Here is a 72089-nt window from a genome sequence, read left to right as displayed (position 1 = left end):
CCGACAAATGTTATGGGTAATATCATTCCCCCTGCCTTCAGAAAGAGTCAAGTCAAGTGCTCTTTTATTATGCGAAAAAAGTGAAAATATGTTGAATTTTCTTTTACATTTTCTTTATACTGTTGTACGCATATGACTCACAAGCTGTAGTAGTCTCCTCATCCAGCGGTTCCAACACAAAAACTTTAAAAATTCATAACTTTTGCATCGATTGTCCACATTAAATCAATCATTGAATTCAGTTCTGCCTGTCGTTGTCGCTTGTCGTTCTTGATGTTCGATTGATACAGTAACAATACACAATATACAAGAAAATGTATATACGATGTGACGAAACGGAAGATCGCCCCGGCATTCAGTCGTTCTTAAAAGATACAACTGTTCTTCCCTAGGGTCCCACATTCACCATACAAATTGATATGCACAAACATGAAAGAATTACAATGAAAGCATTCACAAAAACGTTACATTTGCAATAACGAAAAAACACAAAGATAATGACCAAAAAATAATAAAACAGTTAATATGAATATTCAAATGAGCGAGCTGATGATGTCATCACCTCTCAATTTTCCATTGATCACATTCAAAAATGATGAAAATTATTATTCTCCTACGACAGTGTCAAACATTACTGCTTTTGCTGGTTGAATAACTTGAAAATAAAGGAGCATAAGTGCGTTTGATAATTAAAAAAAACAATGGAAAATTTTCAGCTATACATGAAAACTATTGCAAGTTGTGAGGGCATGACATCATCACTTCACGATTTGCATGTAATATTGACTGTTTTAGAACTGTTTCGGAAAAGAAAATTAGCAAAACTTTAGATTTTCATAAATTCCTTATCTTTCGTCCGATTTATGATCAAATTTTCATTGTTGCGCAGAGAAAATTTTTATCCTTCTTGACAGACCAATTCTAACCTGCAGTAGAATTACTCTTTAAAAGATTGCTTGATCACGGACAATGATGATAACCTTGCAACAATTACTCAGTAGGGGGCGGGGCCGCGCTTGGTCAAGGAGAACCGGAAGACGGTTGTGACCCTTTAATAGGTCAATAGCTCTTCCGTTTCTTAAAGTGCAATATTATATAGCGGCATAGAATGGACACACACACAAGGAAAATACGAACACACGAAAAGAGCGTTTACCTTGCCGGGTGTAAAATCTACATCTGTAAATTATGAAGGAAACTGACAAATAACGAGGAGCATATATGGGAAAACTGTTTTTCGATGCAATTTCCAGGGTAGTGATACACTTTAAACTGCAGGTATAGATAATGTTCAAAGGTTGTATGTACACAGTAATTCTGCTTTATATCAACGTCAATGCCTAATAACCTTAAGCAGAAGGATATACGCAAATACATTATCAAGAGGGACATTTACTGCAAACGCAGGGTGTAAAATTCATATCTGTATCTGTAAAATAAACTGTACAGGATATTAACAAACGACGAGAAGCATATATTTGTGGTACCTCTTAGACGCTCTTCAGTATCACAAAGTTAATTTTCAGGGTTGGATACACTTTAACTTACGCTATAGAAGAGAATGCTCAAAGGCAAGACTGATTTATGATGATTAGTGTTCGGTTATCATAAGGATCACGTATTATTTACACAATGATTCTGCTATCAACGGCAATCACGTGACAATGCTTGTGTATATAGTATCAACATAAAGCAGGCTATGATCCAGACGTGACATCATGTATGGAGGTGTATCCTATTACCGAACGATTTTTTTTTTAAATTTCTCCAGACGCGCAACATCATGCTTCAATTTAGCTAAAGATCTCCCAGCAGATAGTTAAAATTCTGATAAATTTAGCTGTAACAGTATTATTTGAAAACTATTATAAGCCACGCACTTAACAAAATCAGTATTTCAAATAACCCTTCCACACAACCTTCCACCACCCTTCGACGCAAATCGTATTGTATTTACCGAACATGCCCCCTCTGTATGGGAAATTTAGGCATTGCATTTAGGCATTGCATTTTCGGTCAATGTTATTAACGCAGAATAACAAACATCAACATTTCAGCGATTATTACTAAAATTTGTACTGTGTACTTAACGTTTTATGCTGCAGTTTAGCAATTTTCTGCACCGGCCTCCCTTGTGAGCAACAGCGCGTGCGTAGTGCAATGGATGCGCGCGTATACGAGTTGTTTAACGGGCTTCCATTGAAAATGTACGCGTTCGGTAATAGGATACTGTTCGGTAATAGGATACCTGCCTATAATAAAATAGCATACATACTTATGATACAGGCCGGCAGTGCATGACAAAAGTTATAGTGCACGCAAAATATAACGATTGCAAACGATAACCCACTATCGATTTGATATCGGTTTTTGCTCCCTCATTTTAATCATCGAGTACTTGAATCCCGCACCTTATCGACGCGATTGCGCCACAACCGCGATATGCTTTGCTCGATATTTTCGTTATTTTCAATTCTCGCTGGCTATGATGTTATGCCAGCAACTTATCTGTGTGGCCGGGGACTAGACTTTCAGCGGTAGATTCAAACATGGAAGCTGAAATGAACAGGTTCGCTACTTTTACAGAGACTGATCTATAAACAGTATCTTAGACAATGAGGACACAAAGGATGCCATCAAATACGCCCTACGAATTTTGGACTCCTACTGTTCTGAAAAAGGAATCAATCCGACGGATATTGAACAAGTCAACCCAAGATTTGTGCCGCTTTCTCCGTACATTCTACGCGGAAGTGCGCCGTGGAAATGGGTAGCGTGTGTACGGTATACGCTAAGCGCTCTTTGATCACGCTACGCTATGAACTTTTACTACGACATTTACAACACACTCTCGGAATCCACTTGTGCAGCAATGGTGACACGAGCCTTGTGTTTAAATCCAGTAGATCCCTAATACTACAAAACATCATCTAGTCCTGGTCCTGGACCCACAGTGCAGTAAGTAAACTTTAGGGCGTCTAACGTGTTACTGTTAGATCCATGGTAGACCTATTGTAGGGTCAAGTGTTAACTAACGTTAGCTCTGTCGCTCGTAAGGTGACGTAGGTCTAGTAGTATATCGTTAGGCCAAGTCCCCTAGACCTAATCTATCGTAGGGCCTAGAAATCGGTAGATATAACCACGTAGACCCTAGACTCTATAGTTGAATTTGGATCTTCAGGATTTTGTCTACACAGGTTCAAAGAAAGTGGTATTATTACTTGTCTAGACACGTGTAGAGTCTTAAATGATCTAACGTAGGCTTTCGTAGTTTTTAAATTCATCTTGCCTGGGTATGTATGCTATTTTATATAACACATAGTGCATGACATCTTATTGCACTATAACAAGTACCAAGCACCTCCAAATTCTGAATTTGCCCTCGGGCATGAACTTCGGGGCAAATTCAGAATTTGTCGGTGCTTATATTGTTATAGTGCATTCAGCCTCATGCACTATTATACAAATGATGCACAGGATAGAGTGTGTTAGTGTAGGCGTGGTGCACTCGAGGGTATTTACAATTGTGAAACATGCATGAGGCGAAGCCGAGTGCATGTTGCACTACATTGTAAATACCCGAGAGTGAGCTACGCCTCCACTAACGCCACGAAATAATCCTGTGCATCATTTGTTTTATAAAATGGGTCGAAAATTCGAAAACTAACATCATTTTTCAGCGTTTTTCACGTACCTTTGTGGGTCAAGACGTCCGAAGATGTTCGTCCCAAACATTTACGCACGTCGCACTCGCGGAAGTCCCGCACACAGTATAGGGCTCTAAGTAGGCCTATAATGGGGGGTTGGGTTTCCGGACACTTAAGTTCCCGCATGAAAACTTACTTATTTTACATAGAATATGCACCCTTTACCTTAAAGACTTGATAGAGACTCCTCATATATGCCTACTAGACAACATACTCTGAAAACGGCGTGAGAATTAACCTGCTAAATCGTTGGATTTGCTCTTCAAAGTGACTCCATGTACGCGTCCGGTCCCATAACGCTTGGTCTACTGTACTGTACAAAGTGTACGTATATAGTAGAGTATACGTACGTACGCCACACATGTTATGCACAAGGGAAGACAGGCCGGCCGGCCGGCAGCCCGAACTAGAAGTTGTTTACAGGATTGACAGCGCGTATGCATGCAATTCATCAAAGGAGCCGCCGCGCGCACAGACGATCGGCAATCTACCATAGGATTACAGGCAGTGCAATTGTACTGAAGTAAAGGAAGGAAGTGTGTCTCATTTCAGCGCTTCCTATTGGCTACATTCTTGAACCCATTTTATAAATATATAATAGTAAATAATTATGTAGGTAGAGTGAAATTTGCGTTGTGATTGGTTGGGTAGTATCACGTGATCGTGCAAAAATTTTGTTATAGTATCACGACCGTGCCACTATAACGCTTACAGTGCGTGCCTATACAAATGATGCACAGGATAGAGTGCGTTAGTGTAGTTCGCCTCGTGCATGTTTCACAATTGTAAATACCCTCGAGTGCACTACGCCTACACTAACGCCACGAAATAATCCTGTGCAGCATTTGTTTTATAAAATGGGTCGAAAATTCGAAAACTAACATCATTTTTCAGCGTTTTTCACGTACCTTTGTGGGTCAAGACGTCCGAAGATGTTCGTCCCAAACTTTTACGCACGTCGCACTCGCGGAAGTCCCGCACATACAGTATAAGTATAATGGGGGGTTGGGTTTCCGGACACCCGCATGAAAACTTACTTATTTTACATAGAATATGCACCCTTTACCTTAAAGACTTGATATAGACTCCTCATATAGGCCTACTAGACAACATACTCTGAAAACGGCGTGAGAATTAACCTGCTAAATCGTTGGATTTGCTCTTCAAAGTGACTCCATGTACGCGTCCGGTCCCATAACGCTTGGTCTACTGTACTGTACAAAGTGTACGTATAGTACAGTATACGTACGTACGCCACATATGTTATGCACAAGGGAAGACAGGCCGGCCGGCCGGCAGCCCGAACTAGAAGTTGTTTACAGGATTGACAGCGCGTACGCGTATGCATGCAATTCATCAAAGGAGCCGCCGCGCGCACAGACGATCGGCAATCTACCATAGGATTACAGGCAGTGCAGTTGTACTGAAGTAAAGGAAGGAAGTGTGTCTCATTTCAGCGCTTCCTATTGGCTACATTCTTGAACCCATTTTATAATACGCTTTAATACGTACGAAGAGATTCGCGCAAGGGGAAATTACAGAATACCGGTTTTGCGTCATATAAATTAGCATATTGGTGCGTATAAGAGCCGCCGGAGGCGGGGCCGAAGGCCCCGCCTCCGGCGGCTCTCCCTTAGAGATGAATTTCAGCCCGAAGGGCTGAAATTCGTCTTTCCCGTCGTCTGGGGCCCCCAAAAAGCCCGGGAACGGAACGGCCGTCAAAAAGTAGCATGACCACACAATTTTTATGAAAATTGAGTGGTTTCGGAGGAAAACTGCTCTAAATCAAGATATCTCGAGTAAATCGTCGATAAAGAAAATTGAGCCGATTTTGACGGAACTATTTTAAACGTGATGACGTCATCACAGCTGACATCCTCCTTCCTTCATCTCTTTTCGACACAAGTCATTCACGATCAATCACACTACACACTAGTTTGGCAAGGCAGCGCGTATACGCGTATTGTCAAGAGACATGTGCGCACTCAACTGCTATACGTATTGTACACTGTGCTAGTAAACATGCGCGCGTTCTGCAGACTCAATACGCGCTACCACTGCACACGTACGCATCATAAGCTGTTGTGTGTAGGTACTGTTGTACGACTGCATAGAGTCAACATGGTGGGCTGTCAAGAGCACCCACACAGTGCGTAAGCTCTACTGTAAGCTAGCACCAGCAATTAGATAAGTGATTGTTTTCTAGTCTCACCTAAATTGCTATCGATTTCTAGGATACGGACTATCCTCAACTCCTAAAAACGTGAGTATTCATCTTAAATTCGGGTAAATTTTAACGGCTAATCTAGACTAGCACCGTCAGGATCTAGAACTACATTATTCGGGGGACACCCCCGAAACCCCCGAGAACAACGTAAGATACCACACTTCTCATCGCACAGAGCAAAGAAAACACACGTAAACAAATGCAATCGTCGACAGCCGAATCACGGACCGTATCGCAGATCGGATTAATATTTCAGATGGTTGCTATCGGCAAGCGTAATTACGCTCTTTTCAGAGCGATTTGCGCTCTCCGTGATTGGCTGCCGGTATTCTGTAATTTACCCTCGCGCAAGGCCTAGGGAGGGCGGCCGATGGACGTACTCAGAGCGGGTTCAACCCGCTCTGGACGTACTAAGACAAGGCCAAGCATTACGAATTCAACGTCATGCGCGCGTAGAGCTCTGGATCATGGACGCAGAATGTAAGCGAGTCTGCTCTGTGATGTGCAATACGCATACACGGCTGAACGTACTAGCGTCGCACGCTGTGTACAGTTTGTAAACTACGGTAGGTTGCGGTTTTAAAACTCTGCGTGCAACAAGTGCAGTGCCGGCCGGTGGGCGATACGGTGAGTCTTGTTAGATCTAAATTAGGGCCTAGACCTACGGAAATACATGTAGATTGAGGGACTTATTTACTATAATAATTAGTGCATGTTCTATTGATGCACCAGTACTGGACTATAGAACTCCAAATACTAAATTATCCCTCGTGCAGTTCTATTCACCTCCGCCTGCGGCCTCGGTGAAACAAAACAGCACTCGGGATAATTATAGTATTTGTCGTTCTCTAATCCAGTTTATACAACGTCCAAGTAGATCCTTGTAATTTGATTGGACGATCGTTGGTGACGTGATATCCAATAAGTACTCCATTCAACGGGCCGTGCAACTTTGGTTCTATTTTTGCGTGCAACTTGGTTCGATTTTTTCGTTCTATTCCACGGTTCGAGAAATTGTACGGTACTGCGTGTACTGTGTGTTATGTTTTCGATACCGTTGGTTTGTGTGTTCGATCGTTCGTTCGTTAGTTAAGTTAGTTTGTCCGTGTGCAAAATAACTCAAAAAGTAGTTAACGGATTGGGATGAAAGTTGCATGAAAGGTTGAGAATGACACAAGTACCAAACGATTAACTTTTGGTAGTGATCCGAGAATTTTGAGGGAATTTATGGAGGATTTTTGATATTTTGGCAAGTAGGGTTGATATTAATAAACTTGGGAGCTCAGGCTGCGCGTACCGTAGTTATGGGTAAACTCGGCCTAGCGGGTAAAGTCGGCCGCCAGCGCGCACAGTACAATTTTATGTACTGTACGCGCTGGCGGCCGACTTTACCCGCTAGGCCGAGTTTACCCATAAAACTACGGTATTTGAGGTTTGCATATATTGAGGATCGCAAGCAGCTAGCGCCGTGTACTTGTGTGGTACATGCATGCGCGTACGTAGGCCTACGTAGTGCTAGTGTTCGTGTATGAGCGCGTATAGCTAGCTGTGACCTGTATCTACACTGATTGCACAAGCCAGAAAGAGAAAGGGAGGAGTTTATGTTTTCGATACCATTGGTTTGTGTGTTCGTTCGTTCGTTAGTTAGTTTGTCCGTGTGCAAAATAACTCAAAAAGTAGTTAACGGATTGGGATGAAAGTTGCATGAAAGGTTGAGAATGACACAAGTACCAAACGATTAACTTTTGGTAGTGATCCGAGAATTTTGGGGGAATTTATGGAGGATTTTTGATATTTTGGCAAGTAGGGTTAATAAACTTGGGAGCTCAGGCTGCGCGTATTTGAGGTTTGCATGCGCGCACTAAAGTGCGTGCTCTAGTATACAAATGATGCACAGGATAGAGTGCGTCGTGCATGTTTCACAATTGTTACAAATACCCTCGAGAGCGCTACATCTCCATTAACGCCACGAAATAATCCTGTGCATCATTTGTTTTATAAAATGGGTCGAAAACTAACAGCATTTTTCACGTACCTTTGTGGGTCACTGCCAGTCAGCTACATGTAGCACTCGCTCAAGAATCGATGTCCGAATATGTTCGTCCCAAACATTTGCGCACGTCGCACTCGGAAATCCCGCACATAGGTACTGTACGTATAAGAGTATACGTACGCCACATACATGTTATGCACAGTAAAGGCCGGCCGGCAGCCGGCTAGCCCGAACTAGAAGTTGTTTACAGGATTGACAGCGCGTATAGTAGCGCGCGACGCACTTGTAACAACTGATTGAGTGTGCACAGCTAGTGTAAACATTGTGACGTCAGGCCGTGCATGTTAGTGAGAAATTAATGCAGGCACACGTGACTCATTTCAGCGCTTCTAATTGGCTACATTCTTGAACCCATTTTATAATTTCTGTTATACAACACCTTAGAATGATGTCGAATTGTGATTGGCCAAGAACATGTCACATGACATTCAATAGAAAATACCTATCAAACTCATTGAGAGTGACAGCCGTGCAATAGGCCCCTGGCATGGGCCTATTGCACGGCTCGAAGGTAGAGCACGGCTTCGCGGGGGGCTACTAATGCACGGCCGCTCACACTAGCAAAGCGCCAGCAAACTACGTGCTGGCCGGCTGCGATGCCGGTAAGTCTCACAGACCACGCGCGGCGGAGTACTGCAACAACGTTAACGTGTACGCGAAGCATGTATTGCGGCCTTACCTACGGCTGTGTTTCAAGTTAGACATCTGACTCTGATCTGCTACGTGGGCCACAGTGATTCCAAAATCAAGACTTCATTTCAAGTTGAGAAACCGTAATTTGATTATTTTTCTGTGTTTTTATACAAAATCATTTTCGGAAATAGAGAAAGTCTAGACCTAACGTTACTACTACTAGATCTACCGACATCTCAGATTGGCAAGGTGTTGTATAAAACGAATAATTTATGATTTTGTTCGTGTATTGGGGCACGTAATATCGCACTCGGCGCGAGATTCGCCACTGGTCTATTCAACGCGGCGCTACGCGCCTTGTTGAATAGACCAGTGGCTTATCTCGCGCCTCGTGCGATATTCGTGCCCTAATGCACTCACAACTCATAAATTATTCGTATACTAGGGCGAGGCGCGCCGTGGAGCTGAGGGTTTATGACGTAACAAAGGCTTCTATATTGGGAAATCTGGCGACTTTCAGCACACTATAAACACTTTCAGCATGGTGCCTAAGTACGTATGGGCGGAAATCACTGATATCTCTATGGAAGAACAAGATCAGAGGTGGAAACGAGCTGCATGCTTGGCGGAGGTCTCCGCTCTCAGAGTGCTTCTCTAGTTATCCATGCAATATTATTTGTCACCATGCATGTGTGCCTTATATTGTATAAAGTATGCTATATTTCTCATATACTCCGGAAGGGTCAGAAAGAAATGAAGTTCAAATTTCCCAAAACTGACAACTTTAATGTAGGCCTACTTGTTTACATCCATAGTTGCCTACAATACATAAATTTGGGGACTCACAAACACACGTTGCCGTTTGATGCTGCATCTTTCCTGCAATCACAATTTCTTCATTAAATGCTAGTGATCCATAGGTAAAAAAATAACTTCATATTTTGTTTATGAGGTTACTTGATTTGTTATAAAAGCCTATACAATTTTACATTTATAAGAACTCTGTAATTTGACAACGCATTTTAGAAGATTATTGTTGCTTTTTTGTCTTAAATCGGCAAATTTCTGCATTTTTTCTAGTTTGTGCCGATTTCATTTCATAAAGTCAAAAGGTTCCATCTAATTTTTCCCCAATACAAGATGGTGAAATTTAGAGGTGTCAACGGAATGATGATTTCCGTTGATTTTCGTGAATTTCCGATGAATTAGAAATATTCCTGATGCTGGCAGTCCAACCGTCAAGGACTCAGAGATGACTGACGCCAAATCTGTTTGCTAGCAAGGCTCCTCAAGTAGAACACATGACGTGATATTCGTCTGTATTGAACTCTTTGAACGTACGGTGTACCTGACATCACAAAGAAAAGTGAACCAAATCAAAAAGTCATACGGTGTACTTTCGTTCACTTTGATTACATGATTTGCATCTGCCTTCGCATGTAGACCCTACTGCTTAAATTCAGAAAGCGAAGAAAAGCATGGTATTTTGTATGTCGCCAAGAATTTGCTTATTTGAAGTATTGACAAATATAAAGTTTGACCTTTGAAAGCGTACAGAATTAACTTTGAGTAAACGTTTTTCATCTTGCAGATTGTTCATTTGAAAAGTAAACGTCCAAAGCATGATTTCATGACTGCAACCCAAAAGACATTTAGCGTTGTGTATTTGCGTTATATGTCATAAACATACATGGACTTTAACCTTCAGATGATATCTCACATTCGTAACGTACACTTGACTAAAGATTAAACTAAGTTTCCTGAGGCTAATAGCTCATTACGCCCAAAATATTACAGGCAGAGACAACAGTCGAAGCACACTCACGACTGCACATCACGCTGTTGGATTCCAGACTACTGAGCACAGGTGAGAATACATGAGTATGTTACTCTTGTTTTTATTTTTCGTGGTGTGCATTCATTATTCTATGAAATTTTCATTGTCAGCCAGTGTACGTGTAAAAAAAAAATCAGGAGACATAACATGAAGTGACAAACATTGAATCGCTTGCCTTCTACATGCCTGGATTGATTGGACAATACAGTGTCATTAGAAATTAATATTGACTAGAAATAGGCATTCTAATTGAATCCAATAAGATGTTGTCAGAGAGGGAGAGGATGTGATTATCTCATTAGCAAAATAAAACTATGAGCAAGAGCAGAGTGTATTTCTTTTTTATTACCTCCGCCAAGGGAGGAGGTTATGTTTTCGTTACCGTTGGTTTGTGTGTGTGTTCGTTAGTTTGTCTGTGTGCAAAATAACTCAAAAAATAATTAACGGATTGGGATGAAACTTAAATATGCAGGAAAGGTTAAGAATGACACAAGTAACAAACGATTAACTTTTGGTAGTGATCCGAGGATTTTTGGGGAATTTATGAAGGATTTGTGATATTTTGGCAGGTATAGGGTCAACGAACTTGGGAGTTCAGGCTGCGCGTATTTGAGGTTTGCCTGCGCGCACTAAAGTGCGTGCTCTAGTTTCTGCTGCTGGGGCGAGGCGCGCCGTGCAGCTGAGGGTTTATGACGTAACAAAGGCTTCTATATTGGGAAAGCAGGCAACTTTCAGCACACAATACATGTACTATAAGTACGTATGGGTGGAAATCACTGATATCTCTATGGAAGAACAATATCAGTGGTGAAAATGATTTGCATGCTTGGCGGAGGTCTGCGCTCTCAAAGTGCTTCTCTAGTTTTAAATGTTATAAAGCCACTTTTGCTATTTTGGTTCTTTCCCAGGCTCAAGAGCGGGGGGGGGGGGGTACAATGTGCCCCTATATATTACTTTGCTATTATTTGATGTATTATCGTCATAATTATATTTGGCACATGGGTAGAGCAACTCAAACTCTACATGACTGTACATTCGAACTTTCTCAAGGTCACCCATGGAGGGCGCTATTTATAAAAAACAAACAAATACGTAGGAAATATGCTAAAAACATGATTTTTTGTTCTGTATGACCTCTTTATCCCAAGTAGGCCTATATATTTCTTATTGTAGACCAATCATTTAGCTCTTTCAGAAAATATACATGAAATGGCTATTTTACACACTATTATATTGTTGATTGAAATTCGAGCACAAAAAAGACGTTAAATCTGACTGACATGTTTGTCAGTTGGCGGTTGCCATGGCAATCAGCAATCTCTAATATAACTAAATTATGCATATAAAATTCAAAATAGTCGCAGTAAGATTTTAGGAAAAGTCACCAAATTTGGTTGAATTGGATTAAGTGCGAAGGAGTGGCAAATGAAATTCTAGTGGGGGGGGGGGGGCACAATGGCCCCCTCGGGCTTTATAGGGTTAATGTGTGCGTGTGTGGTGGAGGGGGGGGGGGGTGAATTCTGCGGATGGGGGTTCAAGGATCAATCATGGTTCCCCCCCCCCCCCTAATCTTCAGATCGACCCCTCGGAAAGTCATGGGTATATTGTTGATTTCATTTGACCGTTTTCCGAATATCTTTTTTTTTCCGTTTCTTTTTCTTATTAAAGGGACAAAAGTGTGGGGCTGCAGCCCCCAATATCCGCGGCCCCTATCAAGACTTCCTAGATAAGTAGAAGTCTTAGAAAAAGACAGAAAACGACGGTGAGGAGAAGAAGAAAAAGACAAACGGAAATAAAAACAGATAAAAGACAAACTCATCCTATAGCTTTGCAGTCAAACATTTGGATGTAAATGACAAATTGAGACTCATTCCTTCATTCGTGTATATATATATATATATATACATATATATATATATATATATATATATATATTTTTTTTTTTTTTTTTTTTTTTTTTTTACAGTCCGTGTATCTTCCCGAGTCCCACTGAGTAATGTTGCGGTATTCATACCTTCCCCTCTATAGTAAGAGGCAAAACACTTTGTCCCGCGGATAGGACATAAAATGGAGGTGCCGTGTATGAGAGAGTCACAACTCATACATGCAAAAGATTCCGCTTCATTATTTTATTCATTGCAAAGAGCAGGGTTCCTAATCCGGGTAAGCTACGAGCAAGCTCCTTGATACGGGCTATCCAGCAGCCATCTTCTCAGATGAAATGAAACTACCCTAAAAAGAAAACAGTTATACTGACTTCTTAACTCCAAACAAAACAAGTTCCTGATAACACTTAGATACAGAGTTAATTTTGTTTTCATTTGTTCTTTTTCATGCAAAAGAACAGGGTTACTGTGACTTCATACGGCATGGCTCCTCAAGTAGTACTCGTGACTGGATGTTCGTCAGGTGTCGGGCTCTCTACGGCTCGACGTCTCGCACAAGACCCCGATCAACGCTACCTTGTCATCGCTACCGTCATTGCCATGGCAGAAAAGGCCGAGTTAGTAGCCGCCGTTGGGGACGCTATTGATAAGACAATCTTCATCAAGGAGATGGACATCACTAAGGATGAAGACATCACTCGAGTAGTTGCTGACGTCATGAAAACACATGGAGGCATCGATATTCTCCGTAAGCACTTTCTGGGCCCACCAGTTTCTGTCACTGCACGATCAGATTAATCTCGAAACGGTCAATCTACAGGTGACTTCGGTTTGTAGTTTACAGGTTAAAGATGTGTAGTAATTGTCGCTAGAAAAACAAAATAATAACAATGTTATACCTGAATTACTGCTTCGCCATTGCATTCCTGGTTTCACTAATAAAATATAGCGAAGAGTATAAATGTTCGCCAGATTTCACCATATTGAAAGTGTTTGATTTCTTCTTTCCTCTTCATAGCCATCGGATTTTGACGATATTGTTTATCATTCAGTTTGATACCATCCGCCTAGCTTTTGTTCCTATATAGAGGCTTAACAGCAATTTTTTCAGCCATCGTCAGGTTTGTTTGCAACGTCAAATCCTTTAAAAAAGGTGAATTTACTATAATGTGTTGTCAAGAGTTTTCTTTGTTTGCTTTGGGTTGATTCAAAGAAAGGGAAATGAAATCAACTCGCTTCGGACGCACAAAGACAATAATTATTGACATCATCTGAAATGCGACCGCAATATATTGGCCAGTGTCATTTGTTGACTAGTGGAAATTCAGAAGTTTTTGGTGTGATGACCTACTCGTGATGTTTGGAATGTTCACATTCATTCCTCATTCGTCAGTCAACGTAGCGGGCGTTCCTGGCATAGGGCTCCCAGAACGTGTGTCTCGTGCCACGATGGACAAAATCTTCAACGTAAACACTATCGGCACGATCCGACTCACCCTGGCAATACTACCTCACATGAAGCAGAAAAAGACGGGAAAAATTATCAGTGTCTCGAGTACAGCCGGAATGCAAGGTACGGAAACACAGTTTCCTGCAAGAATTATTGTCAAAGTTCTGTCGTCTTTTGACAAATTTATGAACATCTAATTCAATGATGGATTACTATCTCAATCGTGGATATCCTTCTCATATTTTTGTTACTCCCCACTTTGTCTCCTTCATCTCGTTTGAAATGCATTCTCTATCCAACAAAGAAACTGACGTCAATACCAGATACCAAATGTCGCCAAATTGTATGTTGGTGACAGTAGGGCTTGACCAAATTCTTATCATAAACCGAGTCCTCAAAATCTTGCCCTCAGACGAAGCTGAACGAACACAAAGAATGAATAAACAAGATGGCGAATTACTGGCGAAGGGAAAAGTGAATTCAGTTCTGCATGATGATTATGATAATAATGATGATGATAATCATTATCATAACGATAGTGATAATTATTTTATTTTCTCCCCAAATACCGGCCTGTTTTTCATATCACGCTATGTATACAGTTAAAGTCGCTATTCGCTTAAATTTCCAAACTGCGCAATATATTCGACGTTCAAAGTGTGCTGTCAAGATTTTATAGGCGTAATATGGAAGTTACTATCCTTACAAGACAACGCCCAGAGTAAACTGTTCATCTTTCAAGTCCTTCAAAAGAATAGTACTGGAACATTTTCAGTAAACAGATATTCACTGGTAACGCAGTGCCTTCTAGTAAAGCTGCTATACACGCGACACCACGGATCATTTCTGTCAGCTGAAATCACGTCGTGACGCATAATCGTAATTTCACAACGTTCCTTTTTTTAGTATAATTGCTGAAAAAATAAAAACGTTTGAATGGTAATGATTTGCAAACCTACTTCTGGAATTACTCTAATTGTCCATATTCATCACCTGTACCAAAGTACCATAGAACCAAATAACCCTTACCAAGTAACCTATAGTTTCATCCTATTGCATCACATTTTAGTGCCTCATTTTCAAATTCAAATTCAAATTCAAATTATGTATATATAATGAATATAATCATAATGTGTACTCACGTGTGCAGTGTACATGAAATTACAGGTTTACCATACGCCGAGTTCTACACCGCTTCAAAGTTTGCCTTGGAAGGATTCTTTGAATCGCTGCTCTGCACTGTCAGGTCATTCAACATCAGGTATATTATGTGTTCAGTGTAGTGTAAATTTGTCTTAAACTAACGTTTTTTTAAACAAGGAAATTGGAAGCAACCTTACTATGTGAATTTAATGAATGAAGAAATGTTACAAATATACATATTTATTTATTTCTTGTTGTACTTTTTTTTATAGCTTTGATAAATCGATGTGCTGTCATCAAGAAGATTACTACAATTCGTGATGTCACAGCAGGGCAACGATATAAAGGAAATATAGAGAGAATTCGGATGTGTCTAAAGTCTGTTTTTCATGATAAGGGCTTATTCCTTCCACTATTTACTAACATAAAATAATGTCGTATTATATGCCTTGGCGTCTGAAAGATGCGGAGCGCTCTTTCATCATGCAAATAAAAACCCCCGACAAAAACGAATGAAAATGTAGTGTATTCCAAATAGTTGTTATCAACTTATCAAACGATGGCGGCACATGAATTGATAGGAAGTGGAAGCTATTGAACCGACTATCCGAGTTTCCTCAAATTCACTATCCGTGTGCATAATATTGCTGCATTGAATAAAAATGCACAAGTTTATCATGTTTATTTCAACTTTAAGAGGAGATAATTCATTAGTTCACCCGAGCCAAAGGCTCAACTGAGCTATTCCGATTATACCGCCCGTAATTTTCTTGTTTTCTTGTTATATTATCAACCCCTCGAAAACGCGAGGTCAAATTTACCTTAAAACCCTAAAATCAAGGACTCTTTATAAGTCTTCTTTTCTTAAAACCTACAGAGATAGAGCTAGTTTAGAACTATCAGTAAGTACATTTGGCAATTGTACTTTCAAATTTTATTCACGGCGGATTTGGGTGTGCACTCTTGCAGGGGACAAACTGGGTCCAATTTTCCACATTTTCATCATCTTCTGGAAAAGGCATGGACATTAAATTTGCAGCTAGCATCCCAATGGTAATAGGATTTCAGTTCAAACGGGCATCATGCCCACTTTGAGGCCACCAGGGGGCGTAGAACCCTAAACCAATAAATCTTTGAAAACTTCTTCTATAAAATCGGAAATAATAGAGCTAGAATGTAAGTGCAGTTTTAGGTTTGTGTGCATGTTATAGATCCATTTTGTTTAGGCCTGGGAGAGGGGAAAATTGTGGGGGCTGATTTTCAAATTTTCGTCTTACTTTTGAAAACGCATTTCCCCCCCAAACCCGACAAGTATCCAAATATTACCGGTATAGGTTTTCACATTTGACATTTCAAACTTAAAAAACAAATGCATGATATAACACATATTTTCAACAAACCTAGCTGGTATCATTGAGTGATAAAAAAGTTTTACAAAAGATCTAAGATTAATTCAAATGTTCTCGTAGATTTATAATTCATTAAGAAATCAAAACCTCCATCTTATCTTCATATCTTTTCATATGTGTATCATAATTATGCAAAAATCGTCTATATTTTCTGAAGACACGACATTGTATTTACCTAAAAGCTTTCATTACCAGTAACGTTAGCCTACTCTTTCTAGAGGGAGGTGTCACGAAAACCCATACAGTGTATATTATCTATGTCATCCAGAAAATACTTCAGATATTTTCATTAAGTTATCATGTGCTGAACGATACTGACTGACTGACTGATGATTTTGGGAATCATCTTGAAAACAAAGACCACAAAGTCACTGTTACTAGAAGATGTCCATCTGACAAGTCTCTCGTGTCCCGGCCATCTTTAAGTAGAAGCAAAAGTCTTGTTAGTGGTGTGTGTGTGTGTGTGTGTGTGTGTGTGTGTGGATTGTGGCAGTATGTATACTTTCAAAATTCACGCACTTCTGATTCCGCCTTAGGATATGCATGATCGAACCAACCAAGGTGGAGACAGCAATGTTTCAGTCTGTTCTGTCTGAAACCGACGGCCTGAGCAAAAACGATACCGTCCATGAAATCGATCGACGTCAGATGAGATGTTTTTGCGACCATGTGGCTGCGTCCCCCTCCATGTCAGTGGACGACGTGGTCAACGTCTTGACGAAATGCGTCGAGGTCGACGACCCGGTTTTCAGACACCTGGTCGTTCCTCCTGAGCTCAAGGAGGCGATGGGAGAAGCCGTTGCCGACCTGACGGGGGAAAAGTCGATCGCCTCAATGCGGAAGATGATTGGGGCTATGTAGATATTTAGATCTATTGTTAATTACGCTCGTGAGCTTTATATCATAGCACCTAAACATTGCTACTAGAAATATAGATATAACATATTAAAGTCCAATCATCATTGGGTGTATATACGCGCATATAGTTTGTCCATGCATGATTGATATGATTGAGTGGCTTATTCTAGCACCTGTAAGTTCTCTCATCATATCTCATGTAGAGTACAGTTCGACCTCTATTATCCGGCCTCCTTATATCCGGAAATCTCTATTATCCGGACGCGTTCACGCAGGACCTTTTTTTCATCCAAAAATTGAGAAAAGCAGTGACTTTAACACCTTTTCATGGAACTATTTCACTAATTTCATAAGATTTGCATGATAGGTTTCTCAATATCTAATGAGGTAAAACGTGTATGATTTTCACATAAAGATATACTTTATTTTTGTGAAGAAGGGACCTCAATTTTGTACAGGCTAGCATAGATTACACCACCGTTGGGGGGAACGCTACCTGCCTAGCTGCCAGCTAGTGCACTGGGACGGCATCTTGGACGGCAGCTATGTACACTAACATTGTGTCTCCCATATCCGGCCAATTCGCTTATCCGGATGAGCGCCGGTCCCAACATGGCCAGATAATCGAGGTCGAATCGTATGTTATATTGTCGCTCTAAACTTCGAATGTCACACATTTATGCGATATGTAAAAAAGAGCAACTTAAAATATTATTGTAATAATGGTAGGATCTATATCAGCGCAGTTGTTTCACAAACAGAAATTGCAAATTGTTGTTTTCAAATTCAAACATCCACACTAAAAAACATGAAATGGTAAATTAACATTTCAAATGTTGTCACTCCTCCAACCATTTGCAAAATGTTAAATTCAATACTAAAAGTGGTTGATTTACCATTTCATTAATTTAGATAGTCAATCTAATACTTTGAGTGTTACATTTTACATTTTACAAACGGTAGGAGAAGTGACGACATTTAAAATGTTGATTTACCATTTCATTTTGTAGAGTGAAAATTAATTTGTTATATACATGCTAGACAGGGGAAAGAACGGAGATGGGTGAAGTTTCTTTATTCAGATTCGTGCATTGCTGACATATTTACTCTCACTTCAAAAAGCTTGAACTTGCTTTTTTTTCTCTCCTGCTGGATATTGTTACTCTGAAATTCGTCCCCAAATCTATGATATTAGTGCATAAAAGTTGCGGCAAGAGTTGCGACAAGAAACAAACAACTTAACATAGAGTTCTCTCTGAAAAAGTTGCACTAGTTTTTTGTTTTTATTTTACGAAAACATCTCAGAGCACAGCGCCCTTTTGTGTCAAAAACCATGACACCGATCACCGTGCTTGTGAATCTTTGTATCTTTATTTTCAATAAGATGCTTTGAAAAATTTCAACAAACAATGGTCCCAAATTATAACTGTTGAAGAAAAAATGGTAAAAGATTGTAATAAGATTTACCATAAGTCTTAGAGGAAGCAATCTTTTTAGCTTATTAAGAACACTCACGGCATTCGCTCTTTTACCTTAGATGTCATGAACCTTGTCTTTCCAAGTGTGATGTTCATCAACAGTGACATAAAAAAATATGCATTTTTGACATTGATTAATTTTCTTAATCATAGCCAGTTATAATTGTCGAAGTCTGAATATCATATGTCTACTTTTTTCTGTTGTTCGTAGAGACAGTAACACAAAAACAACTGCATTCTGTAAATCTAAGTCATCTCCTTGGCTCCATAATGGAGGTATTTCGGCCCTTACATCCAGCTCATGCACTGTCCAGCCTTATCTTGACCCCTTGTACCAGTACAAGTCTGGACCGGTCATATATTGGAGCATCATCCGCCATCGGACCATGGACCCTTTATGTTTAAACTAAGGTCCATCGGACGATTCTCTTGTTCTCAGAGATCTTGCATGAAAAAAAAAAGTGCCAGTGTCTCTTGGTCTGCATGATATGTAGGCCTACATCTCAAATCGTCAGCTACGAAGATAAAAGTTAAAACATCTTTATAGCCAAAACAATGGATATATCCACCCCCCCCCCTGTTTGTGCCTTGTTCTGTTTTTTGATTGATTTTCCGTATAAAAACAAAAACGGCTGGATGGCCCATATTCAGCGATGTGTATTGGCATCGCTGGTCTTCCTTGGGGTCCAGAACATGGAAGTTATACAAATACAATGTGAAATTATGAAATACATACTCTTGTAAAAATGTAGATATTTGAAATACATAAGTTGAGAGAAAGAAAAGCAACAACAACATCGAATAGCGAATAGCAAAAGAAAAGGATACAAAGGAAAGAGAGTGGAAAAATAATAAATCATAACTTTCAATAACCTGTACTAATTCAAATAATTCTGTAATAACTCTTTTTCATTAACAAAAAGAAACAAAATATCAAATCAACGGGGCAGTGACCTTAAACATACATGTACTTATTTTATATTTAAATATATGAACACTGGGGGAAATTTTGATATCCATGGGAAGATCATTATATTCCTTAGCATATTCATATTCAAATGATTTCTTCAATTATTCAGTTCTAGGTTTGGGAAGTCTTACTTTTTGTCCAAAACGGGAGGGGTAGTAATGAGTTACAATTTCAAATTCATCTTTTAAATAAGAAGGGGTTAAATTATTCATTACCTTATACATAAAGGTAAGGGAGTGATGATACCTTTTTTGGTCAAGGAGTTGCCAGTTAAAAGCGTTATGCATTTCGAGAACAGAAACATGAGAATCGGGTTGTAATCTTCGATAATTCGGCCGGCCCTATTCTGTACATTTTGTAACTTATCTAGGTGTTTCTTAAACGATGACCCATAAATAATGTCTCCATAATCAAAATGAGGAAGAATCAATGACTTATAAATTAATTTCAGAATCGATTCATTTACAGAGTGTCTTAGTCTACCGAGAAAACCTACCATCTTTCTAATACTCATCAACATAGTTTCAATATGATATTTCCAATTTAAATTTTCGTCACACCACAGACCTAAGTATTTAAAAAATACGTACCTGATTCAGAGGGGTGTTGTGTAACGAGACTCGTAAAACATTTTGTTTGGACATCGTGTGGTTGCTTCCAATTAACATGCATACAGTTTTCTGACAGATCCAGTTATACACATTTTCTAAGTCCATATTAAGAGCACGTTTAATGTTGGATACTGAAGAATAAGAAAAAATATAGAACGGTATCATCGGCATATAGTTGCACTTTACATACTAGTCTTTGACATATTGTACCAAATCGTTGATATAGATTATGAAGAGCAGTGGTTCTAGAGATTAGATTAGATTCGGAGGAAAGTTTGGAGTTGACCACTGTTTGGCAGACTCTGTCCGTCAAATAACTTCTCATCCAAGCTCCGGGGGTACCATCAATGCCTATTTCATTGGTGTATCACAGTTCACTGTGTCGAAAGCTTTTCTGAGGTCGACAAAAACGTCTCCAGTATATTCATTTCTATCAATTGCGTGGAGCCAGTCATCCGTGACTTTCATAAAGGTAGTAATAGTTGAGTGTTGTGGTCTAAAACCAGATTGCACAGACGTCAGAATATTGTTTTTGTGCAAGTAAGCTAATAGCTGTCTTCGAACAACTCGTTCGAAAATTTTTGAAAGACATGACAAAATTGGAATAGATCTATAAGTATCTATAGTATTTGTGGAGATGAGGATTGGGCTTTTAACTTTGCAACGTTTTGCAAAATACCAAGAAATCACATAATACAAAAATTATGAAATAGTGTAGGGTATACGAAGAGGAATTTAAAGTTTATTTGATGAAAATCAGTTTTGGATTGGCTGTGACATCAAAAAACTAAGTAAAATAAGGCGATTATAATAAAAGGTGGATCTCACTTTTGTAAGAATTGCATTGGGTATCTTAGCCATTTCAAAATCAATTTTCATCAAATTTGACGTCTTCTTGAAATTACTTGCTCTTCCATAGGCCCTATTTCATATAATTTTCTCATTATCTCACCCAAAAATGTAGAAACCTGAAGTTAGATCTCAACCAAAACTATAAGATCCCTTCAGGGTAGTGCAATTTCTGCTTAGATGGGAAGGTTAATTAGTCCCATTAGAGAATACCGCTATATACGCGGCCTATATAAAAAGCTGTCATTTGCTCATTGGTCTTGTCCATAGTGCCGGAAAAGTTCATCTGTTCTTCCCTTCATCTATAGGCCTAATGATGCCTGATGGATGTATACAGCTAAATGAATGCTTGAATTGGAGTGCCAGTAAGTTTACTTCAGTAAATCTATGCAAAAACCTACGCGGTACTGGTACACCCGAAAAGTCAATGTGGACGGATACTAAATTGTAAGACCTCCATACAAATGTGACTATTTCGTTGTGCCCAGTACAGTATTTCTCACTTCAGCCATCTTCATTTGAATCAAGGGGCATACCAAAAACCCATTGTTGCATGCACCCGCTGCTCAGAGATATGACGCAATGCTGTAATGCTGCTTGAAGAGATTTATGCGGCGGGAAGTGGGAGGATTTGCTTAGATGGAAGTTAACAGTCGTTGAATTGATATTGAAGCAACGAATAATCTGTAAAGAGCTGAACAGCTTTTCCCAAGGCACGTATTCTGTAATGACCCATTGTTGCACCCTATATTCAGGGATTAGTATGCTCGAGCAGATTCAATACGGCAGGCCTTTGGGACACGGATAGTCACATACGTACTTTGTCTCGATTGCTGGAAAGTACCCAAAAATGGCCACTTCAGTAACAACTAACTTGCGCCACTTTTATGTTTGAAGCAAAATTAACCCTTGATCACTCACAATAACCTTCCTCTTCTGAGCATTCGTATCATAATAATTCTCATACCGACCGGCTGCCTCTAATCTTTAGGCCTCCTGGATTTCCTAAGATTCTGGAAAGTATACGCACTCCTTCATTCCAGGGACCACTATTCACGTTTATCAACAACTCCTCTAAAATACGCACGTGTTATTATCAAAACCTTAAATATTCCGCCCGTAGCAAATCGAAAGGAGATATTCCTGACTAAAATCGGACCCTCACGAATTTCCAACCAGAAGAGCGGGTAAGTATCTGTCTCATTGTCGTGGTTCCCCTGCACACTATAAGCAGCTACCTCGGAGTATATTTCTATGTCACCAAACCATGGCACCTTCCAACCATCACACAGAATGACATCAATACCTAACCTGCAGTCTTCATGGTCTTGTTATATCCTCCTCTAGCGTTTACTCTGTAAGAAGCTGTAAGAAGTGTTCTGGCCACTGACACTCTTGTGATTGTCATCAGAGGTATAATTCAAGTCTCCATATTATGTACCTGGTTGCTTAATCGAGCTACGGTATACACGGACATAATTATTGTATCGAGCTGACCACGTCAGAGGTGTTGTTAAAGCTACATGAGTAAATGGCTATTATTTGAAAAGGGGCACAATTCACTGGTATTCCACCCAAGGTCGTCTCGTGTACCCTCCCATTGCTGACCAGTCGTACGATCGCGAAAATCTGACAACCATCTCTGACAATCCCATAGTTATGAATATTCGTAAAAACAACAACGATGACAACAACACAATAAACCAGTTCGGGATTCCACATTCTTTTTTCTGAAGTTTGGGATCATAGAACAAATGGGGAATTGCTCATTACAAATATGTTTGCTTGTTTGTTTGTTTGTTTGTTTCGTAGTTTTTACTAGTCTTTTTTTTATAGAATAGTTGGATAAGGTATGTCTCAGAGGCCCCCTTTCAATTATTGAAAACATAAAAACCTCATAAAAAACAAAGACCTTATGACAAAAATAAGAACCTTAAAAACCTTATAAAAGGTCCTCACTTTCAACTCTGAGTCTAATCTGGTAATCCCCTCATTCTGTTTGTTACTGCGCTTTTGATTATATCCCGTTCTAGACCTCGCACGCACGGTGCTCGGCGCCATGTCGCGACGCGTCGCTCTGTTCTGGATACGTAGACAGATTACGTTTTTGCGAAATACTAACACTAGGCCTGTAGCAACTAACGCTTGAAAAATATACTTTGTGTGCCTCGCATAAATGGTAATGAACCTTGGTAAGTGGACTGTTGGAAGACACAAATGTATAATTCAAACATAAAGTCGTTGAGAGGCAAACAACAGAGACGTTCAGGTATTCAATTTGTTGCCTATATTTTTACATGGGCCGGAAGGGAAGGGTGTTCAACAAAATCCAGCTTTCATTAATGGTCGCTCAGCTCAAAACCCAAAGAAATTAGCAGTATGATTATCAGTAATGAACCAGAACATGACATTTTGACCAACTCAACTTTGTAAAGTTTGTTTTACCTGGGAGAGTAACCTTTTCCTCTACACTGTCAAAGTTTGGTGCCTTAAAACAAGACCAAAAGGGAGATATCAGCGGTTTTTATGGACCATGGTTTTTTTTTTTTTTTGAGAGGCACTGCTTTCACCGGGAAATAAAGCATCTTTTCATTGCTACTGCTGCACAGTGCGCCTGAGTAACCTTTATCTTTTTTTAAAGTATAGTATGATGAGGTATATCTCAGAGGCCCCTTTTCATTTCTTAAAAAGGTCCCCACTTTGAACTTTGAGTTTAATCTGATAATCCCTTCATTCTGTTTGTTACAAAGTTTAAAAACTTGCTTTTTGTTCCATCCATCGCACAGAAAACAGCACAGTGAGATTAGATCTTGTTAAACGCTAAAACCTCTTTGCCCAGCTAGTAAACACCATTCCAGATTCTGTGCATTTCTTGGTGTAACTAGACAGGCTAGGAAAGTCAAATTGTATAGCATTGTGCATCATGGTAATGCTTAGATTTTACTCTTTCAGAATTTGTACACACAAAAAAAGAACAAATCTCTGTCTGGCGACTTTAAGTAGCTTTGTGATGCAGGTCACAAAGTGACATCGATCAAATGACATTGAAAATACTTGAAGGTTCACGTTACTTATATTCTGTGCGTATTAAATTGTTCTTTTATTAAACAAATAGAAGATATCTGTAACAAACCATATGTCCAAAGGCCATTATCCGACTCATGGAAACTGCTGTAACAGTCTCTTCCACCTGTCCAAGCTTGTACCTGTATACTTTAAGATACACCATGAAATAGACGTACGTATATTATATCAACATACATTGTAATAATGAGCAGTCTTGTTTATATATTTTCATGTAAAAATGTTTGATTTCGTCAGACTGATTTTTTTCATACAAGTGGAGAAATAAGACAAACTGAATCTGAAACTAACGGAATGAAATTTCCCGTAATAATGAAACATATATTATAAAACAAAAGTCAATCCCGCCAAGAATCATGTCCAAACGTGAGAAACAGAGCTATATATTGGTGAAAGTGTTAGAAACGGCTCCCCCTAGAAAGCTGATTTCATCCTATTTTTGTACTTGATTCCGACAAATAAAACTGATATGATATAACCTTCAAGGGTAGTTCTTTCTAACTAAAATTGTCATACTAGTGCACGGGCATGCTTAGTCGAGTAATTTAGATTTTTGTTTCATCAAAACTTTGCACGATTTTTATTTGCGCATCCCCATGTATATCATTATGCATCAATCATCTTTTATAATTCATCCTATTTTTGCACTTGATTCCGACAAATAAAACTGATATGATATAACCTTCAAGGGCAGTTCTTTCTAACTTATACAAATGTCATACTAGTGCACGGGCATGCTTTGTCGAGTAATTTAGACTTTTGTTTCATCAAAACTTTGCGCGATTTTTTATTTGCGCATACCCATGTCTATACCATTATGCACCAATCATCTTTTATAAGAACGTATGGGGAAGAGTAATCACTGTAACACTCATTTTGGTGTCCAAAATCATCAAGCTAGTCACTCAGACACGCCACAAGTTGGGCTGCATTCAGTCAATTTCGACCAAACATTCAGGGCTAAAAGGAAGACGGAGAAGGAGGTCCTCACCCAGTGAGTCCCGGTGGTAGACTGTTTCCTTTAAAGGAGACCTCCGGATGATTTTCAGATTTCTACATTTGAACAACTATAGATTAGTTATACTGAGGACAGAGTTTCAGAATTTGTGATAATTGGGATGAAGATTAAGAATACTTTCAAAATTTAGAACAAATTGTAATGAACAAGGATGATGACATGGCAGAGTCACCATAAGAATGCATGAGTTGGTATTCAAGGAGGCAGAACAAAAGAAGGCATGCATTGATTATACACAGGTGAACTCGCAAGCAAGCGGTATTGTAATGGAATTACACTGCTACATTTCTGAAATATGTGAACCTCCTATGTCATCATTCTTGTTCAGTGTAATTTGTTTAAGGTTTTTCAAAGTATTGCTTCTCTGCTCAATAACCACAATAAATTCCACAAATCTATACATGGAGTTGTCGATTTATGTACTACATGATGTGAAATTATGAAAATCGCCTGGCATGCCCCTTTAATATTCAGAACCCACTGGCATGACTGGGTTCTTTCTATTTACATATTCAAACCATAGATCACACTAACCAATCAAAATGCTATAAAGAAGAGTGTGTTCTAAGGTCAAGGAAAGAACCATATTATGGAAAGTAAAGATGAGGTGATCATGAGCTCAACTTAAATATGAATGGGAACAGAACGAAAGACTCAGGAAGTGTGGAGGTCAGTGGAAAATACAAAATGTACTGGAAAGTACCGGCACAAGGAAGAGGAAAAGAATTGGGATGCACTGGAAGCTAAGTGTGAGAAGAAATACAACGGTAAGGGGCGTGTAACTATGGAATATTACCTCTGTGGAAAGCTAAAGGGAAGTTGAATTTGATACAAATATATCTTGGGATCAATTTCACGCTCTTACACCACTGTAAAAAAATAAACCCTTCCTTAGGGAGTGGATGGTAATTACACAATGACACATAAATCGTAATTGTCTTCCTATCTGTAAGACAGATGTAGTATAGCACATAAATATACAGTACCACATTAATATTTTTGTGGCGGCATGGAACATATGGGTTCAAAGGGAATAAGGCTCGTAACTCTTAAAGCCTCCTTGGTATCGTCAAGTAACCCTGCCTTCACTACGCACACATAAGTCATGAATTGTATCTCGTGTCTCTCTTTTCGAGCACTGACAATTCTTGTTTCCTTTCACCAATCTGCCGCTTGCATAATACTCGTACATACTTTTTAATCATGCAAAATTGGGAAAAGATGGTAGACAGTGAGTAGGCCTACTGTACCGTGGATGGCTTGAGAACAGACAAAAAGGTATAATAGTCAGGCCCAAGGATGGTGACAATACACACCCACACCCACACACACACACACACACACACACACACATGCACACACACACACACTATAATGTGCGGTGTGCTTACCCCCCCCCCCCCCCCCCCCCATTTGGCCTGGGGTATATAAAAGAGTAATGCTTGTGTGTAAAGAAAAGAGTTATGTCAAGAAAGTAACCCACTTCACTATATAGTTAAGGGATACGCGACTCTGGTCTTTTCATCCCTTGAGTTTATACGGCCACAAATCTCTGCTCTGTCCTGCACTGTATTTCACCAGTCTCCCAGATGTCACTTATGTGCTCTCTGAAGTTCTGCAAAGACGACAAGTGCTACGGCAATTAATAAAGACAAACTGACGGTATGTATCATTGTTGTTGTTTTTTTTTTATTTCCGAGTTACGGAAGTTACACTGCCAAAAGTCTGGTGTTAGATATGAAACACCGAGCTGGTGTTAAATTTCCGGTGCTGACTTGTGGTGTTAAATTAACAACTCCGACTGTCACTTCAAAATATAAAACTATTTTTTGAATTTTAACTAGTTACTGTTCTTCTTTTTGATTTTGAACGTCAACAAGACGATCTTGAGAGAACTTTCCGATAAAGTACTTTAATTTTTTTGGGGAAAAATGCGAACACATTGACACCACAGTAACATCAGTTGATGTGGTCTCCTATTGACACTGGGTGGATGTTATACCATTGACATTAACAATACCAATATCAAGTCAACACCATGCGTTGTCATTGTTGAATTACATATAATACCAGTGCAGTATTAGAAATATCACCAGCTACCGTGTCTAATTAATACCACAAAGTGTCAGGTGAACACTTTTCAACACCGTCACAACGTACTTTCTACACCTGTCGGTGTGGTCCTCTATTGACACTTGATCGGTGTTAGATTTATTTAACACCCATGGTCTTCTAAATATCTTTAACATCGATGTTTTTGCAGTGTACCGTTTCTTTGGTTGTTAGTCATGAATATTGCAGATTATGAAACTTTTCTGGAATGTGAACATCCTGTGAATCAATTTCATTTAGTTATATGAGGTAATCTGTACAAGACATATAAAAGCAAAAAGTGATATGAATTGGAAGGATATTGCTTTTGCGACCAGGCAGATTAAGATCATGAGTTAATTTCAAAGCTGTTAAAAGAAGTCATCTTAGAGGACAACACGGTAGAGGTAAAACAGAGAGAAAAATCATTGAACGGATACAGAAACAGAGATACAAAAGACCAAAAAAAAAAAATGCATCTTATCATAGACCCTACTATATATTACTACATATGCTTCAACTGATATTTATCTTTCTGTCAGCCACGACCATGCGCGGCTTAAGACTTTGACAGACAGAAATACAAGAAAGGAGAAAAAAAAAGTCCGAAAATGAGAACAGCGCATGGTTAAGTTAGTGGAGTGTGCTGGATTTCCGAAACCTAGCACACGCATGATTTGAATAAAGGGATAAAGTATAAGGCGCAGACATAAGCAGGGCTGTTGCAGAATCTAAAGTTGTTTACATATGAAAAGTAAGTATAAATGTAAATGCCGATACCTTGTCATCGGATGATAAGAAATCGTCAAATGCGATGCTTATGAATTGCGATGCACCAGAGGGCCGCGGCGCCCTTCACAAGTGATCACAATGCAAGTAAAAGCAAAAACCTTTGAATAGCAAGTCAGATAGCTTTTACGCTATAGGCCCACACACACACGGTGCTCGGCGCCACGCCGTTCCTGGTTGCAGGAAGACGGGTTATGTTCAATGTGAAATAATAACATGATAAGCGACCAACCCTTGAACGAAAAATACTTTAAATGCATTGCAATAATAGCAATGAAAGTGGGTAATGGGCTGTAGGGAGGTACAACTGTACATGGCGCAAACATAAAGTTGTTGAGGTGCTTGCTGTGACAGGTCTTCAATGTTTGTAGTTTACGCGGGGGGGGGGGGGGGTGTTCAACCTAATCCAACCATTATTTGTGACCATTCAGCTCAGAACCCACATAAAGAAGGACGAGGATTCCCTGAGATGATTCTCTCGCTTGGAAATAGAGCTTCTTTTCATTAATACTGCTGTACAGTATACGCCTTTATAACCTTAATCTTTAAATCCTCTTTTCTCCATTTTCTATAAAACTACATCTTCTAATGCACCCTTATATAAGAATAAAAAGGGCATGAAACGCATCTTAACTGATATCAGCGGGTGCCAAAAATCGACATTCGCTTTTAACGCGTTTGCTATATCCGGAAAAGTGTGACAGGGGTATTAGTGAGAAAAATAGGGATATTTCCTTGTATCTAAGATTTTATTACAATTTTTTATATGGTGGGATGTTTTGTGAAACAAATGACATACACATAACATGCATCAGATGTGATAACTTGAACATCTTTTAAATCACTGCTCCCAATGGTATACATTACCTTTGAGATGGTCGGATTTGAACAAGCTATATATATATTCATTTTTCGCCTGCATTTTTTTTGTGGATGTTAAGCTGGGTGGTCATATTGTGCTTAATAAAGGGACTGTACAATATTGGTTGAGGTGGGGATTAATCTTTTGAATATTCCTAAGTGAGATAATGAGAAACCTCTTATGAAATATGAAAGAGCATGTAATTTTAAGAAGGATTCAACGTTTATTTGATGAAAATTGGTTTTCAAAGGGCTGAGATAGCCAAAAGGCGATAATATAATAAAAGGCGACAGGCCACTCCTTTAATTAGGATATCTTTGTTTCACCTTGTTTTTGGATATCTCAGCCATTTGAAAGCCGATTTTCATCAAATAAACTTTTGATACCCATTTCTGAATATCTCGCAAAACGTTAAAAGCTAATTCCTCACCTCGACCAGAACTGTACACACTTAAGGCAGGAATATCATAACAGACAAGATGGCTACTGCCTCTCTTAATGGCTACAATAATAATATACATGACGTGTACATTACAAGCAAAAATTGTTGCATAAGACAACTTGATTACAGCTGAAAGTACAAGTATCTCGAAGTAATGACCATACATTTTCACTCAAGTTATTGTATTTTGCACGATAGCCTGGAGTTATTACGCTTACTTTCATCATTGTTGCTTTGCAACAAAATAAGTTTATACACAATGCGTAAAGAAAGTCAAGTGCACGTTTCTCTAGCTGCCTTTCGACTATTATTGACACAGTTGTAGCTACTAATTTATTACTTTTATGCTGACAAGATTAATCATATTATGATAATAAGTGTAACATAACTTTTCAATAATTCAACAAACAATAGCGTGAACAAAAGGATATCCCAGAGTAACGATTGAGGTTTACAACTTCCTGAGTGTTGCACGAATGGCACGAATAGATTCTCGACAACAGTCACTATAAGCTATATATATGTGCGATGATCCTGACATAATCGAAAGACCTAATACACAGTAAATCACCATGCAGCCTTTAATGAACCGAAATATAGCAATCCAATTAATTGCAGGAATAAGCAAGTTAAAAAAAAAATGTCAGAGGAAAAAATAATGGGTGAAAATGCCACATGTAATAATTGGCAGAGGAAAATGTCAAGGGATAACATTTGTTACAAGAAAGCACGTCTTGTCAACAAATTATATGGCGTTTTCCATTCAGTACGGACGTACGCATAAAACGTTATAGTCTTCCTTTCAGGTGTTTTGGCACTCTATCTTCTTGGTGTATGTTCCTTTATTTTTCCCTTTTATCAACTCGTGCGTCTATGGATGATAGTCTACAGGTCTACAGGCGTGAGCCTTTGGCTTAAAGCGTTGGAAACAAGTACGCAACATAGGAAAGAGAGATATAATAAAAAATTGTATCAAAAGAACTAAATTGACATAGTGATATCTTCCCTTTTAATCCAAGTAGAAGTTGTCAGGTTAAAAAAAAAATAGTAATTCGTCGCATACAAGTAACAAAGGCACACGATAATGGAAGTAGTAGCGGAGAAGAACAGAGGAAGAAGATAAGAAAAAGTAGTAAAACTGAAATGGAGGAGAATTAGGAAAGTGTTTTCTTTCCGCATAGTTTTGCCGTCAAGGATGTGGATGTTAATAAACATTAGTACTCTGATTAAGATCAGTCTCTTACCTGTGCATGAACAGCACCCCAATATGTCATATCTAATCAGAAACAATTTTGGTCCAATGTATTCTATTTGTAGAAAAAAAACGGGTAAACTTCATACGGTAACAATGACTCCTCAAGTGGTACTCGTGACTGGATGTGCGTCTGGTATCGGGCTCTGTGCTGCTCGACGTCTCGCACAAGACCCCGATCAACGCTACCTTGTCATCGCTACCGTCATTGCCATGTCAGAAAAGGCCGAGTTAGTGGCCGCCGTTGGGGACGCTATTGATAAGACAATCTTCATCAAGGAGATGAACATGACCAAGGATGAAGACATCACACGAGTAGTTGATGACGTCATTAAAGCTCATGGGCGCATCGATATTCTCAGTGAGCACTTTCTTATTCTGGAGATGTAACTTTTTTTTTGCCAAATTCCAAGTTTTTTGCCTTCATCTCTGTTTCAATACCATTCTTTTACTGAGAGTTTTCCTGCTATTTGAAGCGATAGAACAGTCAGGTGTCTATCTACTCATAGCACTTATCATATGAGTTTTCTCTTTTATTCGAATGACATTTTTTCTTTATTTTCAAGAACCTATTCTGTTTGATCCTTGAATACGCAGCAGAATAGAGAAGTTGGAAGTTCAAATTTTACCCTTGCTCTTTCCTTTTGGTTCGCTTTGTGGAACAGACCTCAATAACTAACAACCGGATCCTTTAATCTCTCTTTTAAACAGGATGAGCAATATCATATTTGCTTTTCACTTTGTTTTGTTTTTATTTTTGTTTGTGTGTTAATTGTTTTTGAATATCTAAAGAGAAAGATGATGCCTTGCAATTGAATCACTTCGGAGGTCATCCCACAAAACCGACACCCACGAGTCATACAGCCAGTTCGACACTGAAAACAGTGAAATGTAGGTCAAGAGTCATACAGCCTATGAGTTCAACACTATAGATGAGAACAGCCCACGAGTTCGACACTAGGAAAAAACAGTCCACGAGTTCGACAGATGCAACACGGTTCTTCATGTGTCGGTATCGTGGGCCTTGTTAGCTTGGTGTCGAACTCATGGCTGTATGACTCGTGAGCTGTATGACTCAATGTGCTGTATGACTCGTGAGCTCTATGACTCGTAGGCTGTATTACTCGTGGGTGTCAGCCTTGTGACATACACCTCTCACTTCGAGTATCCAAAGGTAAGGTAGACGCCATTTGAAGTAAAGCCGAAACTCACTGGCTATAGGCTTATGTGCTCAGTGAAAATTGAGAATGCTTTCCCACGACGTACCTCTCTTCACGGTGATGTATAGATAGATTTGTCAAACTTTTTGATGTTTTCATTCCTCAGTCAATATAGCTGGAATTACTACCTTAGGTGTCCCAGAGCGCGTGTCACGTGCAAGGATAGAGAGCATCTTCAATGTGAACACTATCGGCACGATCCGACTCACCCTGGCCGTACTCCCTCACATGAAGCAGAAAAAGGCGGGAAGAATCATCAGTGTCACCAGCGTTGACGGAGTGATAGGTACGGTAATAGAGTTTTCTCTATGAATTATTGCCAAATTATTTCAGTCAGGTTCATGTCATCTCTTGACAAATTGGTATAAACATCTTACTTCTGATAAATTTATTTCTAAAATACTTCAAGATATGATAATTTTAGGATATTTTTCCCATTTTGCTCCTTCATCATAACTTGATTTATACCTGTAAACTTTCTCCAGGGCCATATCTGATACACCTTTTATAACCTCAAATGTATGACATTGTATACTTATGGCAAGATGGCTGTTTATAGTTACAGCTACGTTACCTCTATTACTGGTGTAAACAGAGTAAACAGAGAAGTAGAGGCAGTTGCGTTGTTTTTCTTGTCGATACCCACATTGCAATATTGCTCTGTACCAGTCAATGCTATACAACGCTCAGTTTACTTTCTATGGTCCCAGATTCTAATGAATTTAATTTACCACTGCCTAGGACGATTTTTGCAAAATCTATATTCTTCTTTGCCGGACCTAAATTCTGGAATTCCCGTGATAGCAACATAAAGGGCGCTCTAAGATTTAATACCTTTACTTTTAAATTAAAGACATTTTTTATTAATTCGTATATCACTGGGACAATGTGTCTCTTTGCTATAACGTTTTTAACTTTTGTGTAGTTTATTTCATAATTGTTATAACATACTATTCACATAATTCATATCTAGGTGAGACTATAGTCTCATGTGCTTTGGCACCGACCCTTGAAATCTTCCTCCTTTCCCTGTCCTCTTTCTGACCTTTGACCTCCTGTCTATTCTTTCCACTCGTATGTTTAAGAGAGCTGCTTCGTTTCTTCATGTGTGTAGTTTCTGTACGTATTTGTTTTTGTTCTCTTTCCCAAGTAGTAAGTCTTATCGTATTGTTTGATTATTACTACAATTTGCTACTCACGAGAACTGCATTCTACAAGCAAGGCTTTTGAGCAGTCCACTCCATTTCCGACTTTTTCTTTATTACGATTCAGTTACAGTTTGCCAATACATTCCTTTATCTAATGGTATGTTTCATTTCATTGGAAACAAATGACGTGTCCTTAAATATCATTTAAAATTTGCTGAAGTCACATTGTACTTTACTTTGTTTATGTGCAAATGTCATATTGCATACTTTCGTCGGAAACGAAATGAATGACGTTAGATAAATATAGGATGTGAGAGCGATTTACTGGAGACAAATGTAATTAGCGACGTATACATAGAGTATTTCACGCGATGAACTTCGCGAATTCTGTCAATTCAGGTAATTTTGTTTTTATCACCATTTCTTTTGGGAATTACTATCCTGATAGGCCTATATACGCGTGTTTTTTGGTCTTTGTAGTTCATTGAAGAGCAACATCTTGAAGAAATTCAACACCTACAAAATTTACACGTATGCAGTGCTTTTCCAATCGTATAAAGTGGATAAAGAAAACAACATGTATATATTTATACATACATATTATATATATATATATATATAATATGTATATATATATATTTGTGTGTGTGTGTGTGTATGTGTGTGTGTGTGTGTGTGTGTGTGTGCACATTTTATGAATACACTTATACCAGTAATACCGTATATCAACTTGCAGGTAAACCTTACAACGAGATCTACTGTGCCTCCAAGTGTGCCGTGGAAGGGTTCTTTGAATCGCTGCTCCCCGCTGTCAAGTCGTTCAATATCAGGTGACAGTCAAGCGAAATTTGTCAGTACAACTCATTTATTCCACCCCAGTTGAGCGGACTAACAATCAGCGGACCAATCATTCAGTGATATGAAGATCAGAACAACAGTTCTGACGGTGGCGTTTCGTTGCGCATTGATTTGTCTATGACATTGAAAATACTTGAATGTTCACGTTATTTATTCTGTTTGTATGTCGTGTATGTGTTTTGTTCTTTCATTTAAAGGATGAGAGAATACTGTAGAAAAACATAATTAAAGGCCGTTATCCACGACAAGCGAAATGCTTATCATTAACCGTCTCCTCCAACTGCATGAAATGTATTACGTACGTCTTATTCACATAATTACATAATTTGTATCTACTGAGCACTCTTGTTAATATTCTAACGTGGTGTAATAAAATTCACTAAGAAAAAACGAAACGAAACTAGTCCAAGTCAAAATCGTAAGTTTTACAAGCAAATCGACTTTCTGACTAAAAATCGGTTAAGAAATGGCCGAGATTACCAATATTGTAAATCACCACATTTTATGATGGGTGTCCTCTCTTAGGCGGTAAGTTCATCTTAATATACATATGGACTGAATGAATGCAGCAATATTAGTAAAACACATCAGTGAAAGTTTGAGAAAAATGAGATAATCCGTTCAAGAAAAATGCATTCTAAAGAAAACTCTACAATATTTCTTTTTGTTTTAAGTACAAATTTCCTCGACTTGACGATAACATATGTTTTAGGATAATTTATTCCCTGTCTTCTGAAAGAGGCTAGTCGAGTGCTCTTCTATTATGCAAGAAAAGTGAAAATATGTTCAATTTTATTTTTATTATCTTTACATGGTTCTACGCATGTGGCATCATACGCTTTATAGTCCTCCCATCCAGCAACGGTGACAATGAAACTTGAAAAATTCATAACCTTTCAACCAGTTGTCAGGTTTTCCCCGAACTTTCACTAAATGTATTCTACCAACATTGATGTATTTACTCAATCATTATGTATATGAAGGTAAACTTGTTCTTTAATCTAGTTGTTGATCAGAAGGTAAGTTACCTTTGTGCACCAGGTGGGTTCCAATGATTCTTATATGATTGGTCAAGCTCTTGACGTTTTGAAGATTTGAATTTAGATTTGATACTTACACTGTATATGCCCACACCAACGTGTCAAGTATACCCCTAGGTAAAAGATTCCTTCGAATATTTTCTAAAAATCCGCATTCTGTTAAGGTATCAATGAATTACTATGTATCTTTGCATGTTCATAAATATTCTTTTCATGTTCATAATAGATATTATCAGGAAACAATGTCTATTTTAGCAATTCCAAACAGTCTTCCGTACAAGATTTTACTACACAACAATGCGTTACTCCGCTATTTGTAATGCTAGGCCTCAATAAAAGATAGGCCGATATCTCCATGCTGGTCAGACTAAGTGGGTTTATTCTCAGCCACGTGATCACGCTCTATAAAATTTCACTGACACAAGTTGGAAAATGAAGGTCACATGTTCACTGTGAACGTCTAACTGACAACCAAATAATCTCTCATGGCATGAACTCTCAGTAGGTCTTCCGAATGACATGTTTTGGATAGTGGTGTATGGAGTGCGTGTTTGTATGTTTGTGTCAGTTGTCATATTATGTTTTAATGCATGTATTATGACAGCATACAGATTGTCAAAATGCATCTTATTGTTTATTTTTCTCTGCATACAGATTTTCAAAATGCATCTTATTGTTTATTTTTCTCTGCATATAGATTGTCAAAATGCATCTCATTGTTTATTTTCTCTGTAGGGTTTCCATGATCGAGCCTAATCAAGTAAAGACAGGGATGGTGTTAGGGGCTTGGATGGAGTTCAAAGCTCAACTCAGTGACAATACCATTCACGACATCGATCGACGTCAGCTACGTTGCCTTGCTGAATCATCGGGAAAGCATCCCGCCTATTCAGCAGACGACGTGGTCGACGTCTTGACGAAGAAGTGCATCGAGGTCGACGAACCGATTTTCAGACACCTGCTTGTTTCTCCAGATTACCAGGAGAAATTGGTCGAAGTCGCCAACGACCTGACTGGGGAGAAGAAGATCGCCTTACTGTGCAAGGACATTGGGGCTTCGTAGACTGTGTCTTTGATTCATGTGCAAGGGTTTTTAATTCATATACGCCTTTTTTGCTACCAGTATATAAGATAAGAGGTCTACGCAGTACTTGATATTTACTCTCCTAAAATCTAATTACGTATACGCTCTATGTCATTATCTTGACTACTACAACGGTAGTATAGTTTGTTTGTCAGTCAGCTGATAGACAATTATTTCATGCGTGGAAACAGTGTAATCTTTATGGTAACGAGAGATCTAGAGCAGCTAGGTACTTTTACAATGATTTTTTTAATGTGTCTGAAGGGTAAAATTTTTAAAATAGATTGACAAAGGAATATGATGCTGAAGACCGCACCATGACGTAATGACAAATTTATTTATAAGAAAAGCTGTTACCAACTCAGTTTAGTTATTATTTTACTTTAACTCACTGCGCATGTGCCATATTCCACTATTTCTTACGAATTTTACATTCTATTTGATTTCGAGAAATATTTCATGTTTTTTCCCAGTTTCAAATGAGAATTATTTTCAATAGCAAATTTTTGTTGATACAAAGTAAAGGGAAAAATATAATGTATACAACAATACTAGATATATACATATACATGTGATACTAATGTTCGAAATAATTGTGTTATTGAAAAAGAGAAGCCCATATAGGTCTAACATAAGACTGTCAGTTTGAGATGGAATTAAACAAGTGTATAAGGTAATATGAATAACGTGTGATATGACGAACCTACTAAAAAGGAAAAGTTTGATGCAGGCTCCATAGTAATACAGTGTAATATCAGCCCTTAGTACAATGTGTCAATGACGAAACTTGAGAGAACAATTAATTTCTGGGACGTAATCTTTGGTAATATTTTGTACGGATGCACAACATACAATGTAATTGCAACTGATGGACAAATTGCCCTATATATCGACGTCGATGTAGGGCAATTTGTCAATCAGTTGCAATGAAAACATCTCGACGTAAGAATTCTATGAATTTAAATACAATGTAATGTTCATAATCAAAGGTTCCATGAAAGTACAAATGCATGTTGATTTGTGTTGATTTATCATGTTTATGATACCCTAAACATCACTTTTGGAGTGAAACGAATATCTAGAAACATTTCATATTTTTTAAAGTAATGTTTCTTCAATTACTTAGATATGCCCATAAAAAATCCTTCCAAACCAATATTCCTGTTGTGACCTCATCTGTCAATCACTGCTAAAGTACTGATACGTTTCAAAAAATACATTGGAATTCACCTTTCCCACGACTCAGCATAACTTGCACGTTTCTGCGATATTAATGTGACTAACAAAAGACATGGAAGGTATTTTAATCACAGATTCTGAATTCCAGAGTAAATAAAGGCCTATATATCAGTTATACGACAAACTGTATTGGCAACCTCTGAATTATACTGGAAAGCAGTTGTGAAATATTAATCTTTGATTTTACACGGACTAAGGGAATCACGCACACAAACATACAGCGCCACACAAAGACACAGCGCCACACAAAAACAGACACATGGAAAACCTGAAAGTTCGCGGTTGGGGACCCGCTACAGCTAGCCATGGACCTACTACACATGGACTAGAAACGAGGGTCTTTCTTTAATTCCATCATCATCTCCGCCACCTGATTATGTGCATCTTAATGAGTACATTCAGGTGGTTGTACAATGACTATTGTGCAATTGTGCATTGGGTTACTGATAAAAGAACCATTTCCCTGAATGCGGTTTTATTTTGTTGAGGAGCCTTTTCAGACTCAACTGCCGTTGTATAAACACCAATGAAAGGGAGCAGCAAATCCTAAACATGACAGTTTTCCTGTCACAAAATTGAAAATTAATGAAGTGGACACTTGTGAACAAGCATGTAACATGACTTAATGATAGGACAAACATGTTATCTACAGTAACTGTCCATGTTTACTCCGGAACAATGTGCGAAAAATGGCAAAAATTAGATTACAATGACAACCAACATGTCAAAACAATTGCTTTCTCTTGTAAAGTACGCGCATTTCGCAAATGAAGTTACTTGAGCGATAATTTCCCAATGTACACGACAACTGCAGATGCATATTTCTTGATTTAAGAGAATTACTATTTTCTGCTCATGTAGTTTTTAGATTTCTCAAAGCGTCGTCATGTTTTTATCCAGGCTGGCTGTCGACGGTGATGACAAGATCAAAGCAGGAAAGCATGTTTAAAATGCTTTTGTGCCACTTTTGACTGAAACAGGTGCATGAACGAGCGATGAAAGTCCACGTGTAGTAGGTCCATGAGCTGAAGCACGCCAGCTGGAGAATGCAGGCGCACGACGATGATTTCTGAGTCGGTGCGGAGGTGAAACAATGACGAACTCGGCGATCAATGGCTGCGTTTATCATCTTTCCTCCGTTTGAAACGGCTTTCAAAAGCCGTTTCCAAAGCCCTTTAGAAACGGCTTCCAAAAAAGTTACGTTTATCAAATCATCGCGAATACGAAATCTCGCCTTGTCACTTCGCAGCTGCATTGCGCAATTTGACCCGAGGAGAAGGGGTCATATACCGTAAATACAGTGCAAAGCCGTTTCAAAACAGCTTTGCGTTTATCTTGCTTCAGAGGGCTTCTAGAAACAGGTTTCTGGAAACCTGTTTCGGAAACCTGCTTCAGAAAGCACAAATTTGCAGCTTTCAAAAAGGCTTTCCGAACTACACCAGCACTGTTCACATCTAAATGCCTTCAACATTCAGCTCGACATCTATCTGTTCTCGTCAGTCAACCGCACCAAATTGTTCACATCTCTGTGATCCTGTTATACCTCAAACTGATTTCTGATGTGCAGCATTAAAAGCAAAAATTGAAAAGGAAAAAAGAAAAAAGCATGGCTATGAAAGACTCTTTATGAAAAAAGAAATGATTTAAAAATGGTTGTCATATACATTGTTAAAGCTATTTTGCGGTCAGATTGATATGTCTGCACGAAATTTTGAACAGCACTGCAACGATATTATCCTAAACACTTTCGTGCATCTTTCTGCAAGATCGATAAAACATAGCTTTGGGTAGTGCACAAAACACTTCTGTGAAACCACTTAGCTATGATACCACAATATATACTATTATTTTGTCATCAACATTTTCATTTTCATTTCATTTCATTTTTTCCATCTCCAACAGAACGTGTATACATTTTTCCTTCCGCATAAAATTTTGATTCATATATACGTCAATATTACAAAATATGATAAACGGAATTTATGGATATACAAATGGTAAGATGAAAAAGAAAAGGCACAAAAAACATTCTGAAGTTCAGAAAATGCAGGAGATGGGGAGGAATGCTGAAGAAGCAAAGCTTGTAGGGTGCATTCCCCCCAAACATATAATAACATCTTATATCATTGATCTTCTACTTAGCACATGAGATTAAATTCACAAAAAGAATTACACAAACTTCAAATAAAAACCTAACTGGCCCTAGACAAACACCCAGACAAATCTACAAACTAAGTCGCTGTCATGCAGAAAATAGAACAGGAAAAGTAAGACAGAAAGATGAAGCAGAACTGATAACACGACTGGAAAATAGAAAGAAAAACAATGTCGATTGTGAGGACGAAGGGTGATGAGTGAACGGAGCCGCTAAGTCATACGTATAAAATGAAAGTGAATATTACGGTACTTTTACTGTTTACAGTCATTAAGAAAGCAACAAATTTCTATCCTATTTAGGTTTTGCGTATATATATATAATGATGACGTTCAAAGGAATTCTTATAAATATCTAAAAATAAATCATTTAACTTGACTTTAAAACATGTACTGACCACACCCATCGTTACACGATTCTATAAGATATCTCACTTTTTTCTCTTTTATACTGTTATACTCTTTATACTGCTATAGATAACGAAGCTAGTGGAGAGAAAACGACAGAATCCACATGATAACTCGATAATGACAATGAAGACTTCGTCCAGATCCGTCTTTCATGTCTATTGCTCATTAGCCCTTCCAAGACGGAGTAATTATCGTCGGCGTAATATAAAGAATATGATCCAAAAATGGGTTATGCCCCATTTTAAACATTTTAGAATAAGTTTATTATCGGATAGAGCAAACTAAAATCTTTCCTGTGATATACCTCACGAGTAAGCCCTACATACCAAGGAATATTCTTGAAGTTTTAATCAAAGATATTCCATTGTTCTTACCATCTACTTTGTTTCTATTGCAAATATATCAAATTAGCAAGATTGGAGTTAACTCAGTTTGCGATGTAAACTTCAAGTTTACCATGACTACGCAGGGACAAGTTTTAACAAACTGACTAAAGGGACAAAAACTGTGTTTGTTAGATTTTTGTTACTCTGTACACTGCAAAAACACCGGTTTTAGATTTAACACCGATCAAGTATCAATAGGGGACCACACCCACATGTGTAGAAAGTATGTTGTGATGGTAGTTGGTGTTGAAAAGTGTTCCCCTGGCACTTCATGGTGTTAATTTGACACTACAGCAGCTGCTGGTGATACTTTTGACACTGTGCTGGTGTTAATTCAACAATGACACCGCATAGTGTTGATTTGATATTGCTGGTGTTAATATCAATGGTAAAACAGCTTCAATAGGAGACCACACCAACTGGTGTTACTGTGGTGTAAATGTGTTCACACCTTTTTTTTCAAAAATCAAGTGCTTTATCGGAAAATTCTTGATCGTCTTGTTGAAGTTCAAGATCACCAACAAAAACAGTAAATAAGAAACTATTAAAAAAATAATTTTATATTTTGAAGTGACACGCGGAGGTGTTGATCTTACACCACAAATGAGCACCGAAAATTTAACACCAGCTCGGTGTTTCATAATTAACACCGGACTTTTTGCAGTGAAGCACTGAAACAGTCTGTTCGTGCTATAAAAGTAACAGAAAACGTTACTCCAGTACGGGAGATTTCATGTATGACATTTCGTTCGCGATGATGGCGTCCTTTTTGCTACGACTTGGGGGAACATGAAACTATCTCCTTGGAATGTATTTGCAGTTTCACATGCGACCGATTATGTTGTACATTGTAATTATACTGATTTTCTTTTCATTTCATTTCATTTCATTTATTTCCATCATTCAACAAGAATAAAAAAATCACATCCATATATAACCAAGTTGGTTCTATAGAATGAAGTCACAATACCACAATACAGGTCCAGTATTCCGTAGTGAAAATTAAGGCTTATCATTTAAAAAGACCTTCGGTGAAACTGACAACATGATCTGGTACAATAAATGTGAACATCAGCATTAATCACACACATTTACATAAAATATGGAGGAAGAGTTTTTGAATGATCACGTTGCATCCACGTAGCAATTTGCATCTTTTGTATATCCATTAACTGCAGAGTTTTGAATGATTTGAATAATTCAAATGTGGGGGCTTGATATGTCGCTTATTTTTTGTTCATCCTCTTTTGGAGATTCCAGTGTGTGCCTCGGTGACAAAGGAAGTCTCCCAAATTGATGCTCAATGAAATCTTAACTCTTCTACACATGTGATAAAACTATCTACATAGCCCCAATCATTTTCCGCAGTGCGGCGATTGACTTTTCCCCCGTCAGGTCGGCAACGGCTTCTCCAATCGCCTCCTTGTCCTCCGCGGAAACAACCAGGTGTCTGAAAATCGGGTCGTCGACCTCAACGCACTTCTTCATCAAGACGTCGACCACGTCGTCGACTGAAAGGCCGGGTATACTTGAAAGTGAGTCGATAAGGCATCTTAGTTGACGTCTATCTATGTCGTGCATGTCATCTTTATTGCTCAGGGCGTTGAGTTCGGACGAAGCCCACTTCACCAGTCCAGTTTCCACCTTAGTAGGTTCGATCAAGCACACCCTGAAGTAAAATCAACAATACATACAATTTAGACTGAACGTGTCAATCTGTTCGAAAAAAACACACAAAAAAACCACACACAAACACCACACACAAAACCACACACAAAAAACACACCAAAAAAAAAAACACAAAAAAAAGAAACACATACAAAAAACCCCACACAGACACACACACACACACACACACACAGATGTATATAGAATGTATGTTTTCATACTCCGAAAGGGGTCGATAGAATGAAGTTCAAGTTCAAGTTCAGGTTCAAGTTCATACGTCACACAAGATTGAACGAAGATCGAAATGATGTTCCCTGCAAAGAGACAAGGAGAACTGTTGTCAGATATAGAAATCCTCCACTTACCCCAGAATTCAAAATATTTTGGAGTACTTACAGATTATAGCACTCGCACCACGTTTTGTGTATTTCTTAAAACCTCGTTATCATTTCCAAGCTAAAGGTTCTTCTACCCCATGCAACTTTATTTTATCATAAAATGCCTTAGTTCTCCCGTATATAGGACTTATTTTTATAGTTAATGGGTAAATTTTGGTTGGAAAAATTGAATTCTAGTTTAAATTACAAAAGAGAGTTATATGCATTTGTCATTATGTTCAGGTACACTCGTGATCAACTTCCACCATTGTTTGATAGCATGGTGAGATTAAATACTTCTCTTGATTCGTACCCTACTCCCGGACCCTACTCGCGTACCAGCGGAAACTTCCATTTTATATATCCCAAATTATTAGTAACACAAATCTGTCAGAAATCGGTTCTGAACATTTGGAATATCTTCCCGATACCATAAGGTCTTGTTCATTTACTCCTTAAAAGCTACACTTGAATACAATAATATACTCCCTACTCTTTGAACTGAAAATAGTACATGCCTATAACCTTTCTTTTTTTTCCATTTTGTATTTATCACTCAACTACCAGCCTGCACCCACACCTGCATCTGCCTTGATTACACAAATTCCTAAAAGAGAGTTGAGTTGCCGAAAATTATTTTATGATACCCAATCCTTTTCAAGCTTATAACCCCTCAGATTGTTTCCTGCTATTATCCCTCATATTTATATACTCGAGAAATACCTACTACGTATCTATATACTATGACATGTATTGTATATGGTTATTGCACAATGCCATCGCTTGTGCTTCTCTATTATTTTGTGTAATAGTTTGTTACCATTTTAATCATTGCATTTGTTATTTTTGAGCCCTTGAAATTTTGATTGAATTTACATTTGAGTGAATGCAGAAAACAAACCAAAGCAAACCCAAAACCATGACCTTGTGACCTTAGTTTTACAGAAAACACTCTCCCGATGAAGTTCAGTATAATAATACTATAGTAAAAGTATAGTAAGATTATCAACTCGAGGAATACTTAGTCAAGAATCAAACTTACAAAGTTGCAGAACTGTGCAATTAATTAGTGGGACTCAAAGAGCCGATAGATCTATGTCACATGCATTGAAAATTGTTCAGACATTCCATCCATTTCTAATTTATTTTCCATCTCCAATACATAAACATAAAACATTTATTTTCAACTGAAAACGAATGCATATATTGATATCAAGGTTCAATAGGCGAAATTCATAGGTATGCTTGAGATAAGGTAAAAAACACGAAAAAAATATTTATAGTTCATGAATATGCTGGAGATGAGAAGGGATGCTAAAAAAAGTTAGATTAAAGAGAAAGTTTTTGCCGCTCTTTATACCTGATGTTGAATGACTTGACAGTGGAGAGTAGTGATTCAAAGAATCCTTCCAAGGCAAACTTGGAGGCGCAGTAGAAGTCGTAGTAAGGTATACCTGAAATTTAATGAGACAGTAGAATGTGCAGGTGCCGCAGAATGTTTGGTTTTTTTTTTCAGGGTTGGGGAGGGGGCCGCGGGACAGGGGGGGGGGGGGGGGAGGGGGAGTCAACGTTACTGTTACTGCATCCTCCGCGCTTAGAGGGAACTATGTAAGGATGGAACATTGTTTTTCTTTGCCGCCTGACCTCTGGACTGCCGCTTAAAACCCTCCCCAAAACTAAACAGACTCCAAAAGAAAGAGAAAAATATTCCCTATCCACAGAATCACACCAAACACGACGAAAATCGGATAAGAAATAAAGAACATTATGACATTTTGAAATTTTACATTTTTTCGGAGAACATTTTTTTTACCAGTCCTTATGAATATGAATAAGAGAGTTGATGCCATCCATCACAATTTGTAATATATTTGTATTGTTATGAATGAAATCAGGGAAAATAATTACTTTTAGCAAATACAAGCAAAAAATGTTCCAATACCAAGATATACCAGAGTTATCATTCGTTCTTCTTTTGTTTTAGGTGGTTTTAAGACAAGTTTGATAATCATACAGCCAAAATATGACATATTTGTCATTTCTCTATATGGAATTAATAAGGAATTGTGAGAGCATGCGAGTGTGCACCATCTTGTCCTTCACTTTGCCTCCGTTTAGTTCAGTTTCATTTATTTTCCATCCGACATCCAAGAAATAGTACAACAAAATACAAAGTGTAGATATTTCACCATCACAGTATGGTTAGTTTGAAAAAAAAAACACATAACGAAATATGAATGGTGAAGTATATGATAAGATATGATATGTAGAACAAAGTAGAATAACTATATTAAGAACATCAATGCATACTTTGAAATGTTTACAGAAAAGGATGGATAATTGCGATCTACTAAAAGGCAAGGCTTGTAATTATGTGGATCACTCAAAATGTAATACGTCACTAAACATCATCATTTTAAACAATAATCATTAAGCGGAAATAAAAGGAAAAATTCTGACAAGTTCAGTTCAACTGTGGTCCAAACAACTTAAGGACTCCATGGGATTAAAATCTACGTCAAATGTACAATTCAGCGAAGTTTGGTGGGTTGTATTGAAGTGAGGTCCTCTTCGGAGAAAGGGGCAATTCAAAAGAGATTAACGAGACAAAATGGAGAGTTGACGAAATATGGAAGTGAAGACCACGATTGTGTGTTAAAAGCATTTCAATAATACCAAACTTGCACTGCCCTCAAAACAGTTTATATCCTATTCAACTGCTAATTCAAAGCCCTATGATGTGAAATGTATTTCCATGTGAAATATATCACTTTCAATTATCTACATATGGTATTCTGTATTTTGAGGGAGCTTGTTAAAAAAAAACTGCGTTATATTTAATCCCATACAACATTCTATGTGTAATTTTTTACATAAACCTTCAATTTTGTAATATTGTACATAATTTTTCCATTGACGTGTGTGTATAAACGTTGATTATGTAAATGTTTGTGAAATAAATTGAATTGAATTAAACTGAATAGAATTGAATTGAATTGAGTTAAGATAGTAGTGTATCATAAACTCAGATGTTCATAAATTCTAATATCAAGAGACCACACGTTCGGATGAAGATCTTTGGTAATAATTCATGCGGGAAACTATATTCCCCTACCTTGCTTTCCCGCTATACTGGAGACACTGATGATTTTTCCCGCCTTTTTCTGCTTCATGTGAGGAAGTACCGCCTGAGTTACTCGGATCGTGCCGATAGTGTTCACGTTAAAGATGGTCTCGATCCTGCCACGTGGCACGTGTTCTGGGATACCCAAGACAGCAATTCCCGCTATGTTGACTGAAAAATGGGGAGATCAACAGTACTAGTATGTGAACATGCAAATCATCATAGCAGAAACTTTTCAGTGTCAAATAGACAGCACATGAAACTGGCTTACGTATCGCAATTCAACTCAAACGTCCATACTGCATTTGTACGTAATAAAAGCAAATGGATCCCATCACCTCATTGCTTAACACACTCACTCTCTCTCCTATTACTCTTAAAACTCATCAGCACTTTCAAGCGAATGCTTGAAAACGTGGCAGCCCATTAAACCTATCTATTGTTATACATATTCAATTCAGCAGAATGGAGAAGAAAAAACAATTGTAAATTATGATTATGATGAAAGGGTGATAATGAAAACAAAAATGTTTTTCGAGCAAGATTATAGAACTAGTTGAATGCTTTAGATATACACAAATTAGACATCCCCAGAAATTTGACATGCATAAGACAAAATCATGATCTGCAATCCTTTATAGGTTGTTGAGCTTACAGTGAGGTTAGATAAGAAAACAATCAATTGAACCATTGGGATATTGACAGTCAACTGTGAGTAATAACTGGTGAAATGCTGTTCGGTTTTATAGCAGTGTCAGGAGGTGTATGTAAAACCGAGTTGCAGGTGGATCTGTGGTTGGGTTGTTCAGTATATGTGAGTTTGATTGATGAAATTGTAGCTACCACATCATTACCACTCAGAAGGTAACAGAACAGAAATGGGTCTCTGTAAAGGTATTCAAATATGCAGAGACATGCTCCTTTTCTGCTGGAGGCACACCCTCTACGGTTGTAATGCATTACGCGATTCACCAATCCTATAGCAGAGGTCATATTTCTTATTTGAATTTTTAAACATCATAAATGTGTTTTTGATGATATTTGCCCCTACATCATATGGGAAATTGCAAATTTAAGGGGTAGAAAGCTTCTCAAAGAGACACTTTTGATAATGATGCCTTTTGTAGTTTTTTCAAAAATAAATCTTGCAGTTTTGCATAGATGCAGGCAGTTATCCTTGACTAAGGGGTTGTCATCATCAACTTATTGCCTACAAAGTACTGTAAAGCACGTTTATTTATCAAACAGATTAACTTGATGTAGTTTGAGCATTTTCAGTGGTAGCCCAAACAAAGAAATACATTAAAATGACACAAATCATTCAAAGTTGTGTGATACTGATGACTACTATGTACTAAGATGTAGTACCACAAGAACATGATAAGAAAACAAATTGTAGTTAAGTAGAGTTGGGGGGGGGGTAGAGGGGGAGGGGTAAGGGGAAGACGAGGGGGGGGGGTGTGTAGGGGAGGGAAGGGAGGGATTTTACAGAATAGATCAACATGAACCAGCAGAGCTTGTACTGGATGAATATTTCCCATTGGCTTGTGTGCATTGCGTGCATTCTCTATAGGCAGTAATGCAAAAATGGTATTACGCAGCATTGACGAAGAGAAAAACAAAACAAATCAAAATTGTTCGTTTTCCTGACGACAAATACTATACTACTTTAACTGCAGACTTATGTTAATCTTTTCAGAAGAGTAAACTTGTTACTAATATGCAGTTTAACAGTTGTGGAGAAAGTGCTCACTTAGAATATCGATGCGTCCGTGAGTTTGAATGACGTCATCAACTACTCGTGTGATGTCTTCATCCTTGGTGACGTCCATCTCCTTGATGAAGATTGTCTTATCAATAGCGTCCCCAACGGCGGCAACTAACTCGGCCTTTTCTGTCATGGCAATGACGGTAGCGATGACAAGGTAGCGTTGATCGGGGTCTTGTACGAGACGTCGAGCAGCACAGAGCCCGATACCAGACGAACATCCGGTCACGAGTACTACTTGAGCAGCCATGGTAACCAAACGAAATTCGCCCAGTTCCTTGTACAAACTGAATACATGAAATATATATATATATATATATATATATATATATATATATATATATATATATGTGTGTGTGTGTGTGTGTGTATATATACCTGAACAGACAAGTATTATTGGGGAATTCTTCACGAAAAGGTAAGATATCAAATATAATAATAATATGATAGCGTTTGAGATCGACAGATCACCTGTATATTAACCATTTCCCGTCTGTTATTATCATTTTACTGCAATGCTGGGTTACATTGATTTTGTTTTGCAACTTTTTATTTCCTATGTATTCTACTATTACTAAGTCTTCTCCTCTTCATCCTTCTCGTAATCTGTTTTTCTTCTCTTCTTCTGGGTTTGCTTCTATCTATACTATCCCTTCTACTACTGCTACTACTACTACTACTACTACTACTACTACTACTACTACTATAGGCCTACTACACTTTCCCATTATACAACTACTTCTACTATCGTTATTTTCTCCCCTTTGACGATGTCTACGTAGATGTAAGGGAGATAGTGATTTATAATTCTCTTTACACGTATTACGCGCCCATCCAATGCCAACGTGCAGAAAATGGGGAGAGGAAAGGCCCGTACGTACAAACCTTATTTCTTTTTCGGATCAACGAGCCTTCGGGACAAAAAAAAAAGAAAGCTTTTCTCTTTTTTGGTCGTTTTCGGATTAACGAACCTTCGCAAGTAACGAATAACGAACTGCAACCACATAGGCGAACTAATATATTCTCACCCGTTAGCAGTATAGTCGAGAATCCAACGGCACAAAGTAGCAGTGCGATCTTGTGTCTGTGTACTCCGTCAGTTGTGCCTTTGACAGCGAGATAATCAGAATGTTCTCGGCAAAATCCTTATCTAATTTCAGCCGACCTCAATAACCTCTCGTCTACTGAACATCACGAACTTGTAGCCAGATAGGGGAGGTTTAAAGTCTATGTATACTTAAGACACGTGACATCTTTGTTATTTGGTTATTATTTCATGCGAAGTCGTGAAATGATAGTTATTATACCTGTGTATGCAAAAAAAAAAGAAAAGAAAAAAGAATGGCAGTCCTTGAAGCGAACATTTTCATAGATCTTATTTTAAAAATCAAACTTTACATATCTACTTGATTAAAATCCTACTTGTCATTTGTCTATGTTTCAAACGAGTTCAGTGATCTAATACACGAAGTACCATATTTTCCTCATGTCACTCGTTGCACGTTCTAACACGAACACAATCATACACACTAACAAAAAAAACAAAAAGAGAATGGTTGACAACCATATTGACAGAGAAGGCGAAAGAGAGAGACAGAGAGGGGGATGGAAATACAAAACGAGTGTTACGGAGTGTGTTTGTACCTGTGCATGTGTGTGTGTGTGTGTGTGTGTGTTTGCGTGAAGAAGAGAGTAGTACTTGAACAGCCATGTTGACGAACAGTTATGACCAGAGTTAAAAGACTATGCAGAAAGAGGGCTTCGAGTGGGTAAAGGTGGAACTGTACATATAAGTTGCTCACATTACTCCTTTGAAGTCAAAGCTTCCGTGCTTTCACTCCTGAATCGTCCACCGTTTTCTTTCATAAGGTCGGCGAAATTGTAAAGTCACCAAATATTTCGTCTATAAACATAAAATCTTCCTAATCCAATGGATGGTTTGACTGGCTTTAGAACTCGATCATCTTTAAGTCCATGACAAATGGATTGTGAGTATCGGGTATTTTGTTTATTCAAAACCGACCCAGTCTGGAAGAAGTTAGGTAGCAGGAATAACCATTTAATTTGTACCTCTGCATTTCGTTGCGAGTATCTTGAAAATACACTGAGGAATATTTAGAGGTGATCGGTTGAATTCATGAAATCGCCAAAAATCGGGAATCAAAAGAGTATAAAGTTTCTAATTTGAGACTGAAGAGTAGTTGTAGCCTTCTAAAAGATGTGCGGCCAAATGATTTACAATGTACCGTGTACTAGTACTTTTAAGTGTAGCAACTGGATGCTTTCAGAATCATGTTATCAAACTAATGATATATATCCCAACAACGCCTGAGATTAGAAGAAGATTTTATTCTTGTTTAGAAAGTACTAACAACAGCTGAACAATGAATAAAGGAATTGTAGTAAAAACAATGATGCGGCTACAAACAACAAAAATGTGTTACAGAAAAGTAACATTCTAACATGTAATCAACTGAAATTCACTGCATGCTTGAATGTTGTAAATTATATTTCTATAGATTCTAATACAAGTGTATAGGTTTTCCCGGTCAATTTCATACTTTTGTCATTCAAGTTCCTATTCCGAGCATTCGATTTCACGCATTCCACGCTCGCAGCACTGAAGCAGCAATCAAATTCAAAATCCGGTCATTCGAGTTCAAGATCGGAGCGTTCAAATTCACTATAGGAGCATTCAAATTTACTGTTGGAGCATTCAAATTCACTATCGGAGCATTCAAATTTAAGAGAGGAGCACGCATTTCAGCAATGAGCATTCAAATTAATGTCAAGCTGGCGACGGAATCTCGTCGGTCATTCAATTTCGTGAATAGGCAACCATGCATGTTGCAAATAACTGCATTCAATTTAAAAGAAGTCCTGAATCTAGTTAATTTGGGGCCAGGTGTGTGTGTCTTTTTCATTCAGTTTTGAATACATTGGACATGAACATTGTATACGTCTTGATTGTTGTTTATTGCTATCTTATTGGTTTACTTCTGCGTTGCTATGTGAAATCATTGTGTGTCGGTTTGTCTTTAAATTGATGAATTGTCATGTGGTTAGGGTTGGGGCGTTGCCAGCATGCAGTATCATCAAGAAATATGGTTATATTGTGTTGTTTGGATGCATTGCTGATTAGACCTTACGATTTAAGATTTATCGAGATGAAAAACAAAGAATACATGAACAGAAAACCATGTAGAACTTAAACAATCATAATTGCACTGTATGCAAGCCTTCATTGGTTGTGTTTGCCCTTTCTTATTTCTTAAAAGAGTCTACTTTACTTTCCTCGTTAAATTGATGGAACGAAGCAGGAACTTTATCTCCTAAAAATTACATTAGATTTGAATGCACTAGTAGAAAATGCAATGCTGGCATTTGGAAATTGAACGCCCAAGCTTGAATTTGAGTTGACGAAAGTGAAATAGAACTCCCATAAATGAAATCGCTCGGATTCTGAATTTGAATGGCCGAATAATTTCGCGCGCGCGCGCTGTGTCAATTTGAATGCACATTACTGAATTGGAATTACAAAAGCATGAAATTGACCGGGATAAAATATACCATACACTGTATAGTTGTACAAAAGTTGAAGTAGAACTAAAGCTGAGAAGTTTCACACTTCTTACAAAGTGTTATTTATGTTTCATTCAAATAATCCATTGTTCAACTTTTTGAAAAAAAAAGTTAAAGCACAGATACTGCATCTCTTATATTCTATTCCAATAATCCATTGTTAAACTTTTGAAAAAAATTCAAGCACGGATATTGCATCTTATAGTATTCACATTTTCATTATCTTTTATGTAATATAATAATCATTTTTTTCATAGTTTTTTAGAAGGTTAGAGCATCTATTTCAACATCCTGTACAAACGTAGTCACATGTGCGACAGGCTATTTCAAGAGACAGCTTTAGACAGATTCTTCAAATCTTTTTGTAAGCTCAATAACCCACAGCTGTTGGAACCACATGAGGCACTTCATATCCAGCTTTACACACCAATATATGATTGTTTGTGAACAACACACATTTTTTTCACATCCGTGATTATGAAAAACATTGCACTATTTTTTTTCCACAATAGATAATGCCTTGATCAGATTTGACTTTAGGCTAAACGGTAATCAGCGTCCAAACAGTCCGGTCCCCAGCCCCTTGGCTTAGCATCCATGGCATCTTCTTGACCCACTTCGCTGAGACCACCAGGTGGCCGAACACCGGGTCGTCGACCACCTTGTCGGCTCTCTCATGATGGAAGACGGAATGGCGAATTTTGACAGACATAGGTGTGGGCGTCGATCAATCTTTAATAGACAATGAGATTTCTTGAGAAGAAACGCCAGAACCCACACGACTACTCGAAAAACAGGAGGCGCCTTCATAAAATTAAAGGGGCGCAAGCACCCTCCCCTTATTTTTTCCCGAACGATTGTTTCAGGATTTAGCAGACTGAGGCTTGATTCATCATTTTACCAATCTCTGAGAGAGCAACATGCTCATTGAAATGAAAACGCTGGAATGCGCATATTATTAAACTAACTACAAAGCCCCAATCATTTTCCGCAGTGCGGCGATAGACTTTTCCCCCGTCAGGTCGGCAACGGCTTCTCCCATCGCCTCCTTGTCCTCAGCGAAAACCACCAGGTGTCTGAAAACCGGGTCGTCGACCACAACGCACTTCGTCATCAAGACGTCGACCACGTCGTCCACTGGAAGGGCGGGGAACTCTGACGCTGAGTTGATAAGGCATCTTAGTTGACGTCTATCAATGTCGTCAATGGTATCGTTATTGGTTAGGACTCGGAGTCTAGACATAGCCAACTGTAGCATTCCTGTATCTGCCTGAGTAGGTTCGATCACGCACACCCTGAAGTAAAATCAACAATACACGCAGTTTAGACTGAATATGCTGTCACAATCTTCAACAACAACAACAACAACAACAACAACAACAACACCAACAACAACAACAACAACCATATGTCACACAAGACTGGAAGCTGATCGAAAATGTTCGCTACAAAGAGACCACACTAAATTTTAAGTTATTATAGATGAAATTTCGACTTCCAACAAGCATTTGGTCCACGTATCAAAGTATCTATTAACTTTTTGATCATGTCCAAGCTAAGGTTTCTTCTACCCGATGCAACCTTATTTCTTCATTATATAATGCCTCTGCTCTCTCCTACAAAAGTTATTATCATTGTGTGTAAATAAATTATGGTTTTAAAGAATGAATTATATTTTTATGTTTCAATGTATTTATATGTCTTTCCTATAAAATTCGCAACTTTTTACTTCACCTCATGGTGTTTATCCATCGTATGTGTTTAAAGCATTAAAACAGTTTTGATTTGAACCTGTTCAATTAGTAGTGTTCATGTTTACTTACACTCGTGATTAACTTTCATCACTGTTTGATGACATGTTTAAATTAAACATTTCTGCTCATTTGTACCCTACTCACAGACCCTACTCGCATATCAGTGGAAACTTCCACCTTGAATATCCCAAACTATTAATAATACACAATTCTGTCAGATATCTGGTCCAGACATTTAGAATTATTTTTCCGACAACATAAAGTCTTCTTCAATCATTTAGTCCTTGAAAGCTACACTTAGATACAATATTATATATATATATATATATATATATATATATATATATATAACGAAGAATAAACCGGTAATGCAATGTTTCACCAATATAAAGTTTACTGAGCAACTCAAATTTGAGTTGCTCAATAAACTCTATATTTGCGAAATATTGCATTACCGGTTTATTCTTCGTTACATTGGAGCCAATACGTGAATTCGCAACATGTTTATAAATGTTTATATATGTATATATATATATATATATACTCCGTAATCTTTGAACTTAAATAATATATGCTTATAACCTTCATTTTTTAAATCATTTGTATATATCATTCAACTACCAGGCTGCAACCACACTTGCACCTGCAACTGCACTGCACTTCCTTGATCACCCGAATTTCTCAGAGAGGTGAGTCGCTGAATATTCTTTTTCAATGATGTTAGATCCCTTTCAAGCTTTTCAACCCCTCACGATAGTTGTCTCCTGCTATTATCTCTCATATTTACTTGGGGAATACCTACTTTATATCTTTATATTGTACGACATGTATTTTATATGGTTAGTACACAATGCCATTGCTTGTGCTTCTCTATTACTTTGTGTTATTGTTTGTTACCATTTTTTTCATTGCATTCGTTATTTTTTTTGTGCCTTTGAAAATTTGGGTTGACTTTGCGTTTGAGTGAACGCAAAAAAAAAACCACCAAAGCAAAACCAAAACCATGACCTTGGGACCTTAGTTTTACAGAAAACACTCTCCCAATGAAGTTCAGTATATCTTTGATAGACCATGATGGATCATGGGGTTAAATTTGATAAAATAATCAACTCGTGGAATACAAAGTTAAAAATCAAATTTGCAAAGTTAAAGAGCTGTGTGATTAACTAGTGGAACTCAACGAGCAGTGCATCAAAACTGTTCAATCATTCCACCCATTTCTAATTCATTTTCCATCTCCAATACATAAACATATAAACATATAACTGAAAACGAATATATATATTGATATCAATTTACAATACGCGAATTCCCAGGTATGAATGAGATGAGGAAAAAAAAAACGAACAAAACATTTTGAGTACATGAATATGCTGGGAATGGAAATGAATGCTAAAGAAGTTAGATTAAGAGAAAGTTATTGCCACTCTTTATACCTGATGTTGAATGACTTGACAGTGGAGAACAGTGATTCAAAAAATCCTTCCAAGGCAAATTTGGAGGCGCAGTAGAAGTCGTGGTAAGGTATACCTAAAATTTAATGAGACAGTAGAATGTGCAGGTGCGGCAGCACTTTTTTTTTGCATGGTTGGGGAGGGGCCGCGGGACGGAGGGGGAGGAGAAGTCAAAGGTATTGGTACCGCCCCCCTCCCCCCCCCCCCCCCTTATAGATGAGAACGATGAAACCTTTGTTTTCTTTCCGCCTGGCCTCTGGACTGCCGTTTAAAGAAGAAAATACAACCCACAGAATAACTAAACTTCGAAAGAGAGAAAAGAATATTCCCTACAGAATGACACAAAAATGACAAATATCGGATAAGAAAATAAAGAACATAATATGATATTTCAAAATTTCACATTTTTTCGGAAACATTTTCTTAACCAGTGGTTATAAATGCTCAAATGACAGAGTTGATAATGCCGTCCCTCACAATTTTTCTTGTATGTTATGTATGAAATTCGGGAAAATTGTTACTTTTAACTAATACAAGAAAAACCATGTTCCAATACCAAGAATAATGAGAGTTATCATTTGTTCTTTTTTTTAAGGTAGTTTTAGGACAAGTTTGATATTCATACAGCCAAAATATGTGATTTTTGTCTTTTCTCTATATGAAATGAATATGAAATTGTATGTGAGAGCATGACATCGTCAACTTGCTAATAAGAACTGGTCAAGAAACGTTTTGCACATGATCATTTCACGTGACTCTTTAAATGTTGATTATGGAAATGTTTGTAAAAATCAATTGAACTGAATTGAATTGGATTGGATCGGCTTTGATAGGATTGGATTGGATTAAGATAGCAGTATTACAAACTCTGATGTCCATAGAATTTCATTTTGAGAGACCACACGTTCGAATGAAGATCTCTGGCAATAATTCATGCAGAAAACTGTATTCCCCTACCTTGCTTTCCCCCTATACTCGAGAAACTGATGATTTTCCCGCCTTTTTCTGCTTCATGTGAGGAAATACCGCCTGAGTGAGTCGCATTGTGCCGATAGTGTTAACGTTAAAGATGCTCTCGATGATGGCTCGTGACACACGTTCTGGGATATCCACGACAACGATCCCCGCTATGTTGACTGAAGAATGAGGAGAGAAACACAATTTGAACAAGCAAATCATCATAGTAGAAACTTTTCAGTGTCAAATAAATTGACAGCATATGAAACTGGCCTATGTATTGCAGTTCAACTTAGGCGTCCATACTGCATATTCAAAGCAAAGGGACGCCATTCCTTCATGGCTTGGTTCTAAGGATTCACCAGCCCTCCCCCCCCCCCCCAAAAAAAAAAAATGCGACGTAACTTCTTTTTAAAAAAAGAAACAAAAACATAAGGAAAAAACGCTGCAACTGTTGATCCCCAGATTTTCGATGTGGCAAATTCGTAAAAAACAAAACAAAACAAAACAAAAAACCCTCTCTAAAAAGACTTTAGAATACAGCAGAAAGGGTCATAAATGATGTATATCTGGGGACTCTTGCGCTCTGCTATTATGGCTCCATGGAGCTTAGAACGTACAGTCTCTCTCCTATTACATCGCACAATTTTCCACCATGTGCCGATCGTCATTACTTCAGTCTATGCTGTTAATAACACGCAAACATGTTGTAGCCGATCCTTTGCATCATCAGCTCTCACACTTTTGAATTCAGTGCCTCATGTAATTAAAATGTCATCCTCTGACCCTTGGACCATAGAGATAGTTCACAACATGAGCAAGATAGGTGTTGTACCTAGGCAGGCGGCTGAGTACATGATCCCCTTCTCCCATGACGTTTCGAAACACGTGTGGTTCAAAACGCGGTCGCGTTAACGCGATCTTTCGATTTATTTATTTTAGATTAAAATGCTGATAAAGTTAATACCATTATCACAATCATTTTGGTCTCATCACTCTTAGAGCCTCGATGAATATGGCGTGAAATCGACAGGCGACTGAATAGTTGGAGATTTTTGTTTAACGAAAATGTCGGCTAAGCAGAGCAGACAATAGAAGGTTGAGCGAACATCATTTTTGAAGGCGACTGAACGTTTGCTGGTGTGTCATGGTAAGTCAAAATGACAAAACGACAAAAACAACCCTGCAATAGTCCGAAGTAAGCGAAATGACGATGGGTGAACCAAACAGGCTCACTAAAGAAGAAGAAGAGGAAGAAGAAGAGGAAGAAGAAGAAACCCCTCTAATTTCGTGATTCACCACTTCTAACAGCTGTAATGGAATATGGTATCCACAGCATTGATGAAGAAGAAAATGTGACATTTTTTTTTTCATTTTCCTGGCGGAAAATACTCACTGAGAATATCGATACGTCCGTGAGTTTTAATGACGTCATCAACTATTCGTGTGATGTCTTCATCCTTGGTGATGTTCATCTCCTTGATGAAGATTGTCTTATCAATAGCGTCCCCAACGGCGGCAACTAACTCGGCCTTTTCTGCCATGGCAATGACGGTAGCGATGACAAGGTAGCGTTGATCGGGGTCTTGTGCGAGACGTCGAGCCGTAGAGAGCCCGATACCCGACGAACATCCAGTCACGAGTACTACTTGAGGAGCCATACTAACCAAACGAAGTTCGCCCAGTTCCTTGTAAAAACTGAATACATGGCAAATATACACCTAAATACACAAACATAGCATTATCAGGGAAGTATTCATGATAAGGCGAGATATCAAAAAAGGTAGTAGATCGCGGTTCATTTCGACATACGCTGTATCACCTGTACATGTACAATTTCCCGTAAGTTAATAATCATTTTTACTGCAATGCTCAGTTGTTTTTTCCAACTTTTTTCCGTGTATTCTAATTTCTTTTCTTCTTCTCCTCATCCTTCTCGTCTTTTCCGTTTGTTTCCGTCAACATTGATGGGCCCTTATGACGTAAGCTTACTACTACTGCTTTACGCTGTCACCACTATAGTACTTCTGCCATTACTTTTATACTACTACAACAACTACTACTACTACTGCTACTACTTCCACTATTGCTACTATCAGTGCTATTACTATAACTACTACTATTACTATAACTACTACTACTACTACTACTACTACTCTGTATACTACTACTGTTACTACTATCCTTGCTATCACTATACTACTACTATTACTCTATTATTACTATCTACTACTACTTATACTACTATCACTATAATAACTAACACTACTTCTACTACTACTACTACTGTGTCCACTGTTACTACTACCTTTGCTATCACTACACTACAACTATTACTCTATTAAATCATACTATTACTACTACTGCTACTACTACTACTACTACTACGACTACTAGTAGTAGCAGTAGTAATAGAAGAGTACCGCTTTTTCCTTTCCCTTTGATCCTGTTTCTTTAGATTTAACGGAAAATTTGATTTGATATGTTTTGTACACATATTATACGTCCATCCACTGCCAACATGCAGAACACGAGCAATAAAATGTCCATCACTTCATGTTTTATCTCCTGTGTTTGATCTTTACACGTACACTTGATGAAAATGGTAATACCACAATAAGCAAACTACAGGCCCACAATTAGTTGAAAAAGAAAGGGTTTGTAAATCCAAATATGAAACAAAAGTCGTTATTCTGAGGGTTTGTTATTCCGAAACACATGCATAAATTCTCTATAACTAGATGTTCGATGATCTGAAAATGAAATAGAGTTTGCTGATCCCGAGTTTGCTAATCCCGATATATTTGGCATTATTCCGATGGGTTGTTAATCCAAATGTGAGATATGGTTCTTCAATCCGAAAATGGGGGGAGGGGTGGCGCTTTCAAACAAACCTTGTGAATTACAAACCTTATTTCATTTTTGGATTAATGAGCCTTCGGGATAAAGAAGCCTTTTTTTTGTCGTTTTCTGATTAACGAATCCTTGCAATAACGAACCTTATGAATAACGAACTGCAACCACATACGTGATTTAATGTTTTCTCACCCGTTACCGCTTAGGTCAGGTATCCAACAGCGAGCAGTGCGATCTTTTGTGTGCTCCGTCCGTTGTGCCTTTGACAGTGAGGTAATCAGAACGTTCTCGGGAAAATAACTATCTAATTTCAGCCGACCTCAATAACCTCTTGTCAACTGAACATCACGAACTTGTAGCCAGATAGGGAGGTTTAAAGTCTTTGTATACTTAAGACACATGACATCTTTGTTAGTTGGTCTTTATTTTCGCCATGTGAAGTCGTGAAATGATAATAATTGTACCTGTATATGCAAAAAGGGCGATTTTTCAATTGAACATTTCATAGCTCTTACTTAAAAAAATCAAACTTTAAATAACTATTAGATTAGAAATCCTACTTGTCATATGTCAATGTTTCAAACATGTTCAGTTATGGAATACACGAAGCACCACATTTTCCTCTTCTCACTCGTTGCATACACGAAAACAACACATTCATAGTGTACAATCAGACAAAGAAACATAGAAAAGAAGAGAATGACAGACAGTCATGTCGTCAGAGAAAGAGAATGAGCGAGACAGAAAGAGTAATATACAAAACAAGTGTTTCGAAGTTTGTGTGTGTTCACCTGTGCATGTGTGTGTTTGTGTATTTTGTGTACTTTAGAATGCCTTTGGTTTGAATTGCATTATCCAAATAAGCCTTCCATCCTTGTAGGGGAATTTTACAGACCTCCGAATTCTCACGTCGATTTCTTTGACGAATTAGACAGGACTTTGGACTCTGCTCTCTCGGAACATATGAGTTGTATTATATTAGGTGATTTCAATTGTAATTATATGCCACACCAATATGATGTGAATGCCGAAAAAGTTATGTTTTATACAAATATGTACGGACTAAGTCAGTTAATTGATACTGCCACAAGAGTTACAAATACTGCTTCTACTTTAATTGATTTGATATTTGTATCAGACAAAGAACTTTACAGTGACTGGGGAATATTTGAGACTAGCATTAGCGATCATTATTTGGTATATGCTATTCGGGACTTCAGTGCAAAGATCCATCAAAAATCTGAATGTGCGGAATTTCGCTCATTCAAAAATCTTAATGAGGAGGAATTTTATAGTGATTTGAGAAGTGCTCCGTGGCAGGTCATAAAAGATATAGACGACGTTGATGATGCGTGGGATATGTGGTTGACTCTTTTCAATGATGTTATCAACAAGCACATACCTTTGCGCAAAAAGCGGATAAGAAAACATGCATGTCCATGGATATCTGATGAGATTGTTAAGCTCATGACGGAACGTGATAAAGTTCTCAAAGCTGCTAAATCTAACAATAGTGATGATCTTTGGAATACCTATAAATATCTAAAAAACAAAGTTACTCATCTCATGAGAATAAGAAAAAAACAGTATAACACTGACCAAATTTTACAAAATCGTAACAACAGTAAGAAAATGTGGAAGAGCTTGAGGGAACTTACGCCTAAATCATCACCCATTTCTCCCAATACCATAAAGGTTGATGATGCAGAAGTATCGGACAACGCAAGTATTGCTGAAGCATTCAACAATTTTTTCATATCTAATGCTACTAAAATTACAAAAGACCTGCAGAAGAATACTTCGCAAATGATATTTGATGAGGACAAAGGCTTTGTTCCATCTCATCCTCAAATTAATTTAAGTATGATAACGAGAGATTTTGTATTGAGACAGATCGAGCTTCTTGGCATAGATAAAGCAACCGGAGAAGATCACATCGGCTGCAAACTTTTAAAGATGACAAAGAATGTTATTGCAGAATCTCTTTGCGATATTATCAACAAATCCCTGTCTACGGGAGTTGTTCCACGTGAATGGAAAAAGGCTCGGGTAGTACCGATATTTAAAGCAGGAGATATTTCTTCGTTGAATAACTACCGCCCCATCTCAATCTTACCAACAGTGAGTAAAATTATCGAAAGGGCCGTACATCAACAACTGAGCGAATTCATGAATGCGAATGATTTACTACACCCTAATCAATCTGGTTTTAGACCATTTCATTCCACATCAACTGCTCTTGCAAAACTTGTGAATCAGTGGTCTTTGAATATAGATAATAATCAAATTTCTGGAGTTGCCTTCATAGATCTTCGGAAGGCATTTGACACTGTAGATCATGACCTACTTTTACATAAATTAAAGTGTATAGGGTGTAGTAAGACGACTGTAGATTGGTTTAAATCCTATTTAAGTGACAGACAGCAAGTGACGCAATTCAAAGGAGCCAAGTCCCACCCTTCAACTATTAAATTGGGTGTACCTCAAGGGTCAATTCTTGGTCCCCTTTTATTTTCAATATATGTCAACAGTCTACCCGAGTGTACTTCAGAAGGTGTTATAGATATGTACGCTGACGATACGACCCTCACTGTCAGTGCTAATGACGCAACAGTTTTAGAAGAAAAGATAACTGTTGCACTAAATAAAGTAATGGGGTGGATTAAGACAAATCGGCTCGTCCTTAACACTGACAAAACTTCTGTCATGATTATCGGCTCCCGTGCTAATCTCGGGAAAATTGAAAATTTCAGTATTTCATTAGATGGTAGTCGGATTAAAAGAGTTCAGTTCACTAAATGTTTAGGTGTTTTGATAGATGAAGAACTGAAATGGTCTAAACAAATCGAAAATGTATGTAAACGTACCGAAAAAAGTGTCTGCATGATAAAGAGAGCGAAGGCCTTTTTGCCCCAACAATCCCTAAAATTACTTTATAATAGTCTAGTGTTACCACAATTTGATTACTGTTCTATTGTTTGGTCAAACAGATTTCAATACCATACAACTAAGCTAGAAAAAATTCAAAAGAGGGCAGCAAGAATAATTTTGGACAAAACATATGACACACCGTCGGCTGATTTATTCAAAAGTCTTAAATGGATGACACTAGACAAACGTTTTGATTTCAGCCGCGTTATGATGATATATAAATGCGTCCATAACTTAGCACCTTCGTACCTTCAGGTGCACTTAGTTAAGCCTAGTGATGTACATGAACATCATACAAGGCTAATAGACAGTGGAAATCTATGTGTGCCAAGATTTCGCTCTGATTGTCACAAGTGCAGCCCAATCGTATCCTCTGTACTTGAATGGAACAGGCTAGATCATTCAATTAGATCAGCTTCTTCCATATATTCATTTAAGAGATTGTTTAAGCAAAGTTGCTATTTGTAAGTAACACACGAAATTCATTCTGGGCTTTATCATTCCTGTCATTCCTGTATAATAGCGTTTTTAATTGTTATTTCGGCATTCTGGTGAACTCTTGCTGTGGCATGTACGTTTTATGTTACTTTGCAATGTACAGTATGCTGGTATGTATCTACACTGTATTATGTCATCTTCTGTATATACGTTTTGCTATGTAATGTACATATGTTCATCAATATTATTCAGGGCTCCATGGAAGACCACTATTTATTGGTGAATGGACTACCCTGACAAAAGATTAGAAATAAATAAAATAAATAAAATAAATAAATAAATAAAAAGTGAATAGTAATGGAAAAGCCACGTTCACGAACAGAATTGACCTTTGTCAAAAACCTACATAAAAAGACGGCGTCAAGTGGGGACAGGTAGAACTGTACGTATAAATTGCTCTCGTTATTCCTTTGAAGTAAAAGTTTCCGTACGTTTCCTGAATCGTCCACCTTTTTCTTTCGTAAGGATGGTGAGATTGTGGAGCCACCAAATATTTTTGTCTAAAATCATATTAAAAACTTTACTCATCCGATGAATGGGTTGAGAACTGGGCCATCTTTGAGTCCATGACAAATGGATTGTGAGTATCAAGAAATTGTTTTAACAAATCAAATGTGGAATAAGTTAGCAGGACTAACCATTCAATTTTTACCTGTCCTGTCTATCTTGAACATAGAGGAGATTTACTTGTAATGGATTGAGTTAATGTAATCGGCACAAATTGGGAAACAAAAAAAAAGAAATAGTTGCTTATTTGAGACTGAAATAGTATCTGTAACTTTCCAAAAATGTGCTGCCAATTTACAAGTACACTGTACATCGCACTTTAAGCAACTTTGTTAAGTGTAGCAACTGGATGCTTTCTGAATTAATTATGTTACCAAAATAATGGTATACGACCCAACTAAACTTAAAAATGAAAAAAAAAAAATTTTAATTCTTGGTTAGAAAGTACTAACAATTAATGAATAAATTGTAGTAAGAAGAATGATGCAACACTGATCAAACTGCAAACTGTGTGTTTTGGGAGTTCGCTTAACTGATTTTTGACGAATGAGTTCAGAATTTCAATTACAAGTGCCTGTATTAAAGAAGTACATGTACAAATGTACCTAAGTTTTCAATTGTAGGACATTTTCTTTACAAAAGCCCGTTATAGGAACGAATCTATTACGAGTCATTGGGTCACTCGGGGGGAGGGGGAGGGGGGAGGGGAATGCACGGATAGCATCAATGCTTACTGGTCAATTACAGACGCGAAGTGTAGTTTACTTCATGTTACAAGGTGGACATTGTCGTTGATAGGTGAATAGGATTTACCGTATAAATAAAAGGCGATTTTAATAACTGAGCACTCATTACACATCGGAATTGTTGAATAGTTTTATCTTTAAAAATTCTCAAGGTAAGTTTAGTAAACAGGAACACTAGAGCTGACCCCTAAATGACATACCACAAACATCTTTCAGCTCTCCTTAAACAAGATTAACACGTCCCGTACAGAATGTTTGAAGTTTATATTGCCAGAGATCTTTCAACTATAATGGGGAGAAACCAAGCCCAACGTTTACTCTTTATCCTCAATTTGTACACATATCCCGACGTGGTTTGCCCAGAGTTCAGAAATAGTTCATGAACTGACAAATCTCGATAAAACGACAAAAAAAGAAAGGATAAAACTTCAATTTTGTACACTGCACTATGGTTTCTAAATAGATGTATATCAAGGCACTTAAATATAGTATATGAAATGAAATAACTGGGCGTAGCGTTATATACGAAAAGCATATGAAAAATCCAAAGAATAAATGTGCCTAAGAAACTGCTGCTGGAGTCAGAGAAACTCCACACGTGGTCGTATGGTTGATCTTTTAGAGAGAAGTTTTCACACGTTGTTGATTGTTTTTTATGAAGTCAAGATAAATGTATGTAAGCAATTCACAGATCTTTGTTTATTTTTATTTATTTATTTCTAATTTGTTGTAAAGGTAGCCCATTCACCAATGAATAATGGCCTTCTAGGGAGCCCTGAATGATATTGATGAACATATTTACATTAAATAGTAAAACGTATAATACAGAAATTTACATATAGATACATACTGTACATTGCAAAGTAGCATAAAAAAATACAGTATATGTTGATTATGCCACAACAGGAGCTCACCAGAATGCCGAAACAACAATTAAAACGCTATTATACAGGAATGATTAGCTAGCCGAAATAAATTTGGTGTGTTATTTACAAATAACAACTTTGCTTAAACAATCTCTTAAATGCATATATGGAAGAAGCTGATCTAATTGAATAATCCAGCCTGTTCCATTCAAGTAGAGAAGACACGATTGGGCTGCACTTGTGACAATCAGAGCGAAATCTTGGCACACGTAGACTTCCACTGTCTATAAGCCTTGTGTGATGTCAATATGGGCTTTACTTATAGTGTACCTTTTTTTCGCATTTAAAACAACGGTATACATGTATTTCGCTTTGATCACTTATGTTTCTTTCTTGCAATACAATGTATGATTACTTTAGGTCCTCAATTGTTGTAGTCTTTTTATTTCACTATGTTCTACTTACCTTATTTTCTGTTACTAAATGAAGTGAAACATATGTTTTTGTTGAAAAATGAAATAAACTTTGAACTTGAACTTGAACTTGAACCTGAACAGTGGCGGATCCAGAGGGGGGCGCAACCGGCGCACGTCCCCCCCCCCCCTTTATTTCTCGTTAAAAACAAAAGAAATAAAAAGAAAAAAATGAAATGAAACCCAATGGCACCAGAAATATCAGTCACGCCCCCCCTTTTTTTTTTACAGAATTCCCCTGCTGAAGGGGCAGGTATCAGGTGGTATAATGTGCCATGATGTAAGCCACTCTGAAGGAGTGGATGGGGGATCGTGGTCACAGGTCGTTGTGTCATAGGCACTGTGTTGGTAGGCTTGCCGTATATTATGTATATTTACACACAGTGTTTACAGTACATAAAATCTAGTATGATTTGTCGTTCACGATGATGATGCCCATTATTATGTTATTGACTTTGGTGCAAGCAATATGAGGCTATACAGTTTATCTTCCAATTGATCTGCAACGTCCTGCGACCGACTGTGTCAAGATTAAAGAGACTGAGGCCTCAATCATCGTTTTGCCAATCTCTGAGAGTGCAACATGCTCATTGAAATAAAAAAGCTGGAATGCGCAGGTACTAGTTCAACTAACTATTTACACAGCCACTATCATTTTCCGCAGTGCGGCGATCGACTTCTCCCCCGTCAGGTCAGCAACAGCTTCTCCAAGTGCCTCCTTGGCCTCAGGAGGAACGACCAGGTGTCTGAAAACCGGGTCGTCGACATCAACGCATTTCGTCATCAGGACGTCGACCACGTCTGCCACGGAAATGCCGGGCATCCCAGTCACTACGTCGAAAAAGCATCTTAGTTGACGTCTATCGATGTCGTGCACGGTATCATCATTCACTAGGGCGTCTGTTTGAGACAGCATCGATGTTATCATTCCTGTTTCTACCTTAGCTGGTTCGATCAGGCACACCCTAAAGTAAAATCATATCGTAAAATAAACAGACACATAAAATTTTAAATTGAACATACTGTTAGTCTGTAATTATGACCCATTTCCCAATGATAAAGAAGCGTATCTGTTGTGTCTCTGCATCTACACGTACCTCATTAATAGCACGTTGTATGCTGGGTCTAATTTTTTGCCATATTTTATAATGATAATTATGTTTCAAAAAAGTAAAAACAGAAAAAAAAATCACAGATCCAGAAGGTCAGCGACTCACTACCAAAACTCAGTCATCTGTTTCTTGTGTCACTATCAACTTTTCCTGTAAGTTTTATCAAAATCCGAACACATTTCTTTGAGCCATTTTGGTAAAAGGCAGACAGACACACAAACAAACATGTAAACGAACAAACACAGGCGGGCAAAAACATAACCTCTTTGGCGGAGGCAATTATGGATCGAGAGGTAAATTTGATACAATAACCAGTTCGTAACATTAAGCTGCCAGAACTGTAGAATTAATTCAAAATTGTTATGAACAAAATGTGAATCATCATTAGTTTTATAGTGACTCCTCATTTTGCTCAGTAATTTTTAGATATAATTTTTGTCAGGAGACTTTTAATTGCCTCAGAAATCATGCGTTACTTGATTTGCAGTCTCAGTATCTGAAAAACAACATCAGCAAATAAAGACCGCTTTGAACAAAAACTGCTCTTCCTTCCTAGAGGGAAATTTATCTCAAATACTATAGTACGCCTGTGGATAAAATGAATACATAAAGACCAGTAGTGTACATTAATTATTAGTTTGAACTATCCGTTCAGAAGTTATAGATTTGTAAAGTTGATAAGTGTGGCATAATCGCTTGATAAAAGACCATAAAACTAATTCGTGATGACAGATATTTTCGACATTTGTCCAATATAGTAAAAGAGAACTTTACCTACCTATTGTAGAAGGCAGTGTGAATAACTTTACCCTTTACGTATTTCAGTAATAAGCCAAAGGAATGATCACGTTTCCTTCAGAAAAAGTATGCTGAAAATTCTTTAAATTTTCTTTATACTGTTGCAGAATTCTTTTCGACGGCTCGTGGATTTAACCAAAGCTTTAAAGTGTCACAACTTTTAATTCATTGTCCTCAAAATCCATTCCATTGACATATCTGTATGCAATGCTTTCATACACACACACACACACACACACACACACACACACAAACATACACACACATTTTGTAGTTGTTGCTGTTGTTTTTTTTTTTTTGGGGGGGGGGGAGGGGAGGTGATTCGCATGTGAAAATATGAATCGAGTTTAACGTCAGAGAAAAATCATATCCTTATACCTGATATTGAATGACTTCAAAGTGGAGAGCAGTGATTCAAAAAATCCTTCCAATGCAAACTTTGAGGCACAGTAGAAGTCGGTGTAAGGTCCACCTGGAATTCAATGAATATGGCAGTACAATGTAATACCACTGAATGAAAGCAGATTGTGTTCATAATAATAACACATTATGATACTTATATATGTATACATGTAAATATATAGATTTTTTATGATTTATTCGGTATTATTCATTTTATAGAGCAGGGTTGGCCTGTTCAGTTTTGTGAAACTACTTTCCAAAGGCCCCCTGTAGTACTAACAAACGTCACTTCATGTGAAAATACCAAATACAAAAATGTTAAGCCTTTAAATTACAAACATCAAGAGTAGATTAATAATGAATAAATATGTGTGAATAGGCTACACGGGTGTACATGAATCCAGCCCTGGCAACGATTATAGCAATCATATACTGCATATAGCAACTGAATTACTATATTATCTCTTTGAAGTGTTTTTAAATTTAAAAAAAAAAGGATGTTCACGTTTGAACATGAAAAAAACTAGCTCTGATATATACAGAAGACTTCCTTTTATATTTTGTCCTTTGACGGGGAAGTTGAAGCTTACATTTCAAAGAATAACGCGTCCTATGCTTTCCAGCTCTTTTCCATATCATTGATACTAAATAAATCAGTATTAGATTATTTGCCTTTTAAAAGCAAGAACACAAAATTGATATTTCATACGTTGCTCAACTGAATGCCATTGAAGCGTTAGTAACAAGGAAGTTTGAGAATTGCGAGATTTTTTTTCTATTCATTCTGCCATATTTACTTTGGAGTTTTTGTATGCTATTCCAAAGATTTACTACTATGATAATTCCTGTAAATTAAAATAATAGCCAAAGTACAGATTCTCCATTAATTTGAATGACTGAAAATGTTTAATCCTCCGCATCTTCAAACGATTCAGCAAAATGTCAATTTACTTGATATTTTGCAATGCTCTGAAGAATTTGAAATAAAGAAAATTATCATCACAATTTGGAAATATCAGAGGATTCCCTCCTTAACGGACCTATCGTGATAATAATAATGATATTATGCGATATTCTTGGAAGTGTTAATGCCTGAAGAGAAGTAATAAAAAGTGGAGCTTATAGTAGGCTAGGTATCCATTTGTATATCTGCTAAACACCTATACTAAGTGCTTTCACCCCTCTCTTTTGATTATCTATATTGATTTATGCTGAATATCCCATAACCAAATAAAATTTGTAAGTTGTAATGACACAACTAAAAATCTACTGATCGCATTCACTCGTTCTAAGATTGCCAAGAACAATTGCAGTTATTTATATCGATTAATTTATTATATGTATTTATCTAAGTGGTGGGGTAGATGAATTTGTTTTACGAATGTAATGTCTATTAATATCTGTAAATTTAGACCTTTTCTTAAGTGCATCATGACACCATTTAAGAGTTCTTCAAACGCAGTCATAGAGTACATCGACAGTTTCTTACATCGACAGTTTCTGATGGTTCCTCAGTACATGATTAAATTATTATCATCCGTTCTTACTCTAACTCTTATTCTTCATTTTCTTATTATCATTATTATCCTAATCATTATTATCATCACTATAATCATTATCATCATCATTTTGAGGTTCTCAATTAACATTTTCTGTCTGCAGTAAGTCACCATCTTGTCTTATGCCTTGCGGCATTCAACTGCCTCCAGTGGCCCAGACAAGATTTTGAGGATCGGGATCGAAATTTCGGCCAAACCGTTACCGCCATTGAATGTACCAATTGACGTTTATGCATTGAACTTTATCTCCTACCTTGTCTTCCCCCCAGACTCGTTAGGCAGATGATTTTTCCCGCCTTTTTCTGCTTCATGTGAGGGAGCACCGCCTGGGTTAGTCGAATTGTGCCGATAGTGTTCACATTAAAGATGGTGTCGATTTGGGCACGGGACACGCGTTCTGGGAGAGCCACGAGAGCAATGCCAGCTACGTTGACTGAAGAATGAAGAAATCAAGAAGTGCACATGACTCATATCATAGCAAAAAAAAAATCAATCTGAACTCAATATAATCATGAAACTCGTTAATGCATTGTGGATACAACTTACACGGCCATCTTCTTTTGGACGCGAAAAGCAAATATATTTTACTGCGTCATCGCTTACAACGTAACCTCTTGATAAATACAACAATATAGGGTTTACTTGTTAATCAACAGGTTTTAGACAAGTCATGATAAACGGAATTTTAAGATGGACAGAAATTTGATTGTTAAAAGATAAAAGACACTTTGATGGACGGGATTCCGATTACGAAAGAAAAATGTTTAGAATAATGCCATTTACAAAAGAAGACATATTTGGCAATAACTTAAGAGAAAATCTATCGAAGTTCTCGTCAACTCTCTTCCTTTTCTTTATGGACTTCAACGGAAAGAGGCAAACCAGAATGAAAAGACTTCGTAATAAAGCAGAAAGCTGATAAATGATGCTCTGTCATATTTGATAAGATGTTCCTCATCATGTCAAAACAATTAGTATCAAAAAACTTTCGAAAACTGACTTCCCATCTCAATCGAAACTGTACCATCCCTTTCAGATTCCGTAGCCTTTTTAATTTATATCTAATGTTAATGAAGTGTCTACCACTATATCGGTCTCATTTTACTCAATTACAGTTAAAGCTAAATAGCCAACAAAATTGACAAGCGAACGAATATTTCTGGTTTTTGATGTAACAAAGATGTCAGCTCAGAAATGTCAACAGACATTGAAAGGAGAGAGAATTAATATCGTTTCACTTTTGTAGATAGCAGCTGATTTGTAATGATAGGTCAAAACGACTAGAACAAGACTGTCCGAAGTTGGCAACAACATGACCCATATGAAGCAAACAGTGTGACGGGCGAACTTTCGTGAAGATCGTTGAAACTAATAAATTGGAGGAGTAACCTATAAACCAATAAAGACTTCTGGAAATTTATAACAGATCTTCGACCTTCTTTCGCCATTAACTTTGCACCTTAACTCTCTACGTATAATTGTGTGTTTTAGAGCAACTGAAAGGACTGATTAATTGGTTTAATTCAGCTAAAAATGAGAAAGAATTCTCCACAAACTATCAGTAAGTGAATGGTATTTAAACAGAGGTGAAGGTAAAAACTTGGAATTTGGCAAAAAGTTACATCTCAAGAATAAGAAAGTGCTCACTGAGAATATCGATGCGTCCGTGAGTTTTAACGACGTCATTAACTATTCGTGTGATGTCTTCATCCTTGGTGATGTCCATCTCCTTGATGAAGATTGTCTTATCAATAGCGTCCCCAACGGCGGCAACTAACTCGGTCTTTTCTGCCATGGCAATGACGGTAGCGAAGACAAGGTAGCGTTGATCGGGGTCTTGTGCGAGACGTCGAGCCGTAGAGAGCCCGATACCGGACGAACATCCAGTCATGAGTACTACTTGAGGAGCCATTGTAACCACAATATGAAGTTCACCCAGTTCTTTTGATAAGGAGAATAATTTAACATAGATACACATCTAGGTCAATAAGGGAGGGGGTGGCTGAGAAGCTCAGTCTGTATAGTCGGGCATGGTATATGTAAAGGTGAGAAATGATGTCAATCTCAAACGTCGTTTATCATTTCCATTTTTAATTTTCAATTTTAGAGTGATATGAATATGCAAATGAGAAAGCTGATAATGTCAGCAACTCACAATTTTCCATTGATAGTATACACCAACAAAAAAGAAAGAAATTATGAAATTTCAATGTTTCGCTTATCAAGATGTAACGTAATTATGATATAATTCCTGACTGAATAACCTCAAACTAATGATCAATTAGAATCAGGTTGTATGCTAATGACATCATAATCTAACTATTTGCATTTTATATCGACTCTAAAGAATATCCTTACTACCTTATTTTCGTCCCATTTTAGATCAAATTTTCATTATTCTTCTTACATGCTTTTACTCCTTCTCAGACAAACCAAAATCTGCAATATGCCGGCAAGGAGATCGCGAACCATTTTACAGTCCTTCACTTCATGATGTATCTCCCGTATTTGACATTCATAGTTCATACGTAAGCTGGCTTATAATAACTTATTTTAACAATGAATATACCCAAAACGACCATCCACTACAGCGGCGGGGGTGGGGGGGGGGGGGGGGGGGAGGGATAGAGGACGGAGAGTGCCCTCACAGGATGTAAATCAGGGTAAATCCAGTTGCAAAAATTTGATCGAGTGTTGGCCTTGAATTTCTGCTATACACTGTACTCTCTGCTGTCTCCGCCTGAGACGGACAGAATGTTTTCTGGTAAATGAGTTTTGATTTCAGCCGATTTCATTAATCCTAAAAGCTCAAAAGGTTCTACCTATACTTAAAAGACACATGACATATTTGACACCAATCATAACGTAAATAAACATCCCAAATTCATTGCCTTTTGAAAGTCTTGATAGTATCAGATACAATTGTACTTGTTTTTGCGTGAGTACCTTTGCAATTGGACAATCTGCAAGATGAAAACGTTTACAGTATTTACACAAAAATTAACCTTTATAGTATACTTGTTTAAGTAGGTTGTTTGCTGTGTTCAGAATCCAACCAAAATTTATGTATGCCCATGATACATTTATTTTATATCATGGCTACTACTAATGGATATTACTGAATAATCGGTGCTGATACATGTACATTATACGATGATAAAGGGCAATGTGTCGATCATGTTCAATGAAAACCACTCGACACAAGAATTCATGAATTTGAATAGATACGCTCCCTACAAACCAAAAGACTGAAACTAGGCCTCGCTGTCTGGGTCAGTCGTTCAATTGCTTCAACGTCTGTCTTGTAACGAGGAGATTACTGGTTTGATCCCTATGATCATGATTTTTGTTTTGATTATGGCTACTACAAAAACACTGAACAGTGAGTGTGTATTTACGTCGATACGCGGCCCAATTTGCCAATCAGTTGCAAAACTAATGTATGCTCACCTGTTGCTAGTAGTCGGGAACCCAGCGGTGTGGTATGTATAGTGCAGTGCGATTTTGCGTGTGTACCGTGCCTGTGCATCGCCAGTGAGATGAGCATATTTCAGGCGATATGACCTTTCCATTTAGTCGAGTGACCTTTGTATACAGAACATCACGAATGCGAGACAGCTGAGGGTCAAAGTCCATATATGCGTTCACATTTTCTAATTCCTTTCTTAGAGTGTATAGTGTAGTGTTCGTATATCTGTCATGTTGATCAATATGAGCACCATGTTTTACTTTGATGTTTCTTCTGAAGTAAGTAATGAAAATCAAAACATTTTTACATAATTATGTTTAGTTGCTAATTCAGTATCACGTTACAATATAACTAATGAAAATACAAGTATTACTAAACAGGCAAACGTATATAATGAACGAATTCATTCATTCATTCATTCATTCATTCATTCATTCATTCATTCGTTCGTTCGTTCGTTCATTCATTCATTCATTCATTCATTCTGTGTGTTTCCAACAGAAACATGTAAACATATATATTACAGAAATTGAACAGGCCTATATAAATTACATAAATTGCCACAAGACGATGTAAACTAAAAACAGGAAAGAATTATATCATTATTGTGTTGTGTGATAAACACGCACCATATATGACAGTTCGCAAGAAGCTTAACGGATCACCCTGGAATCGTTTTATATTGCTGTCTTGCGTATTTTCTGAGGGTCCCATATCGTACAAGCTTTGCTTCTTAGTGGGACCCTGCATTTCCATCCCCATCCTAAGTTAACTTGTATTATACGCTTTATGTATATATCAACAAAGATATGATTGTCGTTGGTTTTTTTTTTTTCATCTACTACTCATTTACATATGTACTTTCTTGAATCACATTCTGCAATTATTACAAATATCCTGTGCATATATTTTGTTTATTTGATGGAAGTGAAAAATAAATTTGATTCTTGAATCTTGGATGAATAGCCAGTACCTGGAAATCGCCAGAGAAAGATATTT

The 72089-nt window shown here is 37.7% G+C and overlaps 5 protein-coding genes and 1 pseudogene across 5 annotated transcripts; 3 read left to right on the top strand and 3 right to left on the bottom strand.

The window, feature by feature from the left end:
- The first annotated feature begins 12803 nt into the window (after positions 1 to 12803).
- Positions 12804 to 14805, top strand: LOC139712881 (retinol dehydrogenase 8-like). The gene is made up of 3 exons (XM_071624664.1): positions 12804 to 13091; positions 13737 to 13916; positions 14798 to 14805. Exons 1-3 carry the CDS (start codon positions 12827 to 12829, stop codon positions 14803 to 14805), a joined length of 453 nt encoding a protein of 150 aa, XP_071480765.1. The 5' UTR covers positions 12804 to 12826.
- Positions 14806 to 14923: 118 nt separating this feature from the next.
- LOC139712870 (estradiol 17-beta-dehydrogenase 1-like) lies at positions 14924 to 18296 on the top strand. Its single transcript, XM_071624653.1, has 2 exons — positions 14924 to 15054; positions 16882 to 18296. The coding sequence occupies exons 1-2, from the start codon at positions 14924 to 14926 to the stop codon at positions 17204 to 17206; spliced, it is 456 nt and encodes a 151-aa protein (XP_071480754.1). The 3' UTR covers positions 17207 to 18296.
- Positions 18297 to 30745: 12449 nt separating this feature from the next.
- On the top strand, positions 30746 to 35978 carry LOC139712857 (retinol dehydrogenase 8-like). Its single transcript, XM_071624644.1, has 4 exons — positions 30746 to 31010; positions 31976 to 32155; positions 33754 to 33847; positions 35651 to 35978. The coding sequence occupies exons 1-4, from the start codon at positions 30746 to 30748 to the stop codon at positions 35976 to 35978; spliced, it is 867 nt and encodes a 288-aa protein (XP_071480745.1).
- A 5552-nt stretch (positions 35979 to 41530) lies between these two features.
- LOC139712847 (retinol dehydrogenase 8-like) lies at positions 41531 to 47376 on the bottom strand. The gene is made up of 4 exons (XM_071624637.1): positions 47112 to 47376; positions 45350 to 45529; positions 43595 to 43688; positions 41531 to 41858 (listed from the first exon to the last, which is right to left on the bottom strand). The coding sequence occupies exons 1-4, from the start codon at positions 47374 to 47376 to the stop codon at positions 41531 to 41533; spliced, it is 867 nt and encodes a 288-aa protein (XP_071480738.1).
- A 4299-nt stretch (positions 47377 to 51675) lies between these two features.
- Positions 51676 to 56601, bottom strand: LOC139712836 (retinol dehydrogenase 8-like; annotated as a pseudogene).
- Positions 56602 to 63991: 7390 nt separating this feature from the next.
- On the bottom strand, positions 63992 to 69533 carry LOC139712954 (retinol dehydrogenase 8-like). Its single transcript, XM_071624738.1, has 4 exons — positions 69269 to 69533; positions 67875 to 68054; positions 66039 to 66132; positions 63992 to 64715 (listed from the first exon to the last, which is right to left on the bottom strand). The coding sequence occupies exons 1-4, from the start codon at positions 69531 to 69533 to the stop codon at positions 64388 to 64390; spliced, it is 867 nt and encodes a 288-aa protein (XP_071480839.1). The 3' UTR covers positions 63992 to 64387.
- Positions 69534 to 72089: the final 2556 nt, after the last annotated feature.

The sequence above is a fragment of the Diadema antillarum genome, unplaced genomic scaffold (assembly GCF_040938485.1).
Source record: "Diadema antillarum isolate AM-2024a unplaced genomic scaffold, OU_Dant_1.0 scf00000042, whole genome shotgun sequence".
NCBI classification, from domain to species: domain Eukaryota; kingdom Metazoa; phylum Echinodermata; class Echinoidea; order Diadematoida; family Diadematidae; genus Diadema; species Diadema antillarum.
The sequence above is the reverse complement of the archived record's forward strand: the minus strand, read 5'-3'. Positions and strand labels throughout refer to the sequence as shown.

Bases quoted from the DNA above. Each gene is read 5' to 3' on its own strand.
- LOC139712881 (XM_071624664.1), top strand. From the start codon at position 12,827: ATGGCTCCTCAAGTAGTACTCGTGACTGGATGTTCGTCAGGTGTCGGG. The intron at 13,092-13,736 runs GTAAGCACTTTC...CTCATTCGTCAG, and splicing joins TGGAGGCATCGATATTCTCC to TCAACGTAGCGGGCGTTCCT.
- LOC139712870 (XM_071624653.1), top strand. From the start codon at position 14,924: ATGTGTACTCACGTGTGCAGTGTACATGAAATTACAGGTTTACCATAC. The intron at 15,055-16,881 runs GTATATTATGTG...ATTCCGCCTTAG, and splicing joins GTCAGGTCATTCAACATCAG to GATATGCATGATCGAACCAA.
- LOC139712857 (XM_071624644.1), top strand. From the start codon at position 30,746: ATGACTCCTCAAGTGGTACTCGTGACTGGATGTGCGTCTGGTATCGGG. The intron at 32,156-33,753 runs GTACGGTAATAG...ATCAACTTGCAG, and splicing joins CAGCGTTGACGGAGTGATAG to GTAAACCTTACAACGAGATC. The intron at 33,848-35,650 runs GTGACAGTCAAG...TTTTCTCTGTAG, and splicing joins GTCAAGTCGTTCAATATCAG to GGTTTCCATGATCGAGCCTA.
- LOC139712847 (XM_071624637.1), bottom strand. From the start codon at position 47,376: ATGGCTGCTCAAGTAGTACTCGTGACCGGATGTTCGTCTGGTATCGGG. The intron at 43,689-45,349 runs GTAGGGGAATAT...ATTAAATTTCAG, and splicing joins CAGTATAGCGGGAAAGCAAG to GTATACCTTACTACGACTTC. The intron at 41,859-43,594 runs GTATAAAGAGCG...ATTTTACTTCAG, and splicing joins GTCAAGTCATTCAACATCAG to GGTGTGCTTGATCGAACCTA.
- LOC139712954 (XM_071624738.1), bottom strand. From the start codon at position 69,533: ATGGCTCCTCAAGTAGTACTCATGACTGGATGTTCGTCCGGTATCGGG. The intron at 68,055-69,268 runs GTGAGCACTTTC...TTCATTCTTCAG, and splicing joins CGGACGCATCGATATTCTCA to TCAACGTAGCTGGCATTGCT. The intron at 66,133-67,874 runs GTAGGAGATAAA...ATTGAATTCCAG, and splicing joins GAGTCTGGGGGGAAGACAAG to GTGGACCTTACACCGACTTC.